The sequence below is a fragment of the Pteronotus mesoamericanus genome, unplaced genomic scaffold (genome assembly GCF_021234165.1).
Source record: "Pteronotus mesoamericanus isolate MK-2021 breed Mesoamerican mustached bat unplaced genomic scaffold, CSHL_Meso_final scaffold_31, whole genome shotgun sequence".
NCBI lineage: Eukaryota > Metazoa > Chordata > Mammalia > Chiroptera > Mormoopidae > Pteronotus > Pteronotus mesoamericanus.
Genome location: NW_026555312.1, coordinates 14,404,781 through 14,476,869, shown reverse-complemented (window position 1 = coordinate 14,476,869; position 72,089 = coordinate 14,404,781). Strand labels below are relative to the sequence as shown.

At 40.8% G+C, this 72,089-nt stretch overlaps 1 pseudogene; it reads right to left on the bottom strand.

Annotated features, from left to right (window-relative positions):
- Positions 1-16,273: 16,273 nt before the first annotated feature.
- LOC129085776 (arginase-2, mitochondrial-like) lies at positions 16,274-51,251 on the bottom strand (annotated as a pseudogene).
- Between the last annotated feature and the right edge of the window lie 20,838 nt (positions 51,252-72,089).

The window sequence follows — 72,089 nt, the reverse complement described above, 5'->3', positions numbered from 1 at the left end:
CATGGTGGCCTGTCTTGAGGGGGGAGAATATCTCATAATTTTCTTGGACACTCCAATTTCTGGACCCTGTTACAAATACCCCTTGGTGGGGGGCAGGAGGGTCCTGGCCATGCCCCGTTACAGTTGCAGGCTATAGCGCCTTAGAGAAATATGGGATGTGTGTGGAACAATGAAAGTGTTGTCTGACTTGGTTGAGGTTAAAGGCAGTGAAAGTCCAGCTGGTGGTGGTAAGGTTCTTGTCATGATCAGGCAAAGGAGTTAATCAAATTATCACCTATGTGGACCTAGACTGAATTGCCATTGAAAGCAAAACCTCAGGGAACTGAGAGATCAATGCTATTGAATAATAAAAAGGTCACAGGGAATTCAAGGACTGTGGGTTGAGGAGGCTTCTTTTAATAATTGATAGTTAAAAAGAGAAAGACATGCTCAAATTTCCAAATTCTCAGTTTAAAGCACATGCTGAAAACCAAAGACTTCTATGGCTTGTTAAAAGGATTTATTTATTTTTTAATATATATTTTATTGATTATGCTATTATAGCTGACCCATTTTCTTCTCCCTTTTATTCCCCTCTGCCCTGCATCCTCCCTCTTACCAGCATTGCCCTCCTCTACCTTAGTTCATGTCCATATAAGTTCTTTGGCTGCTCCATTTCCTAAATCATTCTTTACCTCCCCCTGTTTATTTTGTACCTACTATTTATGTTTCTTATTCCCTCTATCTGTTCCTCCATTCTCCCTGCCCCCCACCCCTCTAATCTCCATCTCTGTGATTCTGTTTCTGTTCTACTTGTTTGCTTAGTTTGTTTTTATTTTTTAGGTTCAGTTGTTGATAGTTGTGAGTTTGTTATCATTTTACTTTTCATAGTTTTTTATCTTCTTTTTCTTATATAAGTCCTTTTAACATTTCATATAATAAGAGCTTGGTGATGATAAACTCCTTTATCTTGACCTTATCTGGGAAGCACTTTATCTGCTCTTCCATTCTAAATGATAGCTTTGCTGGAGAGAGTAATCCTGGATGTAGGTCCTTGCCGTTTGTGACTTTGAATAGTTCTTGCCACCCCCTACTTGCCAATAAGGTTTCTTTTGAGAAATCAGCTAATAGTCTTATGGGAACTCCTTTGTAGGTAACTCTGTCCTTTTCTTTTGCTGCTTTTATGATTCTCTCCTTATCTCTAATCTTGGGTAATGTAATTATGATGTGCCTTGGTGTGTGCTTCCTTGTGTCCAACTTCTCTGGGACTCTTTCAGCTTCCTGGATCTCCTGGAAGCCTAGTTCCTTCACCAGATTGGGGAAGTTCTCCTTCATTATTTTTTCTAATAAGTTTTTAATTTCTTGCTCTTCCTCTTCTCCTCCTGGCACCACTATGATTCAGATGTTGAAGCATTTAAAGTTGTCCCAGAGGTGCCTAGCCTCTCTTCATTTTTTTGAATTCTTGTTTCTTCATTCTGTTCTGGTTGAAAGTTTATCTCTTCCTTCCGCTCCAAATCATTGATTTGAGCCCCAGTTTCCTTCCCTTTACTATTGGTTCCCTGTATATTTTTCTTTATTTCACTTTGCATAGCCTTCACTTTTTCTCCATTTTGTGACCTTAGTCAACCAATTCTGTGAGCATCCTGATTACCAGTGTTTTGGACTGTGCATCTGATAGGCTGGCTATCTGTTCATTGCTTAGTTCTATTTTTGGAGCTTTGATCTGTTCCTTCATTTGGGCCATATTTCTTTGTCTCCACATGCCTGTTATGATGGACGGAGCAGAGCCTTAAGTATTCACCAGGGTGCGGCAACCCAGGTCACTGTGTTGTGATTCTGCATATGGGGGAGGGGTCTGAGAGGGAACAATGCTACTTGCTTGGCTCTCCACTGGCTTTCAGTCACCTCCCTTGCTACCCACAAGCAAATTGGGCACTTCTGGTGCTGATTCCTGGGTGAGTGGGTTTGTGTACATTCTAAGACCCTGTGGGTCTCTCTAGTGAATTCTCCTGCGAGGTTGGGAGTTTCTCTCGCTGCCACAATCCCCACAGGTTTTTACCTCCAGAGGTTTTGAGGCTTTCCTTACCCACACTGGAACCCTGGATTGCGTGGTCTGTCTCGTTCCCTAGCTGTTCCTCCGGTTTATCCAGACACAAATGTGGGACTGACTGGGCCTTGAGCCACTGCCTTGCTATGTGTCCTCTCCACCCCTGCTTCCTGTCTCTGCCCCTCTTACCAGTTTGGGTGAATGTTTCTTTAGCTCCTTGATTGTCAGACTTCCATATAGTTCAATTTTCTGGAAGTCTGGTTATATTTTGCTTTTAAATTTGTTGTTGTCTTTCTTTTGGTTGTGTGAGAGGGCAGAGTACATCTACCTATTAAAAGGATTTTTTTATTGCTTGCCACTGAAGTGTACAGAAAGCCAAATACCAAATGTGCAGTTTGAGCCTGAATATTTCTGAATTAAAAAGAATTGGATTTATATCATCAGCTGGTCTGTTAGGAGAAAGTTGGAAAATTGATTGGGGGAAGAGTGGGCCTCAAGAATTTCAATGGGAAAATTTAGATGATTCTTGTAGGCCATGGTCAGGCATGCTGCACTGAACTCTTAAGAAAACCCAATTACCTAACTCAAAAATAGAATGCAGGACATGTGTAATTGTGGAACAGAAGCATTTCCTTACACAGTGATGTAATGGGCCCTTGGATACTAATGTATTCCTGTATGCCTCTCCAAGAGCAAAGCAGTATAAATGGAATATTCCGTGGGGACTACTGAGACTCCTGGAAAACCTGTTTGCTTTGCTTTTTTGAACTCCTGTTTGCTAGTTTAAAAATAAAATGAAGTTAAAATTACTCACACCAAGTCCGAATAGTCATTCTCACTGGGTTTTGAACAAAGACCAGTCTGCATTCTAACCTGATTTACTCAGAATATTCTGAATCTTGAATCCCCACTGAGTACCCTTTACTTTTTACCTCTATCCCTGTGAGTAAGGGACATTGGGAGTTTGTTTTCATTTATTGGGGTTAGCAATATACTCTTACCATAGTGCCTCATGGTTAAACCAATTCTCTGGGTTTGTGTCAAATTTAATCCACAGAATATGGAGCTAACTCAGTATATTAATTATATCATACTGATAAACTTACTGATAATACAATTTTTAACTGATAGGAAACAGGGAGTAGTATGTAGCCTGGGTGCTTTAGTAAATCATGTGTGCCAGAAGGTAGAGAATAAATCACATGCAGTTATGGGGCTTGATATCTTAATAAAGTTCCAGGGGTGTGTGTGTGTGTGTGTGCATGTGTAAGAGAGAGAGAGAGAGAGAGAGAGAGAGAGAATTTAAATTCATGAAAATAGTATGTCTCTCCAGTTGTATAGTTTTTAAGTCTTCTAAAAAATTTTATAGTTTTGACCATAACAGTCCTGCATACAGGCATACCTCATTTTATTGCATTTTACTTTATCGTACTTGCAAATACTGTGTTTTTTAGAAATTGAAGGTTTGTGGCAACTCTATATTGACCAAGTCTATTGGTGCCATTTTTCCAACAGCATTTAATCACTTCATGTCTCTGTGTCACATTCTGGTAATTCTCATAATATTTCAAACTTTTTCATTATTATTATATTTGTTATGGTGATCTGTGATCAGTGATCCTTGATGTTACTATTGTAATTGTTTTGGGGCACCACAAACCATTCTCATATAGGATGGTGAACTTAAGTAATAAATGTGTGCGTTCTGACTGGTCCACTGACCAGCCATTTCCCTATCTCTCTCCTTGTTCTTGGGCCTCCCTATTCTCTGAGACACAGCAATATTGGTATTAGGACAATGAATAACCCTATGGCCTGTAAGTGTTCAAGTAAAAGAGCCCCATGTCCCACACTTTAAATCAAAAGCTAGAAATGATTAAGCTTAGTGATAAGGGCATGTCAAAAGTCAAGGCAGGCCAGAAGGTAGGGCTCTTGCATGAAACAGTTAGCCAAGTTGTGAACACAAAGGAAAAGTTCTTGAAGGAAATTCAAATGGCTATTATAGTGAACATATGAATGATAAGAAACAAAAGAGCTTTATTGCTGATACAGAGAACATTTTAATGATCTGGATAGAAGATCAAACCATCCACAACATTTCCTTAAGCCAAAGCCTAATTCAGAGAAAGGCCCTAACTCTCTTCAATTCTATGAAGGCTGAAAGAATTGAGGGAGTACAGAAGAAAAGTCTGAAGCTAGCAGAAGTTGGTTCATGAGGTTTAAGGAAAGAAAGTTTCCATAACATAAAAGTGTAAGGTGAAAAACAAGTGCTGATGTTGAAGCTACACCATTTTCCTGAAGAAGCTACACTAAACAACAGATTTTCAATGCAAATGGAATAGCCTTATATTGGAAGAATATATCATCTAGAACTTTGATATCTAGAAATAAATCAATGTCTGGCCTCACAGCTTCAAAGTACAGGCTGACTCTCTTGTTAGAGGCTAATGAAACTGGTGACTTTAAGTTGAAGCCAATTCCTGTTTATTATTGCTGAAATTCTAGGGCCCTTAAGAATTAGCCTAAATCTACTCTGCCTGTGCCTCATATATGAAACAAGAAAAAGCCTGGATGACAGCAACTATTTACAAGACAGTTTACTGAATATTTAAGCACACTTTTGAGACTTCCTGCTCAGGAAAAACAAATTCCTTTCAAAATATTACTACCCATTGATAATGTACCTAGCCACTCAAAGGCTCTGCTGGACATACATGTTGTTTTCATGCCTGCTACCACAAATCTTAATTTGCTACCACAAATTAAGAACATTCATAAATCATTGAGCTTTATACATCAACATTAACAGGAGTTTGGAAGAAGTTGATTCCAACTCTTATAAGTGACTTTGAGTGGTTCACGACTTCAGTGGAGGAAGTAACTGCAGATGTGGTGGAAAAGCAAGAGAACTATAATTAGAAGTAGAGTTTGAAAATGTAGCTGAATTGCTGCAATCTCATGATAAAACTAACAAATGAGGACCTTCTTCTCATGGATGAACAAAGAAGGTGTTTTCTTGAGATGGACTCTACCCCTGGTGAAGATGCTGTGAATATTGTTAAAATGACAACAAAGGATTTAGAATATGACATAAACTTTGTTGAAAAAGCAGCAGCAGTGTTTGAGAGGACTGACTCCAATTTTGAAAGAAGTTCTACTGTGGATAAAAAGCTATCAAACTGTATTGCATACTGCAGAGAAATCATTCATGAAAAAGTCAGTGATTATGGAAAACCTCATTGCTAAATTATTTTAAGCAACTGTGCTAGCCACCCCAACCTTCAGCAACCTCTACCCTGATCAGTCAGCAGCCATAAACATGGAAGCAACACCCTCCAGCAGCAAAAAGATTGTAATCACACTGAAGGCTCAGATGATGGTTAGCATTTTAAAAGCAAATTATGAAATTAAGGTATATACATTATTATTATTATTATTATTTTTTTTAGAGAATGCTATTTCACATTTAGTATATACAGTGTAGGGTTAACATGACTTTTTTTTTAAATTTAGCTTTTTATTTTTAATTTTTACCTGAGGACATGTTCATTGGTTTTAGAGAGAGGGGAACGCAGTGGGGGTGGGGGGAGAAAAACATTGATGTGGAAGAGAAACATCAATCAGGTACCTTTTGTATGCATCCCAGCTGGGTGTCCAAACCGACTACCTAGGCATGTGCCCTGACTGGGAATCAAACCTGTGACCTTTTGGTTTGCAGGGTGATGTTCCAACTAACTGAGCAGCACCAGCTAGGGTGGGTTTACATAATTTTATAAGCACTGGAAAACCAAAATTTAATGATATTTGCTTTATTTTGGTATTTGCTTTATTGCAGTGGTCTGGAACTGAACCTGTAACATCTTTGAGCTATGCCTGTATTTTCTGATAGATTATTCTTTTTGCTATTGAGTATTTGTAACACTATTATAAATAAGATTTAAAAAGTTGTTCATTTTCCAAATATGGTAGGTAGTATTTAGAAATGTGATTGTGTACTCATATATTAATTTTGTATCAAGCAAACTTGGTAAATTATCTAATTCTTGTAATTTCTCTGTGAGTTCTTTCAAATTTTCTAAACATACAAATTTTGTTAGCTATAAATAATGACAGTTTCCTCTGACAACTTTTTTAAAAGATTTTATTTATTTATTTTTAGAGAGAGAGGAAGGGAGGAAGAAAGAGAGGGAGAGAAATATCTATGTATAAAAAATGCATTGATTGGTTGCCTCTTGCACACCCCCAAATGGGGACCTGACCGGCAACCCAGGCACGTGCCCTGAGTAAAAAGTGAACTAGTGACCTTTTGCTTTGCAGGCTAGCACTAAATCTACTGAGGCACACCAGTCAGGGTTCTTTGACAATTATTGTAAATTTCTCTTATTTTACCTGTCTTACTACTCTGTCTAGGACCTATTATTAAGGTAAATTTAAAAAATATTATTGGAAATCCTTGTCTTATTTTTATCTCAAAGGGAATACTTTTCACTCTTTTGCCATGAGTTTGAGTTTTTATATCTCCTGCCCCCAAATATTCAAAAGGGGTGTATTTTTAAATTGAATAGAATTTGTCAGATTACTTTTGAAAAACCTGAAACAATTTACATTTCTATCAGCATTTTTGCCAACAATGGGTGCTGTAATACTTGAAAATATTTACCATTCTGTTGTGTGTAAAATGATCTCATTATTTTAGTTTAGTAAGTTTGATCTTTCCATATGTTATTGACCATTTGAATTTGCTCTCTTATGAATGGTCTCTTTGTATCCTGTGCATTAATACTAAAAAACAGAAGTAACATAAAGACAGTAGAAAGCTGTAGAGTTTCATGCTCTGTATTCAAAGGGTTTTTAAGGTTTCTACTTGATTAGACCTCTGTGTTACACAGAGAGGTTCAATTAAGTACCTTAATTAAATACCATCTTAAACTATGAAGTAAATTTTGACTAGTACAGCACAATATAATTTCATTTGAGAGCAATATATTTCTTAGGCAAAGCCCAGTTTTCAGAATTTACATGTGTAAGACATTATCTGCGTTAATTACATGTTGAGTACAGCAACATTTTAACAGGGCAGCAAAGGAATAGGAGGAGTGTAAGGAGGAACATTCCAGGCAAGGACGAGAATGATAGATTCAAAGTTTGGATGCAGATAAACTGGAGTTTTAGGTCCATTTTGGTCAGTGGTTTAGTTATTTTGTATGACCAAGTATGTTTTCCTGCTCATAAAATGAGGATAATATCTGACCCATAGAATTTTTGTGAGAGATAAATAATGCAATAAAATAAAATGCCTGCAATTCAGTGCCACTGACAATTTTTGTGAATGAGGTAAAAATTACAGATTTTCTTCCTTAGCGATTAACTTATTTTTACTCCAATTTCATCTCTGTGGCCTCTTTACCACAGAGTCTAGTAAGAATCAATTTTAGTGATCATAGAGTAGCACCTGATGATGATGAAGAAGACAGAATTCCATGATGCTGTCCTGTCCATTGTCCAGTAATAGCACCACTGTATGTCGCAGACAGGTTCCCTAGAGTTTAGTGTGCAGAATGTAACTAGGAACTACCCTTGGGGTCAGTATCTGTGAAAGGAAGCAGGTGTAGGCTGAGGGAGAAGCTGACTGCAATGCAGGCCACAGAGCAGCCTCAGCCTACTGGGTGTGCTAGAGCTAGAATGACCCTTCAGAATTGCCCCAAGTTGGGCTGAGATGGCCTGGACCTTATACTCCCACATCAATCAATGAAGGCCTGTGGGAAGAGGAATGACCTCAGCCAACGGGGTTCCCCACAGCTGAGGACTTCACGGGAGGGGGTCTGGGCAACACACCACTGTCTATGCACCCCTGCACCTTGTGAAGATGAACTCTTTCTCTGGTGGCTTTCCTGCTTTTCTGGACTCAGCATTAACATTACCAAGTTCCCTCTGATTCTTTTAGTAGCAGTTTCTGGGGAAGACTGGGAGAGATTTGGGAGGAAGGTATACAACGGTTGTCAAGGGAGAGGGAGTTATCTATGTTCTCAATTAAAGGGCAACTCCCAGTTCTGAGTGAATTAATCAGGGGAGGACAGAATGCAGGAATGCAGACAGACTTCACACAACTCTGTCAAAAGAACCTGAATAAAGGTTGAAGTCGGCTGATGGGGAAAATGTATGAGAAGTACAAGCCGTGAGAGATTTGAAGTCCATCAAGTTCCACAGGCATGACCATATCCTAGCATCCTTAAGATGATGAGAGAAAATGACAGGATAGGTGGTACAGTTTAGTTTAGGAACTCAGGGTCCAGCTTCAAATATAGAAATAGTAGCCAAAGTGGGAGAATGCAAACAGCAGGACCTTCTTGCTTGCAAAAGAAAGAAAAAGACTCTTTCATTTAAGCAAAGAAAATGATTAAAAAAGGGGTGGGGGAGATAGGTTCTCTAAATTCTCCCTTAGAAAGGAAACAAAATTTTAGTCTCTGGAGACATTACTGATGAAGTGTACCTAATTCTCTTTGTCTCAGGTCAAGTAAGGAGGCCAAGAATTGCCAGATAACTATAGTCTTCCATGAAACTCATCTCCTTATATAACAGAAAGGAAGAAATAGGATTCTCCTCAGGGTATTATAGATGAGGAGAAAGTGAATGTGATTCTCCAGAGAGGCTACTAAATAACATTTTAGTGAAGCCAAGAGACCTATTATAGAAAGGATGGATGGTTCCCCTCTAGCAAAACAAGACATGGTCATCAAATCTGCTTTGCCAAGTATTTATCTGAATCTCCATTTCAAGGCTGAGGAATCTAAAATTGACCAGAGCAAAGAAAAAGAACTAATTTAACTAAATTTAAACTATGTTATATAATAAAATACCATGAAATTGTATAAGAACTGCGGGGGTCTTTTCTAGAACTTATTCATTTTGTTTTCTGAAGATCATTTATGGACCACAATTCTACCTAATGTGGCAGCTTGGTATCTGTACTTTGTAGAGAAAATTCAAAGAGAGCCTGAAGAGGAAAGCAGTAAAGTCTTGCCAACTAAATAAAATGGCACCTGTCAAAACATCAATTTGTATGAAATAGCAAAAGGACATCTAATATAGTGGGCCTGTCAAGAAACATCTAAATAATAGTGCTTTTCTCAGCAACTGCTATGCTAAGGTTTACACTTGAAATACATTATGTCTAGAAACTCAGTGGAGATGAGGGTTGAGTTAGAGCTGCCACTAATGCTTCTCATGTTTGAGCTCCAGTTCATGACACACTAATAGTGTACTTATTTCAAGTGCTGCCTTCCTGTCATCCTGAACAGACAGGACAGAAGAGAGAGGCATACATCCTGCTTTGTAAACCCCTGTAATTATGGGTTTTTATCAAAAGCAAAGAAAGGTCACACCCTTGAGCTCATTTAGAAGCACAACAGAGTCTTAAAGCCTTTGAGAATGAAAAGTGTTCCACAGCATGGGAGAGGATTTCTGCACAGAAAATGATCAAAGACATTATTGTAATGTTTCTGTTCCCAAACGCATACAAGTTTCTGAAAAAAGAACATGATCCAGCCAGACCTCCAAGAAATTTGGTGTTATCTGTGCTACCATAGGCTTGTAGATTTCACTTAGCCAAATAGAAAGACAACAAATTATAGAAGAACACTAGCCCCGTGCTGGAATAGTGCTACCTCATGCCAGATATCAGACAAATTGGATCAAATTGAATGATGCAGGAGGGAAACACATCTTCTCTCTTAAGAGAAGGATGTAGTGTTGTGGAAAGTGAAGCGAATCCTGGAAATCTCACTGGTTGAGGATTCCAGATTTGTGAGGATGGGGATTAGGGACACATGTGGATTTGAGAAAACATCACATAATCCTTTACTTTCTTTTCCTACTCTCGACATAAAAATCTCCTTTAAGTGAAATGGTGTGAGATGGTTTGTTTCAGTTTTATATCATTCTTTATGATGGACTTCCCAGCTATTTTCCTTTGAGAAATTTATTAAGCTAATCACATTGCAATGTTCAAGAGATTTTCCTGCTCATGTCTTTGTATTTCATTCCTTCATTTTTTATTCTATTACATGCACTTTGGTTTCCTTAGACCATTCTAAATAATCACCCCTCCCTCTTAGGTCAGGTTTAATAACGTGGTAAAATAATTATAGGAGCACTTGAATTTTCACTGAGAGAATGAAGGTAGACACACACACACACACACACACACACACACACACACACACACACACACTTCCTGCCATATCCAACTGGCAGTTTTTTATCTGTCAAGTCTGCCAGGATTGTTAATACCTTATACCCTTTCAATTGTGCATATGCAGCAGAAACTCCCTCACACATTTCCAGGGGAGGCTCCCAAACTCTCCTATTATTGCGTCACTTCTAGCTTCTCTGCTGTGTGCACTTCAGAACATGACAGCTGCTTTCTCCATGGACTAAACACGTGGACAGTGAAAGGTCTAAGAAGAGCTTTACAAACAAGGGGAGGTTGCATTCAGAGTTTAATGACCATTTAGAGAGCCATTTTTAGGAAAATAACAACACGACTATGCATTGCTGCTAAATACACTTGAAGAACTTGAGTGGGACTGAGATAGGCTGGCTGGCTGAACTTGATATTTCTTCAGTTATTCTTTTCTTTCTAGAACTGCTATTTCATGCTTCAGTTTGGATGCAATGCAAAGGTTTAGGAGAAAAACTAACCCCTCCAAAACCATGAGTCCAGAAGCATGAGCAGTGAATTGCTGCCTCTGAGAGGGATGCCACCCCCTGCTCCAGTTCTCTGGACCCTACTGAATAGTTTCTTATTTCAAATGCGCACAATGAAAACCTACACGTACCACTAGAGTTGCAGACATGTGGATCTTAGAGTGGGGAGTGCCCTTAAATATCATCTCTTACAGTCATAGGTAGGGGAAACATTTCTTAAAACAAATCAGTGGAATGCCACTGGGAAAGCTGATAGAGGTGGAGAGGCTTGACCTTCTTTGTGTTTCTTTCTTTTTCTTTTTTTAAGATTTTATTCATTTATTTATTTATTTATTTTGAGAGAGGGGAAAGGAAGGAGAGAGAAGGAGAAAAACGTTGACCAGTTGCCTCTCTCACATACACTCCCAACTGGTGACCTGGCCCACGACCCAGGGTTATTGTGCCCTGATAGGGGAATTGAACCGGCAACCTTTTGGTTTGCAGGCCAGTGCTCATTCCACTGAGCCACATCAGCCAGGCCCCTGCTTAGTTTTCATGGATCCTTCACAAGCTCCATGTAACTCCTTGGTGGAAGTAGCTTGAAACAGTCTTGTTCAGTTACAACCTGGTGGTTTCCAAGACCTGGCTGTGGCTCACAGAGGTATTTTTGGGGTGGTTCTTCCAGTGCCTTCCTGGGGAAGAAAGCAGTGCCATTGCTATTACAGAACATTACGGAATAAATGTTGTATTCATTTCCAATACTTCAAATAACAGATTTTTGCATAAAGACACGAATATCAGGCTCCTCTAAAAAACTCAGAAGATGAGGAGAGACTGTGCAATCTCTCCATGGCCACAGTGAAGTGAGGCTGAGTTGCTGCTCACTGGTGCCTTTTACCAGGTAAGGGAACTCATTTTGGTCACCTGTCTGCAATGTCTGGGTTTGCGGTGTCTGTGAGCGCTGATCTGGCTTGTCTCATTTTACAGCTGAGACAACAAGAACGACCAGGCTGGGTAGTGATGATGGCAGGGTAAGACCCTGGATTTCCTAAGTTTGGGTTTGACGTTTATTTTTCTAGGACACATCAGCATTTCTCAAACTGGAGCGTGAGGTTTGTACTTGACTGACAAGTGAGAAATTCCTTGCTACAACCAGCTACCAGTGCAGTCTGAATTTGAAATTAAAAATACCTTGGAAGGAAATGGTGCTTAAATGACAGGCCGTTCTCAGGTGGTAGCAGCAGCTTCCATGTGGTACCCAAAGGGAGCTTCAGGGCACGCTGGTGAATATCTGAGCCTGCCCTGCTTCTCTCACGGGGTGGTTGGGTCCCAATGAGGGGGATGGGCAGGGGCTGGAAGTGGGGAGGAGAAGAGATCATTCACTCCCAGCAAGAAATTTGTCAGGGAAAATACCTGTGAAGGAAAACAGGGAAGATGCCTGGAGAGGCTTGGAAAGCCCTCAAACCACACTGCAAGTGTGACCCCAGGTAAGAAAGAAATGAAGTTTGGATAGAAGTGACTTAGATTGCAACACAACTTTTAGGAAAGTTCAGCAAAGCTTTCTATGGGAAGAGTGCCATATGTCCCGCAGACAGGCCTGCCTTAGTGTCCCTGCAGTGTCTAGTGACCACAGGGCCAGCCCTGGGAAGCATGGAGCCTGGGCTCTGGTCATTTGCATCCTGCAGAAGAATATTTGAGGGCCCATTCTCATGGCTGCTATACTGCCTTGTTCTCATTTCTCACTCTGGTCAAGACTCTTCGTTTTTTGGAGCACAAAAAGTATCTAGATTAGGGCCAGTTGTCTTCTTGCTGGTACCTCTTTTGTCCAATGACTGATTTCTGTTCAGTCAGAACAAAGTTTGCCAGGAGTAAATGGTAGAGACATCCTGGAGTTGAAGGCAGGGTCTGGGTGTCTAAATGTAGGAAGATGGAGTTGTTGATTGACTATATAGTGGGTCTAACCTTAGGACATGTCATAAAAGGGTTTGGCTGAGAATTAAATAGTTCTGATTCCTAGGATTTATTACACATTTCTTAAGGAAAAAAAACAAAACAAAACAGAACCAGTGAAGTATTCAGCTGTGAAGAGAGGAGTAAGCCAGGCATTTGCTAGAGATAGGGATTTAGAAAATATAGGTTGAACTATTTTCTGCAGTCTTTTATTCCTATTCTTTTGAAAAATAAAATGTAAGCATCTGTAACAAATGGATGTAATGAAATGGAAATAATTTTTGCCTAGGCAATGAAAAGTGGAAGATTGTTAGATTGTTAACTCCTGGAAACCAAGTGTTGTTTTTCTGAATCTGTATGACACCTAGTGGGAGTCTGTATAGAACAGGACTTAGTTGCTTTTTGGTGGCGAGTCTATTGAATTTTGAGGTGCCTAACGACAAAAAAAGAAAATAAATTTACACGGTTATTACAGGGGCAGGAGTGGGTGGAATGAGACCCAGACTTACCACAACCTGCTATTTCTAACTGGTGTTTATGCCGCAGGTGAGCACAGGTAATCAGGTTCTTGGTGATCGTGAACAATGAACTGAACAGAACACACAGAGAATTTATAGCAGAAAGAGAGAGAGCAGATTTATTAAGCGATAATAGACTCCACAGAACATGGGAGCTGGTCAATTCCAATCAGAGATATACTTCAGGTTCTGGAGGGATTCTATTCTTATAGGGTGGATATTTCTTGGCCAGTTTTGGTGGGGTTTTATTGTGCATGTACAAGTAGTTACATTACTTTTAAGCTACTACTCAGGCAGTCTCCCATGATTTTCCTTGATTGCCTTCCTGGGAGGGGGTTTCCCACAATGCTAATTTATCATAATGTTATTATAATGAAGCCAGGGTCCTGTAGCATTTTCTGCGCAGGCACGGTCATGATTCACCATGATACAGTGCTTCCCCAGAAAGTGGGGTCAACCGGTCTTAGAACAGGGTCTCTGTCCAGTATTGATGTCCTTTGTCTTAGCCCTGGGATGCCTCCCTAGTTTTCTCATTCCTGAGGAACCAGTCTTAGAACAGAGTTTCTGTCCTGTATCAATGTCCTTTGTCTTAGTCCTGGGGCACTTCTGGAGTTTCCTCACTTTTGACTATCTCTTGCCTCATTTATAGCAAACTCCACTTTGGCAATAAGTACAAGTTGCACTTTTGTAATTCTTTTTCTGTAATGTTCACCAGAGATCTTCTAATCAAGCATAGAGTCCCCATTATGAGTATTCATCAATGCAAAGAATGGAATATAAGTGCTTCTGTTTACCACAGTTCTCAATTTCCTGGCCTTTGGATCAAATCATGCATTTTTAATGAGGATTCATATCATTTTCTCATTGAAAATACTAAAAGCTGTATTGCTATATCACTGAAGCCTGCATTAATGTCTAATGAGTATTTGAAAAGAATCATTAAGAACTAACCTCCTTTCCAGTACCTGCCTAGCAGTAACAACAGGCAATTTGTCTTTGTTTCTAGTTAAACCAGAGCAAGGGGAACAACAGTCCTTTCTGATTCAGATTCCCTAGAGAGCATTCCTTTTGCAAGTTTACAGATGAATAACCTCACATACTAATTAGGACCCACGGACCTTTTTAATCAGCTCAAAAGGCACTGAAAAGCAATCCTCTGTTAGTAGTTTCTGGCGATGGTACTAACTATCTTGAAAGAACCTGTTTTCTCCTAATGTAGGGTTGTCTCCTGGGTTTAGCGATGTTTGCGGGAGCTGGGTAAACAGTCTGTTCTGACACATTGCTGTAGCTGGCAGCTTCACGCCAGGATCCTCACCAGGTCTGCAGACTGAGAAATGAATTCATTAACATCACTCAGACAGCCCTGCACTGGTCCAGCAGCATCAAGGATGCAGAGTGCACTGGGAAACATCCTGTGAGCCTTATTCTTGGATTACTTGGAAAACAAGCCCTTATGTCTTTCTCATTGATAGTGAAATCTGTCTATTGAGCTTCATCTTTCATAACCAGGCCATTAATTTTGCCTATTAAAAAGTCTCTCATAGCTATGTCTCTCTCTCCATTTCTATCCCTCACTCAGGGTTTATATTCTGCTAGTTTGTACTGGTAAAGCCATCCCACCTGGCAAATAGCTGCTGGTGAGTGCTTCCCCACACCAATGCCAGCACTTTGCCATCGGTCTGGGACCGAGCACATCAAGGACTAATATTTGGCTGTTGGAAACTCTAGGACTATTAGATAATCTGCTCTGCCTCAGTCTTAACCACCTGTGGTGAGCTGAAAAATGACTCCCCAATATATAAAGCCTGTGATAGAGTTTACTTAAAAGGTAGACCTCTGAATATTACCTTAATATGATCAAGGCAATAATCTTGAGATGGGGAGATTATGTTGGATTATCTGGGTGGGAACTAAATGTAATCAAATGTATCCCTATAAAAAGGAGGCAGAGGGAGATTTGACAGGTGATACAGAAAGGAGACAATGGGAAGACAATGGACAGAGATTTGAAGATTTGGCGTTGACATTTGGAGTGATGTAACTACAAGCCAAAGCATGCTGGAGCCACCAGAAGCTGAAAGAAGCAGGAATGGATCCCGCCCTGAGGCCTCTGGAGGGAGTACGACTCTGCTGACACCTTGATCTGAGCCTTGTAGCTTCCAGAACTGTGAGACAATACATTACTATTATTTTAAGCCACCCAGTTTGTGATATTGTTACAACAGTTTTAGGACTGAAATAAGTACACCACCTTTTACCTGGGTCACATCAGCCTTGCAGCTACCTTCTTGGAGTCCAGTCATGAATCTCTAATCCACCCTTCTCACTTAATTTCTTTTAACTATTTTGTATGGTTTTTAAAACTTTCTGTAATTGGCGTCCTCTCTTACCACCACAGCTTTACACAGCTTTAGTTTCCATTAGTAATAATGATAGTAATAATCATGTTCATTCTACTGAGTGTGTTTTTGCGTTGAATATTTTATAGAAAGTATCACAGGACATCCTTGCAACAACACACTGAGGTAGCATTATTATTCTTAGTTAATAGAGGAGGAAACCGAGGCCCAAAGAAGTTAAATGACTGCCCATTGAGTGGCAGTCTTGCAGGCACGTTCCTGCTCTCAGCCACCTGCTTAGTGTTCAGTATGTGCCCCCTTCCCAGGACACTAGCGTGGCTGCCTGAGAGCCTTGTCTCTCATATTCTTTTCTAAAAAGTCAACATCCTTCCAGACTCAGTGTATGTACCACTAAAAATAAGCACAACGAAAAATATACAGATTTTAAAAATTAGAATCATCCTGTGAACGCTATTTTGTAATGTTTTGGCTCAAAAACATAGCCCTTCCCTAAAGTTTTCAGTTTTCAGGTTGTCCCATGTATGTTGGTTTCCTGTGTAAGCTGACTTTATTATCTTTCTTTTTCACTTACAGTACTATTATCATCACCAAAGTGGAGAGGAAAAGGAACTTTTACAACTGTGAGAATGTGCAAATGTTCTCATTAAAGGCAGTAAAATTTCTTTTATTCTCAAACTTAACTTTTAACTCTGGAATGCCCATTGTTATGAATATGTGTCAGCACGAAGTATTTCCTAAATTCTCATGCGTTCTTCATTTTTTGACTTATCTGGTGCACTGGGAGGAGGAAGCTGGTCGTGGGCATTTTGCCCTCTCTCTCTTTTCTGACACAAACTTGAAGCAATCACAACCACTGCCAGGCCAGCTGTAGCCTGGGTTCATCCACTGAAGCAGCCAACCAAGGATTGACTGCAACAAGATCCAGTGCGGACAGCAACCCCGTATTACGTGTTTCCTTGGTAATATACACACCTTCTCTATGGGTCAGTTTCCCTACAAACAGGGGTTCATGTAGCTGGAACCAGGGTAGGGTAAATGTATCAACATCAAAACTCAGATGGATTGGCCTATGTCTTTTGCCAATCAGCAGATCAAATGACTGTTCCATGACCTTCTGAATACCGGGTCTATCTATCTCTCATCGAAAAATATTAGATATAATTCTTTAAAATAAAACAGTCAAGAGGGTCCACATCTCTAATACCAATATACACAATACTTGGGAAAGAGCTACGAGGTTTGATTCAGGAAAATCCTGGGAGCTGTGGTTACTTGTCCTGTAGTTCTCTGAGGGGAAATAAAACTGGCTGTCCATGGAGATTTCCAAATGAGGTGGTGAGGGGTGTATTGATGTCCATCAACCTAGATCACACAAAGGTCTAGGCAGTGGTAGGCATGGCCACTGATGGTACCAATTGCCAGGCTATGGTCTCTTCCTACTGTGATGCAGCTGTAGCCACCTGACACTACTCTATTCACTACCTCAGCCAGTCGTGGTCCCTTGAGGGAGGATTCACTATCAGGTTGTTGTCGAGGTCAACTTTGGGGACTGGAGTGCAACTCAAATCTCCAAAGTCTTTTAGGCAGTAGCCCAAATTGGAGGGTCTTTTTTTTTTTTTTTTTTAAATCAAGCTAATTTCTCTTATAGCAGCAGGATCATATTCCACTCCTTTTCTTTTCTGTCCCTGTGAGAATGGAGCTCTGACCAGAGCTACAGGGTGGACGGACTTTTTCAGAAGGAAGGGCACTTGTGTCCAGAAGAGACCTGAGCAGCTGCTTCCTCTATGGATTTTTAAACCTAGAAGACAGGTTATGTTTCATACCATTTCTACATACTGCAGAGAATATGATTGGGCACATGGAACTCACATAATATAAACACCTTAATTTACCAAACAAGGTTATTCAAGCAACAAATATTTAGTGTGGAGTGGCTTCTCTGACCTCTTTATTTAACAATGAGCTGGATTTGAGGGTTGGACAAATGTACAGAAAACTTCACTTTGGTTTGGAATAAGCGTCTGAACTTAGAGAAAAGATGTTGCTACTTATTTGTGGCTAAACATGAGGTGATCCTCTGAGCCTCACTTTTCCAACTGAATAGAAGAAAAAAATGTGTGCTTGCTTACTTTATTAATCCTTTCAACTCTCTCAGGCTTGTGTGAGAATCAAAAGAGATAATGTTCAAATGACATAACACATGAAACCACACCCTACAAAATAAACTGTGTTATCATTTCTCTTTCTAACTGTGCTACACTGTGTGAAATGTGCTCTAAATATGCTTAAAATTTGTCCCCATTCATTGATGGCATTCACTTCTTGGTAACATTATTTAAGATTATAGACTCAAAATTATTATTATTTGTATTAGTTTTAAATAATCATTTAAAAATAATATGTAACTTCTCCTAGAATTTTAACCATATGTACAATTTTTAAACTTAGTTTTAGTGTTTATTGTTAGTCCTTAGCCCCCTTAAACCATGAATTCCTTATTCAAACTTTTGAATTCTTTACTTTGTGAATATCTCAAGTAGCTGTTTTAGGAAATAGAGGGTATGGTAAATCTTCAAGTTCTTTAATGTCTGAAATTTAAATGTATTTTATATTGGGGTTGACAGATAAAATACATGACACCCAGTTAAATTTGAATTTCAGATAGACAATGAGTATGTTTTAGTATAAATGTGTAATATCTGGACATATTTATATTAAAAACATTAATTTTTTATCTGAAATTCAAATTTAACTGAATGTCTGGTCTCTTTATTTGCTAAATCTGGCAATCCTATTTTATACACAACTATTTGACTGAGCCTAGGATTCTTGAGTTACAGGCTTTTCCTCTCAAAACTCTGAAAATGATGGCCTATCATGTGCTAAGCATCTCTGTAGAGTCTGTTTTTGCTCCTCTTTGGGCAAGCTTTCCTTCCCCCACCCCCATTTTGAATGATTACAGGAAATTTTCTTTATTTTCATAACAAAGTATTTTTAAATACATATAAGAATTTCAAGGCTTTAATTAAGTCTCTCATAAGGTTTCGAGTCTCCTGAAATTATATTGCATATCTGGTAGCTACTCTTTCTGACTTACCTTAAGCTTTCTTACCTCAACATTTTCTGCATGAATTTGAACTTTTTGATGGTGTCAGTTATGTATTTGTAGCCTTAAATCTGTAATCCACAGAATAGTAAGAGGAAGTTGGAAAAAAGCTGGTGGCTAAAAGATCAAATGAATGAATAGGCGCTGAACATTAGGAGGGGCCACACGTTTCTAAAAGCCTCACAAATGCTGTAGCTAAGTCAACACACAGTAGTTATTGAACAGTATGAAGACAGAGATAAACCCTGACAACAATCCTTTGACATAAGGAACACTCCCAAGCATGAAGACATGGATATGGGTTTCAAGGAAAAGGGAGATTTAAATAGGTCTCAGTTCCTGGTAGGGAGAATACCATGCAGAAAAATAATTAAGAATTGTAGGCTAATAGGCTTCTACTTATTCAGAAGCAGAGTGAAACTCGTATTTCACTTTGTCACCCCTGCTGAGAGGCCCAGGAGCATGAGAAAATACTGTTTCCCACTTTGCAAAGAATGACAGCAAGTTGCCTTCCCACCCACCAGATGGTCAGAAAAGCAACATTCCAGCATTTAACAGAGCCAAGAGGCCAGTGGAAGCTCTGGGAGTAGGCCCAAGAGAGAGGGATGATGGCTGACTGATTTATGAGGCCATGAGCATGGGGGGAAGGGAATGAAACGCCTTTTGATGTAAGGCTGCAACTCTGAGTCAGAGAACTAATATGTAATCTCACACCTTCTCTACAACCAGATCATAGTTAGACTATACTTGGCCGTGTAGCTCAGCTCTGAGGCCCTAATCTTCTGAAGAGTAAAGAGCTCAGCTTCCTTTACTTTATTACCAATATCTCCATGCTCTTCTATGATTGTAGCAAATAATTCACATGTCAGGCAGTCCTGTAGGTGCTGTGAATAAACTTTTCCTTTACTGCTTATACTTTAGCACAAACCCATTCTTTAGGGCAACAAGAATAAGTATTATGTAAATTATCCCATACTAGCTGTTAACCTCAGTCAGATGTCAGACAATTCTAATTTGGTTCCCAAATGCCTTACATTCCTTCCTCTGCTTATTGTTTTTTCAGTCATGTGAACCTCCCATGGCATCTGATTTTCCATGAGAGGCTAGTCTTTAGGAATTAAGCAGCAACAATAACAACAGTCAGGCCCCCAGTTTTTTAGAATTCCACCCTGGAGTTATTTTCTTAACCTCAGCTTGAGCTCTGTACCATTGCCAGTTTTGTGAATCCGAATATGGGAATGCCATGCTAGGGGTTTTCAATAGGCATGTGTGTATATGAAGGCCTATACATAAGGCATATAATATAATGTTGATAACTGTGAATTACAAATTATGGAAATAAGCTATAACTGGAGAAACTGGATCAGACCCAGTAAGGCGTCCCTTCTCTTTCCTCTAGAGATTTGCCTTGATCAGAACCAAAGTATTGGCAATTTTAACCATTTATTAAAACTCTCTGGCTATTTTCTTAAATTGAGAGATTTGATCCTATGAGACCCTGGAGAGGACAACGAGGAAGTTCCTGGTATCTGCCAGCTTGAGATGTTTGGCAACATTTAGAATGAACTTACAGTGTTGCAAGGCAAAGAAGCTATTTCTGATTCATAGAACTAAGTCTTGCTTGTGTGGAACATCAATTTAAAGTGAGATATTTTACCACACAATTCCAGGTCATAGAAGACCCTGAGGCACATGGCCTAGCTATTAATGACTCCATGAATATGCATGAAGGGAGGGTCAAGCAGATGGCTCTGACATTAAATGAGATAAAAATCATCTTTAATGGATTTGACTGTAGTTACTAGAAGTAGGCACCTCAAAGTGACATACATACACAGAATAAAATATGTATAGATGTGTATAGATGAGTTTTATAATTTTCTTAACTTATTAAGGAAAATAAGTAACCTGCCACCCAATTAAAAATAAAAGAGAATATGTGTATTACTTGGATGACCTCAGACCACTTTTGTAATGACTGTTCCCTTTCTCCCTATTCTGTTCCCCATAATTAATTCTGTTGTGAGTACAAAATACTTGAATAGAAGACTGCTGAAGTTGGGGGACATGTCATTTGTTTTTTTATTCTAGCAATTATTGTATATGATACTGAAGAATCTTTTCAAAGCTGGGAATATAGATGATTCTAGTAAAGTTAATTCTTAAAACAAGGACTTGAACAGTGAACAGATGGGGTGTACTAAGAGAAAGGATCTGGGCCTGGTGTTGTCCAGAAAAGGTTATCAAGTATTGGAAAATCACAATGTACCATACAGGTGGGAAGAAAGGGGCTGGTTAAAGGGACATGCCATGCAATATTTGATGTCAGACTGGGCAGGAGGGCTCACACGCAAAGCCAGCTCTGGATGTGCAGGTCAGGTTTGGAGTTCTGAAATATGATTGGGTCCAAGGGGGGAACCAAACTGCCTGGGCTTGGGTCTGTAGCAGAGGACACCCACTAATGTGAGGAGAAGATCTGGTGGTGGAAATCAAGCCTGAAAAGAACCTAAAGACAGCTAAGTAAGAATCCAAGCATGTAAGGTACATGTTAGAAACCCTGACAATAAATGACTGTGTAGCAGAGAGTCAGAGTCAGACCCAAATGCTTGAGTTCAGGAAGAGTGCTGAAACATGGCATGCTCAGGCAGGGGGACAGAACCCTGTCACACAAAAATTGAGAGCAAGTGATAATAATACTAGTAATAACAACTTTAATACACATGAATAACTATAATTAACATGTACTTAGCAATTACATTGTACTGGGCTAAGTCATTGACTCTTCCTTGTTTTCTATTCTTATTTAACAGAGGAGAAATGGAGGCCTAGAGGGATGAAGTATATGGTCAAGGTGACACAGTGCTAAGTGGCAGAGCTGGGATTTTAACCCAGATTTGTCTCACTCCCAAGTTCATGAGCATTTCCATCCATTGATAGATGCTCCTTCCCTGGGGTTCTGGGGACACCTTAGCAGAGAACAAATATGGGTAGACCTCAAAAGCAGATCAGTGCTGATCCCAAAACTAACATACATAAATATCCAGTCTGATTATGTAAGAAAGACTCTAACCTAAAAACGCACTGAAAAGTAATCACCCCTCCCCCAATGCTCAATGTTGGTGAAGATCTTTATAAAATCTATTTCTGTTCTGAGGATACATATAAAGCGATTAAAATATGAAGTGGGGAGTCAAGATGGCAGAGGAGTGAGTGGAAGTCACACTGACCTCCTCCCAGGACCACCCTGGAATTACAACTAAATTGTGGAAAAATCACCTGGAATGAACAACTGAACAATATCAAGAGAGGAGCCTTTTAACCTCAGACAAACAGAAGAATCAGCTCTAGCACAACTTAACTGGTATGGAGTGTGGTAGAGACTCGAGAAGGCGGGTGGGGTGCCCACGGGTGACAGCACCAGAAGGATACTGAAATGGCCAGTTAGATCCCCCTGAGAAGAGCAGGGTCTAAACCATAAGCGGGAATCTCCAGCCTACAGCACCAGAGCCCAAAAAGTATACAGATAAGAGCTAGCTGCGAAAAATGGCAGGGTTGCTTTCTGCCAGAGACAGGTGGCTGGAGATGCAAAAAGCTGTTTTTTTTTTTGTTTGCAAAACATTTTTGTTTGCAGACACTTACCCTGGGCTCTGGCAAAGATGGGGGCAGAGTGGGCTGGAGACGCCTGAGGAGAGACTGGGGAAGGAGGCTTTGGGGAGAGAACTGAGAGAGTAGCTGCCAGGATCCTGGTGCTGACTCATCCCCCATAAGGCAGCAGCCATATTGCTCAGGCAGACCACTCCCCTGAGCCACAACAGTGTGAGAGGACCCAATAACCCCACCCCCAGGAGGGACTCTGGCCCACCCTGTGGTGTCTCTAAGCCAGCCTGCTGAGTGCAGAATGACTAGATTAACAGCTGAAGGAGACAGCCACAGACAGTAGATTCCCGGAAGTCTCAACAACACTGTCTAAGGTAAGACAAGGTCAACATCTGACATCATCAGAGGCAGATCCAGAAAGAAAAAAACAGCAGTCTCCTACCATAGAAGTTCATACCACAAAGTCAAGAGATCAAGACAGATCAATTTAAGAAGCAGAAGCAAAAAAGAAGAGTCTCACAAATAATGGGAAGACAAAGAAACACCCCCCAGTCAGAGGGAAAGTTCTCTCCCCACAAAGAGAACTAAATGAAATAGAGGCAAGTAAACTATCAGATACTGAGTTCAAAACAACGATTCTAAGGAAGCTCAATGAGCTCAGTGAGCTCAGAGAGAATTAGCAGAAACTACGGGGAAACTACAGGGCACTTACTGCAAACTATATCAGCATGAAAAAGGACATAGAAACTATCAACAAGAGGCAAGAGGAATGGAAGAATACAATTTCTGAATTGAAGAACACAGTAGAAAGAATCAAAAGCAGTCTAGATGAAGAGGATCGAATCAATGAGTTGGACGATAAGGTAGAAAGAAGCCCCCAGAAAGAGCAAGAAAATGAAAAAAGACTCAAAAAGAATGGAGAGGCATTGAGAGAAATGCAGGACAACCTGAACCATAATAATATCCATGTAATAGGGTTACCAGAAGGAGAAGAAGAGGAGGAAGGGATAGAGAACCTGTTTGAAAAAGTAATGATGGAAAACCTCCCTAATTAGAGGAGAGAAAATGTCACACAAGTCCAGGAAGCACGGAGGGCCCCATTCAAGAGGAACCCCACGAGGTCCACTCCAATACACATCATCATTAAAATCGAAATATCAAAGACAAACAGAGAATCCTAACGCAAGCAAGGGAGACACGGGTAGTAACATATAAGGGAGCCCTGATACGGCTCGCAGCTGTCTTCTCAACAGAAACACTACAAGTCAGTAGGCAATGGCAAGAAATATTCCAAGTCATGGAAAACTAAGGCCTGCAATCAAGACCGCTCTACCCAGCAATGCGCTCAAATAAAATGGAAAGTGAAATAAGGAGCTTCTTAGGCAAAAGAAGGCTAAACGAATACACCTCCACCAAACCAGCATTGCAAAAATATGCTAAAGGGACTCCTTTAAGAAGATGAAGGAAAAGAATCTATGAATACCCAGTTCCTTTCATGGTCACCAATACTTGATATTACCAATATTTTTAATACTTATTAATCCGATTGTGGCAATGATGGGTTATTTTGTTACCTTATTATTTGTTGAAACTAAACCTGTTTTTGTATATTTCTTGCCCATTTCTATTATTTTTTTAAAAACCTTTAAATGAATTTTTGGTATTCTCTATACATTTTTTAATTAAATGTTTGTAAAATTTTTCCCTAAAAAAATCAAAACAAAAAAACTACTAACCCTTTTATAGATGTGTTGCAAATACTTTATATTGTCAATATTTTACTTTATAACTTCTGGGTTTGAATATGTTACTTCAGGGTAAGGAAAATATTATTTTGTATTTTCTCCTAAAACTCCTTAGATTTTACATATTGATTTTTTAACTCACCTGAATATTTGTGGTATAATGTGTGAAATAGGGCTCTATATTTGTTTTATTTCAAATAATAGTGATCCATGCACCTTATATGTTGAATAAGCCTTATTTTCCCCATTGATTTGAAATATCAGTTGAATCATATATTACATTGTTACAAAGATATATACATTTGATTCTAGAATGCTCATTTTATTTCACTGATCTACTTGATCATTTCTGTGCTGGCATCATAATTGCTGAAACTTTATAATTGATTTAAATTTTTAAATATTTTATAATGGATCTTGACATTTAAAAAATAAATAATATCAATCTGCATTAAAAAGAAAGAAAGAAAGGAAGGAAGGAAGAAAGAAAGAACTCCTACCTTTTGGGACAGCATGGATGGAATTGTAGAATATTTTGCTATGTGAAGTAAGCCAGTTGGTGAAAGAAAATACCATATGATCTCACCTATAAGTGGAATCTATTCAACAAAATAAACCACAGGCAAGAAAACATGGAGCAGACTCAAAGTGACCAGATAGGATGGGGAAGAAGGAAAACAGTGGAAAGAAGGAGAAGGAACTAAACAAAGAACATGTATAAATGACCCACAGACATGGACAACAGAGTGGGAATTGGGGGAATTGTGGGAGAGGGGGGCGGGGTGGGATGGGTGGAGGAGGGCAAAGGGGGAAAGACTGAGACAACTGTAATAAAATAAATGTGATTTAAAAGTAAAATAAAAAAATATGAAGTGGTATTGCTGGGGACCACATGATAGGATGGAAACTCTTTTTAAAAAATTGTATTTTGCTGATTATGCTATCATAGTTGTCCCAATTTTTTCCCCTTTGTCAACCTCCACCCAACACCCCCCACTCCCTCGGGCAATCCCCACACCATTGTTCATGTCCATGGGTCATGTGTAGGTTCTTTGGCAACTCCATTTCCTATACTGTATTTTACATCCCAATGGCTATTCTGTAACTACTTATTTGTACTTAATTCCCTCACTTCTTCACTCATTCTCCCACTCCCCCTCCCATCTGGTAACCATTAGAATGCTCTCTGTATCCACGATTCTGTCTTTGTTCTTTTTTGCTTAGTTTGTTTTTAAGATTCAATTGTTAATAGATATGTATTTATTGCCTCTTTATTGTTCATAGTTTTGATCTTCTTCTTTTTCTTAATTAAGTCCCTTTAACATTTTGTATAATAAGGGCTTTGTAATGACGAACTCCTTTTGTTTTTCCTTGTCTGGGAAACAATCAGCCTTTTGATTCTACATGATAGCTTTGCTGGGTAGAGCAATCTTGACTGTAGATCCCTACTTTTCATGACTCTGCATATTTCTTGCCAGTATCTTTTAGCCTGCAAAGTTTCTTTTGAGAAACCAGCTGACAGTCTTATGGGAAGTCCCCAGTAGGTAACTAACTTTTTTCTCTTCCTGTTTTTAAGATTCTCTCTTTATCTTTAATCTTTGGCATTTTAATGATGATGTGTCTTGGTGTGGGACTCTTTGCATCCATCTTATTTGGTACTCTCTGTGCTTCCTGGACTTGCATGTCTATTTCATTTACCAAATTACAGAAGCTTTCTATCATTATTTTTTCAAATAGGTTTCTAGTTTCTTGCTCTTTCTGTTCTGCTTCTGCACCCCTATGATGCGAATGTTGTACTACTTGAAGTTGTCCCACAGCCTGCTTACACTATCCTCTGTTTTTGGATTCTTTTTTCTTCTTGTTGTTCTGATTGGTTGTTTTTTCTTCCTTATGTTCAAAATTATTGATCAGATTCTTGGCTTCATACACTCTACAGTTTTTCCCTGTAAATTTTTCTTTATTTTGATTAGTGTGTTCTTTGTTTCTGCCTTGATTTTTTTTTATGCTATTGAGTTCCTCACTACATTCCTTGAGCACCCTTATAACCAGTGTTTTGAACTCTACATCCAATAGGTTTCTTATCTTCATTTTTGTTTTGTTCTTTTTCTGGAGTTTTGACCTGTTCTTTCAGTTGGGCCATGTTTCTTTGTCTCCTTGTTTTGGCAGTCTCCCTGTGTTTGTTTCCATGTATTAGATAGAGCTGTTAAGATTTCCTATCTTGGTACCATGGCCTAATGTAGTAGGTGTCCTGTAGGGTCCAGTGGCACAGCCTCCCTATCACTCAAGCTGGGTACTCGAGATGTGACCATTGTGTGGGCTGAGTACACCCTCCTTTTGTAATTGAGCCTTGATTGCTGTTGGCAGGTCAATGGAAGGGATTTACCTAGACCAGTCAACTGCAAGGATTGGCTGTGACCACTGATCCCCAACCTCCCCCCTCCATGGAGTATCAGCTGTGCAGTGGCATGGTGGTGATGCTGTGATGTGGTCTGTAGCTGTCCACTGGATGCATTTGCCCTGTGGTTTTCCATGTGGTGCAGGCCAAGTTCAGCTCCCACCAGCATTTTTTTCCTGGGGCTACCCTGCCTGAGTTATAAAGCAATCTGAGATGCTTTACATATGCTGGGCTTGGAGATTCCCAGGTAAAGGCAAACTGTGAATCTAGGCTGGTTGCTGCTAGTGCTGGGCCTGGGGCCACTTAGCAAGAATACGAGAGCTGGGGGTCACTGAGCCTGGCTGTTGCTTGTTTGAGAGAATTTAGGAAGCTGTGAAGCAGAGCCAAGACCAGCCATTCATATGGAAAAGCAGCTTGGGTGGGACTGTAAGTTGGGTGGGACAGTCTCTGGAGATGTCCATGGCAAGGCACACAGTGTTAGGTCGGTTGATGGAGTCTTAGATATGGCAGCAGCCTGCCAGCTCTGTGGCTCTGTTGTGGGAGGGCTCAGAAAAGGAAAAATAGCCTCTGCCCACCTTTCTGTCAGGGACAAAGCTGTCTCCAGCTTTCACATTGATACCAGATACTTCAGTTTCTCTCTGTATGTGACTGGTGCCTTTCAAGCTGCTGCCTTGTTGCAGGAGCTCAGAGTGAATGAGTCTGAGTAAGTCCATGTGTGTGTTCCCTAAGAGGAATTGCTTGGGACTCCAGAAGTTTCTTCTACCTACTCAATCCCCACTGATTTTTGCAGCCAGAAGTTATGGGAACTTACCTTTCTGGCACTGGAACCCTTGGCTGGGGGGCCTGTTATGGGGCTGTTACTCCTCACTCCTAGGATATCCCTCCTGAATTTTAATCCACCACATGTGGATGTGGGACCAGCCTGTGCATGTCCACCCTTCCTGCCTGTCTGGATGGATGTGGTTTTTTTAATTCCATAGTTGTCACTCTTCCATTCAACTCAATTTCTGATGGTTCTGAGTGATGGTTGTTCTATATTTTAGTTGTGATTTTGATGTGACTGTGTGAGGAGGCAAGCTGTATTTACGTAAACCACCATCTTGACCAGAAGTCCCGCCCACCCCGAAAAATGGTATGGGAACTCTCAAACTCTATTTGTTTTGGATTAAATTCTGTCCTTCCAAAAGATATGCTGAGGTCCTAACCTCTAGTAACCTATGAATGTGCTCTCTTTTAGAAATAGGGTCTTTGCAAACGGTCAATTAAAGAAGAGGCTATATTGAATTAGGGTGGGCTCTAAATCCAAAGACTGTTGTCTACAAGGAAAGGAAGATCTGGAGACACACAGACACACAGGGAAGAAGGCCATGTGAAGATGGAAGTTGAGACTGGAGTAATGCTGCTGTACCAAGGAACACTGTAGATTGCTAGCAACCTCCAGAAGCTAGAAGAAGCAAGAAATATTCTTCCCCTGGAGCCTTCTGAGAAAACATGGTGCTGCTGAAAGCTTGATTTAGAACTCTGGCTTCCGCAACTGTGAGTGAGAGAATAAATTTTAGTTTCCAGTAATTTGTTACCTCAGCCTTGATGAATGGAGGTGAATTGGTAAAACCTTTGTGAAAACCCGGATGTATCAGAACCTTAAATATTTATGCTGTCAGGTTCTTATTTTTAATAAATTATTGTTTATAAAATGTTTATAAATTTTTTTATTTTTGTTTATAAAATGTTGTTCATAGATTGAGATATAGAAAACCTTATTCACAATAAATTGTTGCATTATGTGTAATATTTTTTCAAAAGGAAACAACCTAATAGCTTGATAAGAAGAAATGATTAAGTAGGTGATGATATACCCATAGGATAAAGTGTTATACAACCATTAAGACATTTTAAGAACAGTTTTTAGTAACATGGGAAAATGTATGTTATAACGTTAAATGAAAAAATTAGGAAATAGAATATTGAATTCAATATGATCATAACTCTACTAAAATATGCATGAAGGAAAGGATGGATGGGAATATATGAAAAGATTAATGGCAATTATCTTTGGGTTTTGGGACTATGAGTGACATTTTTCTTTATGCCTTTTGGTATTTTAAAATTAACTTTAATGAGCATATATTACTTTGTATAATGAGAGAAAGAGCTTATAAAGAAAACTTAGAGACATTATTAGAAGGTTAAAAAAGAAATGTCAACTGGAAAGTCATATACAAGGAATGAAAATCTGTTATTATTTACACTGATGATATATTTGGGGTAAATAGTTTTTAATGTCAATAATGTTAATAGTGATTATATTGACATACAGGTTTATAGCACCTTACAGAGCTTACAATATGCAAAGCATTTTCATCTGACATCTATTATCTCATTTGAGTCTTTCTTTTTAAAGATTTTATTTATTTTTAGAGAGAGAAGAAGGTAGGGAGAAAGAGAGGGAGAGAAACATCAATGTGTGAGAGAAACATAGATTGATCAGTTGCCTCTTGCACGTGCCCCAGCTGGGGACCGGGCCTGAAACCCAGCAATGTGCCCTGATGTGAAATTGAAACTGCCATCTTTTGCCTTGTGGAACGATGATCAACCAACTGAGCCACACTAGTCAGGGCTCATTTGAGTCTTAAAAGTTGCAAAACATTTTCTTCTCATATGTATTATCTCATTTGGTAAGTTAAAACAAGTTTGTGAAGAGTAGGTATTGTTATACTTATTTTAAGGAAGATGCTGAATCCGGGGATGTTGGTAGAATGAAGAATAGAATAGGATAAAGCTGAGTACCTAGGACTTACAGGTTCTCCTTCATTAGTGACATGGCAGAAGCAGTATGGCCACAGGTGACCTGAGCTCTGTCTCTCATTTCTGCAAGCTTCTGCCCAGTTGGAGGAGTTCCCTTAACTACAAAATAAGGGAGGTGCATGAAAGGTAACTTCTGCCTCCAAAATCCTATGATCCTAAAGTCTGGGCGGTTTGAGAGCTGGAGAATGGTTTTGGCAGTCTTTAATATTTTGATCCCCCTGATTTCTTTCCAGATATGATAAATTAAATCGCAATCCCTCCATCTTTTTCTCTCCTCCTCCCCATTTCTGCTCCAAGCAGAAATTCCTGGACTATCTTAATAAGCAGAGCTTCATGGATGTGAACTTCATATTTTTCTAGCTGACCTCTCTTATCCACAGAAGCTGTGGAAACATTGACACCTCCATATGCAGTGATTTATTGATTTAGTTTAGTGTTTCAGTGACAGGGTGCAGGACCACATGGAATAGACTCCCAGCCTTTCTCTATGCCCCCTTAGTCCTGACAGCTTCTCATCAGGCAGATGCTTCCCCAGTCTGGCTGCTTCCTCTCTCTTGCCTCCTGTTATCCAAATAATATAATCATGAAATTGAAAGACCCAAGGAGAGCTGGGTAAGTCAGCTCATCTAGCTCTCAGACTGGGGAAAGAATTGCTCTTAAATCATCCCAGCTTTCTTCCTTTATTGAAGCTCTCATCATGTGATAACCAATTCCAGGGCCAGAGGAAAAGACATCAGAATATAAAGCAAGGGTTCCACTTTCCACATTCCATTTGTGTTTGACTATAAATTATGAAAGGCATTTTAATTCTGCGTCCCAGTTTCCAGCGGTACAGGGACTCTAATGGATTCATCTGAAATTACATTAGCTCCAGCCCCATCATTCTTGTGCTGTTTCACAAGCTTGCCTGGAGGAGGCTGATAAATTGAGTTCTGCCAATCAGATCACTCAATTGCCTCAGGGATGATAGCTTCAAGGGTTTCTCTTAAATTTTGGTATTCATTCATAAACCTTTATTAAGGGCTTACTAAGTGCGAGGCAAAATCCAGGGCCTTTACTCTTCCTCCCTCCCTTTTCCCTCCTTTTCTTTCTTTTTCCTTGGAAAAAATATTGTTCAAGCCCTTATTTACAGTGTGACAGATGCAGGGGGAATACAATGACAAATACAGACAGTCACTGTCAAGGAGGAGCTCATAGTAGGCAGGGGGAAGGGGAGGGTAGATAGGTAAATCAACACGAGACAGCAAGGTGAAACAGGGGGCTTGATGCCAGTCAGACTGGCTGGGTATAAAGCCTTGCTCTGGACTCATCAGTCACGTGATCTTGTGATAAGACATGTCAATTCTCTGAGTTATTTCCTTATGTGTGAAGCAGAGATAATTATATCCCTCTCAAAGAGTGGGCATTAAATAACATTATGTATGTAAAGCATCTGATACAAAACTTGGGCCATACTAAGTGTCAGTAAATATTGGTTTTCTTCCCTCTCAGATAATTACAATATAACATGGCAAGTTTTGGGATAATCAGAGTTGTATAGCCCTGGAGCAAGAGAGAGGGCTTGGGGTCTGAGCTTTCATCTATCCAGGGGCACAGTAGGGGTAACAGTGTGGTAGGCAGGCCACAGGGCACTAATGCCATGGGTTATGGGAGTCTGATGAGTTTCCAGGGTAGACAGTGGCTCCACGGAGAAATTGGCAGGTGTTTCACCCTCATGCTAAGATTTATAAGCAATTCACTTAATAGGTGGTGCTCTTGAGGGAGAATGAGCTCACCCCAGGAGACAGAGTCAAAATGCACAGCTTGGTTTGGGATACTGGCTAGAGACTGGCAAAGAAAAATGCTTTTGAGGGTGGTGGTCAAACAGTTTCTTCATCTCACCTCCTGAGTTTGTTAAGTTCCTTCAGAGTGCATGAGCTTTAAGGAAGCAAACAGCAAATTAAAGAAAAAGACTTGAATCCCAACAGATGCTACTGCTAACTCTTTTCTGGATTCTAACAAGGTTAAGGATGAGTTGAATGAGCACAGTTGCACTCTGGCACATGGTTATAGACCAAGCTAACCAGTGAGGTTATGAGCTACCCTCCAAATAGTGAAGGCAGGGGCCACAGATCCCGCATCTGGGTAACAAAGGGAGCAAAAGCTACAAAAGTACAAGCAGGAGACCATTGTGGCTGTTCAGGGGTATATTGTGGACACATTAGGGCTTTCTTCAAACAGAAGGAAGGTGCCTGAACTTGACAAGCCATTATAATACTTGTTATGGCTCTGGTCACTGCTGAGGGCTCTGCTCATGCAAACCCTATGGCCATAACTCTGTGGCTAAGGTGAGCAAAAGGAAGCATTTTTAAAGTATCCATCAGCCTCTGAGGCAGCCTGACAATCCGAATCTCAGTTTTTGAGAGTATGAATGTATGAGAAAAAAGATTTGACAGTTTGTAGAGCAGCAGATATGAGTAGATCTAGAGAGAAGCAGACATAGAAAAAATAATTGAGCTGTAGAATGAGCTTCATGAAGTTTAGCTTCTGATGGGACAATAAGACAGCTTGGTCCATAGAGCTACACTTGGTTCTGGAACAAATCTCAGCTTCGATCTCCATAAGATTTTGCTGTGCCATTCTTTGGGCTCCATTGGTTTCTTTCCCTGACCTAGTATGTTGTTAAGAATCAATGTAATCAGTGTCATTAGTCTTAAAAACACCCATCTACAGAGTGTTGTCCTAAACCCAAACACCTAACTTTCTTTTTAAGTATATTTTATTGATTATGCTACTATAGTTGACCCATTTTTTTCTCCCTTTTATTCCCCTCCACCCTGCAACCCCTCTTCCTCCAGCATTCCCTGCCCCCTTAGTTCATGCCCAAGGGTCCTACATGTAAGTTCTTTGGCTTCTCCATTTCCTATACTATTCTTAACCTACCCCTGTCTATTTTGTGTCTACCAATTATGTTTCTTATTCCCTGTACCTTTTCCTCTCATTCTCCCTCTCCCTCTCCCCACTGATAACCCTCCATATGTTCTCCACCTCTATGATTTTGTTCCTGTTCTAGTTGTTTGCTTAGTTTTTGTTTTTTAGGTTCAGTTGTCGATAGTTGAGAGTTTGTTGTCATTTTGGTGTTCATAGTTGTTGATCTTCATCTTTTTCTTAGATAAGTCCCTTTAACATTTCATATAATAAGGGTTTGGTGATGATGAATTCCTTTAACTTTACCTTATCTGGGAAGCACTTTATCTGCCCCTCCATTCTAAATGATAGCTTTGCTGCATAGAGTAATCTTGGATGTAGGTTCTTGTCTTTCATGACTTTGAATACTTTTTGCCAGACCCTTCTTGCCTGAAAGGTTTCTTTTGAGAAATCAGCTGATCATCTTATGGAAACTCCTTTGTAGGTAACTGTTTCCTTTTCTCTTGCTGCTTTTAAGATTCTCTCCTTGCCTTTAATCCTGAGTAATGTAATTATGATGTGCTGTGGCGTGTGCTTCCTTGGATCCAGCTTCTTTTGGACTTTCTGAGCTTTCTGGACCTCCTGGAAGTGTATTTCCTTGGCAAGATTGGGGAAGTTCTCCTTCATTATTTTTTCAAATAAGTTTTCAATTTCTTGCTCTTCCACTTCTTCTTCTGGTACCCCTGTGATTTGGATGATGGAACATTTAAAGTTGTCCCAGAGGTTCCTCAGCTTCTCCTTGTTTTTCTGAATTCTTGTTTCTTCATTCTGTTCCAGTTGGGTGTTTGTTGTTCCTTTTGTTCCAAATTTTGATTTGAGTCTCAGTTTCCTCCCCTTCACTGTTGGTTCCCTGTATTTTTTTCTTTATTTCGCTTTGCATAGCCTTCCCTCTTTCCTCCATTTTGTGACTATAGTCAACCAATTCTGGGAGCATCCTGATTACCAGTGTTTTGAACTCTGCTTCTGATAGGTTGGCTATCTCCTCCTTGCTTAGTTCTTTTTCAGGAGTTTTGATCTGTTCTTTCACTTGGGCCATATTTCTTTTTTTCAGTGCACCTGATACATTGTAAGGGGTGGCGCCTTAGGTATTCTTCAGTGTGGAGCAACCCACCTTGCTGTGTTGTGGCACTGTATGTGGGGGAGGGGTCTGAGAGGGAACAACATCACTTGCTAGTTAGCTCTGCTCTTGCCCAACTTTCCGTCACTTCCCTCATTTCCCATATGCAGATTGTGCCCTTTTGGGCGCCGATGTTTTGGTGGGTGGGCTTGTGTCCATTCAATGATATAGTGAGGCTCTCCTAATGACTCTCCTCTGAGTCTGGGAGTTTCTCCTGCCAGCACAACCCCAACAAGTTTTTACACCCAGAGGTTTTCAGGCTTCATTTCCTCGAAACGGAACTGTGGGTTGCATGGTATGTCTCACTCCCCAGTTGTTCTTGCTGGCTTATCTGTATGCAATGTCGGATAACCTGGTCTTCCAGCCAGCTCCTCACCTACTTCAGTTGCCATTCGCGGCCTTGTCGCATGTCCTCTCCATCCCGGCTGCCCATCTCTGCCCCTCCTACCAGTCTTGATGAATGTTTCTACTTTAAATCTTTGGTTGTTAGATTTCCATACAGTTTGATGTTCTGGCAGTTCTGCTTGTTTTTTTTTTTTTTTTTTAATTGGTTGTTATCCTTCTTTTGGTTGTGTGAAGAAGTGAAGTATTTCTATTTATGCCTCCATCTTGGCCAGATGCAGAAAGTATATCCCAAATGCCTAACCTTCATTGGTAGGGGCTGACAGCAGGAGGCTCTCACTCAGTTGATCCATATTCTTTCACTGCATCTCCAGGCTGCCAAGGCCAAGGAAAACTTGTGTTAAATATAAAGGTCTGGGTACCAGGGAGATATGACTGCTTGAGGGTTCCAGAAAGAAGCTTCTTAAAGGAGCTTACATTTTTGATAAATCTGATAAGAGATGCTAGTTTGGATAGAGGTGAAGAGAAAAGGGACATGTTCTAGCAAGGCAAGACTCAGGCATGTGCAAAGTCATGGAGGTATAAAAGGTCATGTATGGGAAGAAAGAGCTGTTCTATGTATTTTGGGGGCTTGGTGGGAGGTAAGGAAGGGAAGGTGGGTTGGGCCACACTATGAAAGGCCCTGAACACATCTGTTTTATTCTGGAGGTAATCAGACAATAGTTTTTAGTCAGAGGAGTTGTCAGACTAGTTTTCCTTTTGACAAAGTAATACTTACAGTGATAAGGAGGATTGACTCTTGTTGTGGCCCCTAGAGAAGGTAGGGAGACCACTTTGAAGCTAATGACATAATTTAGGTAGAACAGGATGAGGACCTGAACTGAGCAAGCATCAATGGAGGGTGAAGAGGATGAAGACCGGGAGAGATTTAGAAAGTAGTGATAACATGACAATGAAGGACTACCTGTGGGGGCATGGAGAAGGCAAGCAGGAAGTGGATGGAGTCAACTAAGTGAGGATGAAGGAACTCTATAAGGCAGCAGGAACTCAGTGGTGCTATAAATTAAAATAAACATTTCAGGAGGAAGAACATGTTCTTTTTTTTTTTTTTTTTTTTTTAAATTAATTTATTTACTTTTTAAATACATTTGTCTCTGCCTTCCCCCCACCTCTTTCCCTTGACCCCTCCCACCTTCCCTCCCTCAGCTCTTCCCCTTTGGTTTTGTCCATGAGTCCTTGCTATATGTTCCTTGACTTTCCCCTTCCCTTCCCTTTCCCTGCCCCCCCGCTTCCCTCTTGTCTCTGTTGATTTCTTTTCCTTTCAGTGTTGCTGGTCATATTTTCCTTGCTTCTTTGCATTGTTGGTTAGGTTCCGCTTATAGGTGAGATCATATGGTATTTGTCTTTCGCCCCCTGGCTTATTTCGCTTAGCATGATGCTCTCCAGTTCCATCCATGCTGTCGCAAAGTTTAGTACTTCTTTTTTTCTTTCTGCTGCATAGTATTCCATTGTGTATATGTACCATAATTTTTTGATCCAGTCATCTACTGATGGGCATTTAGGTTGCTTCCAACACTTGGCTATTGTAAATTGTGCTGCTATGAACATTGGGGTGCATAGGTTCTTTTGTATTGGCGTTTTGGTGGGAAGAACATGTTCTGAGAGAAATGTTGATCTCACTCATTCTGGGAAACACTGAGTTGGAGATGCTCCTAAGGTACCAGATAGAGATGCCTACAGCAGTTGTAAATACTGTCCTAGAATTCAGGGGGAAGCTGGGAGCAGCATATGTGAATTTGGGAGTAATTGGTGCGTATGTGGTTTAAGTCATAGGACAACATGAAAGCATCAGGGAAGAGTACTGTGATGGTGATAGGACAAGAGGCTAAAAACGGATCGTGATGGATATCAGAGGTGTAGTCTGAACCTGAGATCCATTGAATTGAAGAAAAGTAATAGATAAAGGCACATTGAACTGTTTCAGCCTGCACTTTGAGGTTGAGCTCTTTGTCCTTTGTCTGCAGGTTTAGAGACTTGAATTTGTTATTTCACCCAAGGGGTGAACTGATCAAGATCTTGGAGTTTAATTTATAGAACCAAACTCAAAAGAATCTTTTTTCCAAACTAGAATGGGCTTCTATTAACTCACAAGGGGAAATGCAAAGAAGCACAGAAGTAATCAGGTATTGATTAAAAGATGTAAATTCCAAACTGATATTGCTTTGTGTGCTATCTTGTTTTAAGGTGGGGATATTAAAAAATTAGTATTCACTGTCTTCAACAGTATTCTCCAAAGGGTATTCTATTAAATAAAAATGTGACTGAAAGCTCCCAAAATAAGTATGATAAAACTTAATAAATAAGTTAAATAAGTTTGGTAAAACTTAAATCCTTCTCTTGGATGTTCACAAAGTACATTTGGGTTAAAAACTTTAAGGAGGCCTAGGGTAGAGCAGCCCTTTACACCGCACCCAGCATTTCTAAATCCTTTGTCCATAGAACTCTCTTACCTATGATACCAGCCCTCATTTCTGGCCTGGCACCATCTGTCCAAAAGATGTTAGACACCTTGGCTGTACAACAGGTGTCTTAAACTTGACATGTTGACAAACACACTCTTGACATCTGCCTCTCCAAGGCTACTTCTTGACTTCCCCGTCTCATTAAATGGTAACGTTACTTTCCAGTTTCTTGGTCCCCAAATCTTGAAAGCTTCTTTTTTTCTAATATGCCACCTACAAAAAACAGCAAATCTTACTGAAATATATCCCAAATTTGACCACTTCTCAACAATTCCACTTTAACCATTCTAGTCTAAATAGCCACCGCCTTCTTCCTGGATTGTTGCATTCACCACTTAACATACCTCCCTGCTCCCACCTTGGTTCCATTGTCTACTTTCTATACCACAGCTTTCAAATACCCCATTCATGCCATTCCTCTGCTCAAAATTTTCAAATGGCTCCCCATCTCAGTCACAGACAAGCCAAAATCCTTACAGTAGTCTGTGAGAGCCTACTTGATCTGGCCCTTCAGTACCCCTCTGACCTCATCTCCTACTGCTTACCATTTCAGTCACTGTGTTCCAGCCACAATGACCTCCTGCCTTGAGGCCTTTGTACTCGCTGTTTCTTCCTTCTAAAATGCTCTCCCCCAGGCATAAGTGTGACTCATTCCTCACTTCATTCAGGTCTCTGCTCAAATGACCACTTTTTAGAGAGACATATCCTGACTAGTTTATTATTTTTTAAAAGATCTTAAACATGTATTTATTTTTAGAGAGAGGGGAAGGGAGTCAGAAAGAGAAGGAGAGAAATATTATTCTCTTCACACCCACAACTTGGGACCTCACCCACAACCCAGGCATGTGCCCTGACCAGGAGTTGAACTGGTGAACTTTGGGTTTGCAGGATGATGCCCAATCCACTGTGCCATGCCAGACAGGGTCTGACAATCTTATTTAAAATATATCTGCCTTTATTTAAAAATAGCACTTCTCAGTATGACAGTGTGTGTGTGTAAATATTTCTTTACTATCTGCCCTGCCCGCCCCCTGCACAGGATATAAGCTTCATGAGAAGAGGAAGATTTGGACTTGTTCACTGCTGCATCCCCAGTGTTAGTATTTAGATAGTATATGACATTCAATAAGTATTTTGTTGAAGAGCTGAATAAATGAATAACGCTCAGTTTTAGATCTGCAGAATACACCTTGGGAAGGCTTGTGGTGCTTGCTTCTGGGCTGTAGTTTACACTTGGAAAAGGTCTTAGTACAATGAGGCTTTAAATATAGATTTGCAGACACAGGTCTGTTCCATTTAAAATATGCTACAATGTGAAAGATTAAAATTTGAGGGGTTTAAAATAAGGAATCAAGGATCAGAATTAGTTGAACTAGAAGTCAACCAACTATCATGTTTGGTTTTAGGTGAATGTCTACATGTATCTCAAGTGGAGCTCATAAGTTTCCCTTACAGATGTTTATTTGTTTCTCTAGCTAAAGTGACAGTCTCATGAGGGAAGGGGCTTTGTCTTGTTTTCTGCATTCCTAGTGCTCAAAGAGTGTTTGTCATGTACTAGGTGATGGTTAAATATTGATCATTTTTGGTTTCTCTTTTCATGCTGCTCAATCAAGATTTATTCTTTGCTTCATGACTTAATCATTTGATGCTTTTTATTTATGATGCTCAACACGTACTTTTCAACATATTCATTCAGTAGCCAGTTAATATTTATTGAGTACCTACTGTGTGCTGGGAAGAAAGGAAGAGGAATATGTGAAGTTAGTGTTCAGTCCCATAATGAGACTCTATGGGTAGCTTGCATTTAAAAGCAGGAAATAACTCTATAAATTTTTTCCTTGAGAAATAGTTAAAAATAAGTAAAAGTTCTGTTCTATTTGGTGCTTTCTTGACGCTTGTGGAAGAGAGCAATAGAAGATACCAAATAAATAGAAGAAAGAATAAAGAGGAAGTATTGACATGTGAAATGTCACACTTACTAAAAGACTTGCATAACAAGCGAAGGAACACATACTCGCCACATAAGCGAGAGACACATGATTTAAAAGCTCATTAACATCATTTGAAATGAGATGTAAGACAATCCCCTCAAACTCCAATCTTAATAACAACGCAGGTACCAGAGGTACCCTGCTGCTGCTCAAAGTTGCAAATCACTATTAAATGTTTACATTCAATTTGATATTTTTTTCCTTGATATGCTCTGATCTGTTAGTTTTACTATACTCCTAGGAAAAAAAGAAATTGTTTTTTTTATGAGAAAGCACTACACTCCTAGGAAAAATGGAAATTGTTTTCTATGAGAAAGCTAATTTTCAATTATTGGACTTAAGAAGAAAATCATATAAACTTTTCTTCTTAAGTACATAGCTCCACCCCTGAGAGAACTTAGCTCATTGTGTACTCATGAAAAGAACACTATATTCTGAATGACTCAAACCTGAAGATGCCAAATGGTGATGCATGGACTTTTTAAAGAAGATCAGAGGACTGAGCCAACATTTTACTTTTGTTATTTCAGAGTAGAATGTTGGAGATTATCAACATTGTAAGTTATCCAAGAGGGGTGATGGAGTCACAAAATGTCTTTATTCTTTTGCTTACTGGATTTGGGTTTCAGGGTAAGGATGGAAAGTCCCCTACTAGTAATAATGTCAAGTGCATTGGTATTGGCAGCTGCCTGGCACCATCTACCTTGCCATGCAAGAATATAAAGGAAAATACTTTCTTTAAATGTGGTTTCTCTTCTTACTTTTCCATAGTACCCATGGGATACTTCTGGTGATTAAAAGCAAAATGACTTGATATGACTTAAATATTCTGAGAAACTTTTTCTTCTACCCTTGACTGCTGCTATTTTTGTAAAGATCCTTGTTAGAAAAATGCCAAGGGTAGGAAATTTTCTACCTTCTAAAAAAAAAGTGTATATATATATAAAATATATATATATAAATAAAAAGTATATATACACATACTTTCATATATGTAAAAAGTATATATGTGCACTTTAGGTTTATAACAAAATTGAGAGCAGTTTAGGTTTATAAAAAAATTGAGAGGAAGGAAATCTATATTTATTAATAAAAATAGTAGCACCTTGTATTAGGTTACTGTGGCTACTGTACGAAGGTACTACAAATTTGGTGACTTAAAAAAACAGAAATTTATTCTCTTATAGTTTGGAGGCTAAAAGTTTCAAACCCAGCAGGACTGCATCCCCTCTGGGAACTCTAGGGGACAATCCACTCCTCGCCTCTTCCAGTTTCTGGTGACTGTCAGCATTCTTTGACTTGTGGCTACAACACCCCAATCTCTGCCTCCAAGGCCACGCTGCCCTCCCTCTCCTGCCTGTGCTATCCTCCTATGCATCACTCTTACAAGGGCACTTATCACTGCATTTAAGACCTACCTGGGTAACCCAGGGAGGTCTCCTCCTCTCAAAATCCTCAATTTTGTTGCATCTGCAAAGACTCTTCCTCCCCCTGCCCCAAATAAGGTCATGATCACAGGGTCTTGGGATCGGGGCATGCACATATCTTTATGGAAGGCCACCATTCAATCCATTACCCAACAAATATGTATTCTTCTCTGGGCATTCCTTAAGTCAGTCTTGTTAGCAGCTACCAAGATTTTTAAAGTAACATTCTGTCCTGAACTTTCACAAGTTATAACTCCTTTGGGAACAGATGTCAAAAACAAGATTAGATTAAAATTCTGAAAGGGAAAATGGTTTGTAGAGGGCGTTAATCAATAGTCAGATCAGAGGCAAGAAATTAACATTAATTAAACATCGTCTGCTCTTTGCTTTCAAATATGTCTCACTCAATTCTCATTACAAATCTGTGATGTACCTATTTTAATCCACACTTTTATAAGTGGGGAAATAGAGACTCAAGAAGCTGCATAACATTCCCAAGTCCTGCCAATTACTAAGGGCAGAACTAAAACCCAAAGGCCAGGCCACAGCTTTTGCCTCCAAAGCGTGCTTTCCTTCTAGCCAAGAGAGGGGCTCTCTGGGTGCGCCTGGGACCTCTGAGGCAGCTCACACTGGCACGTGCCCATGTCATTCCTCTGCTGGGGTCCCAAATGGGGAGGAAAAGGCAGAATTTTAAGGCTTTGGCAAGAGTTGGGTCCTTGGTCTAGACAAATAGTTCCTGGGTGTATATTAGGACAGAAGAGAAAAGAAATAATTTGAATAACATTTCTCCCTGCCACCCACATTTATGTATTATTACAGTCATTGTATCTCTGCAACTGAACAGGTAGGGCAGGCCTGAAAAATCCAAATGTAATTTTCCAGGATGGGGGATTGAGCAAGAATGTAAGGAGGTATCAATATGACAATTTCACAGTTTCTTCCTCAATTAAAAAAAAAACCCCAAAGGCAATAAAATTTTTGTGGAAACCAATTATGACACTTTGAATTTTAAAATGAGTAAACATACTTTGTAGGGGGAAAATAAAAGCAAATGCAATTCACTAGAAGATAAAACAATTTTGTTTTCCAAAATTAACATTTAAGTACAAATCTTGCTTGTCTCTTTGGTAGGTAAGGAAACTTTTTCATTTGAACTACAAAGAAATGGAGAGAGAATTTCTTCTACAGTTACTTGTACCGACTCCAGTTCTCTTCCCTCCTCATCACCTTAAAGACAATTGAATAACATCAGCATCTAGTATTTGAAGAGAATGCCCTTATCAGGAGCAGGGCAGGACAATCTGCTTCTGAGGAAGACCTGCATTTAATGGGAAAGCCCCTGGTGGCCCAGCCCTTGGTAAAACCTGCATTTCCTGTTAGATGGGAATTAAATGTTTGGAGTTGTTACCGGGCCTTAAATGCCAAGTTCTTGATTCTCAGTGTCATAGAGATGAGCTCTGAACTCAGTAGAAGATCAAGCAGATAGAGTTTATTGAAAAGGCATTGTGCACAAGGGGGTCAACCAGAAAAGAGAAGTCGAGCTCCCAGAGGGGTTCTCCTGGATGGCTTACAGAGGGGCCTCTAGGGGCGGGGGGCGGTGTGTAGGGCTTGAGAATGAGGATGAGGTTAGTGGTCCCACCATTATCATCTGGTGGTGGTTGATCCTGGGGTAGTCACAAGATGTTTTCCATGGCCAGTGAACCACTCAAAGGGCCTATAAAATAAAGCTTGCTCAAATATTCTAGTCACCACTGAATTAACAAAGCTATTTAGCAGAACACGATCTAAAGAAAGAACACTATCATCATACACACTTTCCTCTGATGGTGTATGTGGTTAGGTTAGTTTCAACTACGGAATTTTACTGAAAGCAAGGAGTCGCACATAGGCTTATAAGACAGAGGTCTTTCGGTCAAGATGAAGTCCAGATTAGTGACCCCTATGCCGTCTCAGAGTTACCAAGCAGTTACCTTCTTTGCAACAGTCATTAAGCTGAGTAGTCCGTCAGACTTAAATGGGCGAATCATTAATGGCCGAATGACATTACATAGTCAAGACCTTCATTGGCTCTGGAAAGCCTCAGACTATTCCTGAGATCCCTGACGAGGGCATGCAAAAACTCTGGGAGTTACGCATCTCAGATTTTTACATATAATTTTGTACAAAGATCCACACAGCACATTCAATTTTATTGAACATCTCTTAATGGGCAAGACATACTATCAGTACCTTGAGGGACTTGCAGACTCACGCCAGCAGAGAGCCCCGTAGGTTGGCTTCATTGCCTGCTCCTTCGCCCTCCTGACTTCGGTCCCTAAAGTATTTTACTTTTCATCTGGATGATTGCAAAAGGTGTCAACTATTAGCCAATCAATTCTGATGAAGCTTGCAAGCCTCCAGGCATATTTAAATTTTATTAGTGGATTCTTCAGGAGAAAGGGCCTTTGAGAGCTAGAAAGATGAAGCTATCTATAATGGTGGAATGACAGGTTCATAATTTCTGGCAGGAAAGCCTGTCTGGGGAGTCTCATATCTCTCCAATGAAGGTAGGCGCCTGTTCCCTAACTAGAAGCTGACTGAACTGGCTGTTCTGAAAACAGCAGCTGTGGCCATGACTGAAATAGCAGTTTCACACCTGCTAAATGTGAAAAGGACTCTGGTCATTTTATTCATCTTCACACAAGACTCATCAGGGTCCACAAATCCCAAAGGGAAAAAGTACATGATACAATAGAGTCTCCATTCCTTGTGGCTTAAGGCTCTCTGGAACCATCACTCACAGGGCTGAGGCACCCTCAGTTTCCTAGAATGCACTGCTGTCAGCTAGGATGATGGTGTCTTCCCAAGTTGGAAAAATGTCCAGGACATTATTACACTTGTAACAAATATTGTATAGGCAAGTATGTCACTGAGAGGCTATGTGCATTTAAGATAGCATTTAGTAATTTAGAAATAATAATAGGTAATACTTAGAGAGAAATGATCTGGTGTTAATTTTTTTTCTTCCAACAACCCTATGTGAGAGGTATCATTATCTTCATTTTATAGATGAAGAAACAGACACAGAGAGGTACAGTAACTTGTGGAAGGTCAAACAAATGGTAAGCAGGAGAGCTAGTTCCAAAGCCTACATTTAACCATACATAATGCTAACAATTCACATAGATAATCCATGTGATTCTCACCTTTAGTTGCATAATTGATTTTGCCACATGGAGAAAGGCCTTGGGCAAGGGCAATGTGGAGAGCAGGGAGGTACTAGAGCATCATAGTCTAAAGCATGAACTTTCAGGTCAGATGGAAATGAACTGGCAGCCCAGGTCCAGAACATAAATCTATGCAAGCTTGGGCAAATATCTCTTGTCTCACATCTCAGTTTGCTGGTCTACAAAATGGGTACATAACTAATAGGATTGTGATGGTTATATATGGTAACTGACAATACATAAGGTTTATTGAATGCTTATTTTTGAATCAACTATAAGATTCATGGAAGTGATTGCCTTCTCTCTGGCACAAGATAAACATTTATAATTTACCATTATTATTGTTATTATTTTCTTACCACATTTCAAACCCATTTGACAAAATTCAAGAGACCATCAACTTCTTTTGGTAGAGCGGTATTCCCTGCTTTTCGGAAGTTCCCATTACAGCACTTTGCTTTTATGAAAGACCTACATTAGCATCTGTTTTCGCTAACTAAAAAAAATTGGAAAAGGATTTTCACTTTTATGAAAATATGCAAAAAAGCAAAAATAATGCTCAGCATTTGTTTTGCTCTGAACCATTGCAGACACAGCATGCATCCCAAGCAATGAGAGCTTCACTGCTTTCACTGTATGTTAGTGTAATCTTAAGTTTTATGTGTTTTTTTTGGTATGATCTGGTAGGTTATTTTTGGGGTCTGGGAACGCTAACAATTTTTTTTCATATAAATTAGTGGGAATTGCTTCTTCACTTTCAGGCTATTTTGGCTTAGAAAAAATTTCATAGGAATGCTCTGCTTTCAGATAATGAGAGAAACCTGTATTAGAATTCTGACCCATTAAATATGGTTCTTAATAAGTGGGTCAGGGATAGAGCTTAGACATCTTTGTTACGTGCAATCTCACCTATAATTTATTTTCCATTTAGTCTAATGCATAATTGAACATACTTTTTAGAATAACACATTCTACAATGCTTCTATTATTCTTGGGAATATTTGTCTTTGTCACAGAATATTACAAAATCTAGCTAAACTTTCAACTTCCCGAGAACCTGATAAACAGGCTCATTTTTCTTCACAGATTATTACAACGAAGGGAATTAACTCTGAATCCTGATTCTGATCTGCAGTTCAGGGGAAAAACCACAATTTAAGCAACTTGAAATCATAGTCATAGTTCCATCTTGGACAAGATGATGGGGTTACACTGCAATCAGCAGGGCTACTCCTCAGCTGCAAAGTAGCAACTGCAATAATAGACTTTATTTTCTCATCCATTTCACAATTCATTCTTGGCAAGAAGCACGCTCTACCTTTCGAAATGTCAGATTCTTGGGCCGAGCAAATTGGGTACAGCTTTTCGATTACACGATCAGTTCCTTCCCAGCTCACAAAGTGATTTCACATTACCAGCATGATTTATCAAGGGGAGAGCCATCTAGAAGCTCAAGGCTAATTTATAGAGGCAGCCCTAAAGTGTAAGCAAAAGTACTGAAAAATTACAGATAAAATGACACGGGGTCAGCTTGCTGTTATCTGTGTCCTAGATATGAAGTATGCTCATCTGATAGCCTTGGAAAGCTGGTGCCAGAACCCCATTTTTTTAGGGGGCTGCTGTTTCTACATTTACAGGTCAGGGACTCCCATTTCTTACTAGTCATCACAGTACGTAGCGTGGTACCCCTTTAAAAATGTAACCAAGTTTGGGTCCTGTCATCAAGCTGTCAAGCATAGTTTCTTGTTCAGTCACCCTGAAGCCAACTAGCTGGGTGAAGTCTCCTGTCTTCTTTCCCGTTAGTTCTTCTAAACCCTGTCTTTGCCCTTCCTCCATGGGCTTTCCCAGGGCACTCAATACTTACATGCTCTTTCCACTTCCTTCTAGCTAAACTAGCTTTTGCCTCCTTTAACCCAACACCAGTTATGTGCGAGTATCTTCTTAAATATTTTATTCTTGCCCAACTCTTTACACTGTCAGAGACCAAATCCTTGAGGAAATGGCAGGGAGATAGTGTAATGGAGGAGCAACTGGATCAGAAGACTGGAAGTTAAAGGGTTGGATTTTAAATCTATTATTTAGTAGGCCTATCACTCACCCATCCACTCTGCACATTGGCTTCTTTATCAAGTGGCTAGGTTGGAGACTCTGAATTTTTATAATTCATAAATTCATGGGTTATTAGTGACACTCATTCTGGAAAATAGTATAGCAGAACATTAAAATTTTTTTTTCCAGCTCTGATGTTCTATAATTCTAACAGTGAGAGTTAGAATCTCAACCCATGGGGGATATGTTTAGGGGGTAGCATCACACCATCCCTAAATATCTGTCTTATCATGGGCATGGAGATGGGTAGAGGAGCTGGCATGAATTCAGAGCCATCTGTAAAGGGCATGCTTGTTGCCCACAGGATTCTTACCACTGCCATTTTTTTTAAAGTATTTTTAAAATTTATTTATTGATTTTAGAGAGAGAGGGAGAAAGAGAAACATTGATTTGTTGTTCCACTTATTTATGCATTCATTGGTTGATTCTTTTTTTTGTTTATTCTATTACAGTTGTCCCATTTTTTTCCCTTTTGCCCCCCTCCACAGAGCCCACCCCTCTACCTCATAGTCAATCTCCTCTCAATTAGTTGATTCTTGTATGTGTCCTGATTGAGGATTGAACCTGCAACCTTGGCATATGGAAATGACACTTTAACCAATTTAGCTACCCAGCCAGGGCCTCACCACTGCCCTTTGAAGGAGATGTTGTTGCCAGCAAAATGTAGGTAAGGAAACTGAGAGTTAGAGAAGGCTTGCCCAAGGCCACACCACTGGTAAGTGGCAGAGTCTATCAACTTTTCTATTCTCCATGTACCACAAGACTGGCCCCATTTAATATTTGACTGAAAGATAATTTTGAGCAAATTCCCATGATTCCAGAAGTAAGAAGTCCAGGTGATCTGTTTGCCTTTCTCCAACACTGTTTAGTTTCAAGAACCTGGATTTCTCCAGACTCAAGTCCAGCATAAAGTGGGTAGTTGTACCTGAGACTGCCAAGGAGCACCTCTTACCTGGGCCAACTTTACCCATAGGTGGCAGGGTGGATGACCAGCTAAAGAGAACTTTACCCTCAGATACACACACACAAAGTGATTTTTCAAGCCACTGCTCTTATAGAAAGAAGGATCAGAGATTCTCAGAATTCATGTAATAGAAAGGGGATCTACCAGGAAAAGAGAATTGGCATTTGTTGAATACCTACCAGGCACTTAACATACGTTAATTTGATTTTTTTTTTCAATCTTCTTCCTTTTATACATCACCATTCCATCCTTTACCCCATACCCATATCCATTGTCCAGATGAGGAAATTGAGGCTCAAGCCTAGGGAGAGTTTAAGTCTGGTACATCTGTCTGACTCCATGCTTTATCCCTTATACTAACTGGAAGCTGGGACACAGAGAAGAGACTTCAGTAATTTGCCTAAGGCAGGCCCTGGTGCAAAGGAATTACCTGCTTATTTCTGTGACTAGAGGGACAGTTCTTCAGCATAGCTTCATCTGCTAGGAGGTGACCTGGGCCCAGATGTGGACCCAAAGACAAAATAAGTCCATTGAGCTCCTGGTACTACTGGAAGGTCCAGGAGACCCAGAGAATATCATGTGATAATGGAGGCAGAGACTGGATTATGTGGCCACAAGCCAAGAAATGCCAGAAGCTCCCAGAAGGTGGAAGAAGCAAGGAAGGATTCCCTCCTAAAACTTTTGGAAAGAGCATGGTACTGTTGATACCTCGATTTTAGACTTTTAGCATCCAGAACTGTGAGAACAAATTTCTTTTGTTTTAAGCAACCCCATTTGTAGTAATTAAAAGCAAATTTTAATTTTTTACATTTTAGTTTTAGGATATCAGTGCAGAAGGTAAAAGTTTCAAGGAGCCAGCCTTGCCTGCCCAGTGCCATGAAACCCTTTCTTTTTCCTCTGCTGGTTCTAGCTCACTCCTTTTCACCACTGAGTTACATATAAGTCTCCAGTCTGATTGATTCTAGAAGATTAAAGCATAGCTTTTTTTCTATAAGAGCAAATTCAGGAGAAACAAATGTTTGCAGGCTATACATTTTTTCCTCCAAATTTTTTTTTTTTTTAAATCAGAGAACTGTGCATAAACAGTCATGATTCATTTTTTCCTAGGATCACAATGGTTTCTGTATCAACCGGTTTAAAGGACCTATTTCCAAGTCTCATCTTTCTTGACCTCTCCAGTGTTCTGCTACCATTGATCACAGTCTCCTTCCTGAAATGTTCTTTATTAGGTTGCTGTGAGCCTTCTTGCCCCTCTGCTTTTTCTTCCTACCTCTTTGACCTTATTCTTTTCTTTGTAGGCATATTCTACTCTACCCAACTTCATTTTCTCTTTTAAATTTATACCCTCTCTACTTATACTCATGGCTTTAATTAGCTTCATGCAAGTGACTCCCAGATTTCACTTCTAATCTTGACTTCTTCTCTGACCTGCTTGCTCAACTTCCTTCTGCATATTGCCTCCTGGATTCCTCAAGGGCATCAGAATACAACATGCCTCAACCCAAACTCATCACTCCCCTCCCCTCATCCCCAATCTGGTCTTCTTCCAGTGTTTCCCATCTTGGTGAATGGTTTCATCAGTTATACAAGCTAGAAATGAAGGTGCCATCCTATATACCTCTCTCCTTCTCTGCCATTTTCAATCTGTCACCACGTCCAATGATTTTCACTTCTAAATAGCTCTCACATTGGGCCATTATCTCCCCTCTGGTTTAAGCTCTCGTCATCTCTTGCTTGGACTATTGCAGTGGTCTCTTAACTGGTTTTCTACATCACTCTTGTCCCCTGTGTTCCATTCTCTGTACAGTAGTTCCTCCCCCCTTATCTGCAGCATCACTTCTCTGGTTTAATTACTCATAGTCAAATGTGGTCAAAAATACCAAATTGAAAATCCTAGAAGCAAACAATTTGTAAGTTTTAAATTGCATGCTGTCCTGCATAGTGCGATGAAATCTCGTGCTGTCCTGCCCCGTCCTGCCCGGATGTGAATCATCCCCCTGTCCATCGTCTCCAGGCTGTGTAAGCTGCCTGCCCGGAGTCACTTAGGAGGCATCTCAGTTATCAGATCAACCGTCACTCTATTACAGTGCTTGTGTTCAAGTCACCCTTATTTTACGTAATAATGCCACACTCACGTAAGTTTTATTACAGCATATAGTTAAAATTGCTATTTTGTTATTAGTTGTTAATCTCTTACTGTACCTAATTTATCATATGTATATATAAGAAAAAAGTAGCATATATAGATTTCAGGCATCCACTGGGGGTCTTGGAATGCATCCCTCTCGAATAAGGGGAGATTACTATACTACAGCCATAGTGATTGTCTTGAAAGGCAAACCTACTAACACCATCTTGGTGATTAATACTTTTCGGGAATCCCCCTCCCCCACCATTGCCCATGGCTTGAAGGATAGAAATCAAATAAGCAAGCAAACAAACAAAGAAAAAACAACACCTGGGACCTTATTGGCCCTGGAGTTCCCTACCTCCCAACTTTCTTTGTCTCAGTCACACTGACTGTTTTCAATTTCACCTACCTGCCCTGCCCCTTTCTACCGCTGAGGCTTTGTATATACTTACCCAACCCCTCTTTGCCTGGTTGTCTGTCCTTCATATCTTGGGTCAAGACTTCCCTTTGCTTCCTGATAAAGCAATCTCCTAATCCTCTGTTGTGCATTTTATATTGTTCTCCTTCTTAGCACTGGTCACAGATGAACCTTCATTTTGGTTTAGAAGTAGTGGGGTATTTTCTGTTAAAAAGAACTTACACTTCATTGTCATTGGTGTCACTTTGGCAAAAAAACAATGGGTTGTTTCCTATAATTAGTAAACTTTGGGAGGCCTTGGCTGATGCTGGGCTGGAAGCAGGGACTGATGCCCACCCCTTCCTCCTGTCCCTTTAGCTGATAGTCTTGAAAAACAATGAGTGATGCAGGAAAGCCCCATGAGGTCTTGAGATAAAAGCCTGGAGGCAGTTATAAATGGGAGTAAGATGCCAAATGGCTGCTGATGATTTTTTTCTAGGTCAGAAGTACCTTTCTTCCCCCGTTTTACAAATGGGAGGGTCATTTAAATTAGAAGGTTATTCTTTTGAAGAGAAAAATCCTCCTTAGTGAGCTTAAACTCATTGGTACTTTCCCAAGAATTACTGTCATCAAGAAAACTTCTAGCTGGCACCCTAGAAGCTGGAAGATCTGAAGTTTGATGGAAGATTTTTTCTAATTTTATGTTTTTGAACATTGATGGGTGTAGATGATGTGGTAGTGTCTTTTTCTCCTTGGAAAAAAAAAGCTATTTTTAAATTGATACAGTTTTGATTTGATGGATTCTAAGTATCATGTCATACTAGGGTGAGGAGTTAGCCCACCTGGGGGTTGTTGTCATTGGCCTGCTGATCTCCCTGGGCTGGGCACAGGGTGCAGTGGGGTGAGCATGGTCGCGGAAGGAAGGCATGGCACTTCCGGCACTTCTGTTATTGTGCAAATACAACTTTCTCCAGGTGTTGCAATGTGTCATCTCACCTGCAAGTATCTTTTCTAATCTTATATGACTTTACATTTTGATCACAAGTTTTTTCCTGCATTTCTTTTCTCCCACTTCAAAAACTATACATTTTAATTCTCTGGCATTTTGTGTGGCATAAAGCTTTACGAATGATGCAATAATTTTTCTTTTATCTTCAAAATCAAATATCTGGGAATTTCAACAATTCACCTGCCAAATCACAACTCCCAAGCTTCCTTTTGCACTTAGGATAAAAATACTTCAGCAGATGACATAACCCATTTTCGTTTATGGAAAGTGTTACAGATGGAAACAAGGTCCCAGCCCTTGGTAGTCACGAACAAAGAATTAGATTGACCATGCAGATATGACAAAGCAAAGCACATTAAGCATATTAAGCATATTAAGGAAAGTATACGGTCCAAGACATGAGAGTGGGCCATCTCTGGCCAGGGAATGACTCTCTTCTATTGAATGTTACAGGCTTTATAGGTTTTTTTCTTAAGCTTCTACACATGCGACTTCCCACAACCTCCCTTGATTGCCCACTCAGGGTAGAAACCACAATGTTAATTATTATCAGGTGTCACAGGGCTAGTCTCAGAGATCAGAATGCTGACTGATGACAGCTGCAGCATCTCAGGATTTCCTATTCTATCTTCTGCTGCAAAACTATGGGAGTAAGCGGCCAAGCTTTGCCATCACATAAAAAGTTCATGCTCACCTGGTTGTGAGTTTTATAGAAGAAAACACCCACTCAAGATTCCAAAGATGCTAGTTGCAGACAGAGCTCTGCAGAACCAGAAGCTCCCTCCTCCCCTAGAAAGCTTGATAGTCACCTACCAGCACAGACAGAAGAGCAGTGCCTGTCATACGCCTGTAAGCTCCAACAGACTCAGGGCCAAGGCCTTGTACTTGCTGGGTGTTCTTGTTTTCCTCCAACTGCCCTGTCCCCAAATCCATTCTCTGCTGTTCTCTGCCTTGCTCTGGGCTTAGGAAAGCTGGTCCCCAAGAGTTGCATCACCTGGGCTGCCTTGCCCTCCACTTCCTGTTGTGGTCAATGGGAAACAGGCAGGAGCCTGGCAGCGGGTGCTTCTTCTCTGTCCATCCCTGTGCTGGCACTGGGAAGATGACAGTGGCTGTCTTGTCTGTGACCATAGCCCTTCCTTCACTGTCCCCTCCTCAGGCCCAGGGGCTCCCTGCCATTTCTTGTCTCTGGATGTTGAGTTCTTTAGCTCTGCCCACACTTTCTTTAAAATCTCCTAGATTTTATGAACCATGTGAATGGAATTCTGTCCCTTTCTATGACCTCAACTTATATTGCAGAACATGACACATTTAAAAGGATTTGATTCAATAACAGTCCCCCCAGAACTTTGTTCATTACCATTTACTGTCCTTATTGATATTATTTGGTCGTCTATCCAACCAGGCCAAGGGTCAAAAATGGGAGCTTTCCTTTGAGGCCCTTCTGCACCCTCTACCCCATTTCTTCTCCAGTTGTCTTTTCCTTTTACCTCCTCTCTTTCCCCTCCTCCTACCCCACAGCTCACCTCCATACCTGTCCTCTTTCTCATTATCAAAGGGCTTCCTTTTCCCACTGGGCTTTCACCTTGGAATGAAGATTTTTGGTAAAATGGCCAGAAGGATTTATCATCACACCCTTTCTTTTCTAGGTTTTGTTTTATGGGTGGGGTCCATGTAAGTACAAGTCCATCACCCACTGAAGTTGTATTTGCCTCTCACACCCTCACATTCCCCCATTCTCATGCACTTCCCCCACTGCAGCTGTTTGTTCTTCCCTGCCCACACCCTCTCCATGCTCTCCTTTCCAACCACCTCGGCAGTAGGTCCGGCCCTCCTCACCTTGCGAGAAGTTGGGTTCAAAGACTTCTACGATGCTCATCATTGTGTCCTTCACAGTCTGGGCCATGCTGCTTCTGAAACACAGTCATTCCTCACTGAACACAGTAGCCATGTCCTGCTGCTTTTGGCTTAGAGTGCCTTTGGATGGTGCCCTGGCTCTGTCATCCTTGTCCCGTCTCTTGTTTCTTCTCCTCACACACTCTGCCCAAGACAATTCAGGTTACCCTATGTTCCTAGAATAAATCTTCCCCCTTCCTTCCTTTGTTTACACTTTTTCCCCTCAATAGAATGTTTTTTCAGGTAAACAAATTAGAAAGCTACCTGACCTTGGCTTAAATTAAAAGCTACTTTCTCCCTGAAGTTTCCCCCAGTCTCACCAGCCAGAAGCAAGCTCCACTCCCTCAGTGCTCCCCGCATTTTGACATATTAACCAATGTGGATTAAGTTTGCAGGTCCATGCCTGTCCTGTCCTCTATGAGATGATAAATAGGAAACCGAAGGGTGCAGGGAAAACTTACTTCACTTGAAATTAGGAGATGGGGCTCTGAAGTCAACATGCTTATTAACTTTGGATATGACTTATTATTTCTGGATTTATGTTTTCTCTCCTATAAAATGAAGTGGCTGAACTGGGTATCCATGAAGGTCCTTCCCCATCACTAAGAGACTCTGTGAAGTTTTCACTATACCCATAGCCTATGAGATGCATTTATCTTCCTTCCTTGCTTCTACCTCTTCTATGAAGGGGATGAGAATTAGGGAACAGGGCAGTTTCTCAGTGACCAGTAGCCACCCAGTGATGTAGAGGGCACCACAAGGTTGGTTAACAGCATGGGCTTGGTTGACACCAGGTTGGAGTTTGAATCCAGCTCTATGCTTTTTAGCTATGCAAACTCCAGCAACTCTTTAACCTTTGTATACTTCAGTTTTCTCATTTACAAATGGCAATTGTAATAACATCTCCCCCAGAGTGTTGCTGACAGGTTAATGAAAGTTCTCAATCTACTCCGTAACAAACACTCAATAAGTGGAAGTCTGAGCAGTGGAGACGTGCTCCTTATCAAGCCAACCTGTGAACACTGTTTAAGCAGCAGACTCCGGGGTCTGATTCTGAGCCCTGGATTCACTTTAGACTCATGTGGGAGCTTTGAAAACATAGTGCAGATCCACACTATGTTTTCATAACTTAATCCACATTGGTTAATATGTCAAAATGCGGGGAGCACTGAGGGAGTGGAGCTTGCTTCTGGCTGGTGAGACTGGGGGAAACTTCAGGGAGAAAGTAGCTTTTAATTTAAGCCAAGGTCAGGTAGCTTTCTAATTTGTTTACCTGAAAAAACAGTCAAAATGAATTGAATCAGAATACTTAAGGGTAGAACTCATATACCAGTATTGCTGAAAACATTTTCCAGTTTATTCTGTCAGTGTTGTCAACCATTGTTCTAATGAGCATTTAATTGAACCAGGGAGAGGGAAATCCACATGCTGAATAACTAATTACTAAGTCATGCTTCAGAGAAGTTTGAGCTGGTTGGCAAAGAAAAGTCTGCTTCCCCAATTCAGGGTCAGGAACTAAACTCATGCCTATCTCCACAACTCCTCCTGGGAAGCCCAGATATAAAGCCACCTGCTTGGGCTAGAAATGGCACTTATGAACTGACTAGTGACTCATCTTTCCCAATATTTGAAGTTATTCTGGAGGCATTCAAATCCCCCAGCACTCTAACTGATGGCATGGATTTAACATTCAAAATCTCTAGTCAACTACTTCTGTTAGTTCCCTGTTCCAAACTGTAACTTAATAGGATGTCACCATGGAAACAAGTATTTCTTCTTGAGGAACAATCCTTGAAAATTTGTCTCTTCTCTTTCGATTATAATCAATGAGAAGTGGTGGTAAAAAAACTGAGATTTATATCCATGGAAAATATGTAAAGGATTTGAATTTAGGCTCTTCTTAAGAGTAGTACTGCCTTTTCTCTGAATCTATGAGGGTTTTGTTTGTGATCCCAAGATATTTGTCCCTTTTTGGGAAGGAAAGGAAAAACCCCTTCATTTAAAAGAATATTGTCAAGTACTGGGAAGATACATTTCCAAGTATTCCAGAAAGTAAGATGTTTACTATAATCTTCATCACTCTCATTTTTTGGGTTCTAAAACATAGAACCGAAAACCAGTTTAGTTATTTTGCACCCAGTTCCAAAGTACGATTCCCTCTCCCCCTTCCCCCCCGCTCCCAGCACACATACACAAGCCAGGTGTCCTACAATTCAACTCAATTCTGACACTGTTTGCCTGGATATAAATAGTGGTAGATCTCACAGGTTGGGGTTTCAATCCTCCAAGACTGCCCCTGCTTCAAATGCTGATCAAAAGCACAGGTCATCATTCGTGCTTCTTACTGACTGGCTATAAATCAGGTTTTTTGGTCCCCTTCTTGGGTTCAATTAATTTCCTAAGGTGATTCCTCAGAACTCAGAGAAACAGTTTACTTACTAGGTTACTGATTTATTATAAAAGGATACATATAACTCAGGAACAGCCAGATGGAAGAGACGTATAGGGCAAGGTATGGGAAAAGAGCACAGAGTTTCCATCTTCCACGTATGTGCCACTCAGCCCGAATCTCCAGATGTTCACCAATCCATGAACTCCCTGAGCCTCATCTTTTATTTTTAGAGCGAGGGGAAGGGAGAGGGAAAGAGAGGGAAAGCAACATCAGCATGTGAAAGAAACATCAATCATTTGCCTTTTGCTTGCCCCCACCTGGGGACCTGGCCCACAACCCAGGCAGGTGCCCTGACTGGGAATCGAACCAATGCCATTATGGGGTTTGTAGGTTGGCACCCAATCCACTGAGCCACATCAGCCAGGCACCCCATCTTTTTTAGTTGTTTTTTTTTTATTGTATAGGCATGGTTGATTAAATCATTTGGTCATTGGCCCTTTATCTAACCTCCTGGAGGTCAGGGGGGTGGGACTGAAGGTTCCAACTGTCTAATCACATGGTTGGTTCTTTGGGTAACCATCCCCCATCCTTAGGTTCTTTCCAAAAGTCATCTTATTAACGTAATGAGAGACCTTTATCTCTCTCATTACTTAGGAAATGCCAAGGGTTTTATGAGCTCTGTGCCAGGAAATATGAATGTAGACCAAATACATACTTATTATAAATTGCAATATCAGATCTTTTGAGCCTGTTTCAGACTGGTGTAGGGAGTGTGAGAAGCTCTGGGTTAGGTTTGCACCCTGGGTTTCTGTTCCACTGAAGACCAGTTGCCTCGCAGTGTGGCCAGGTGTCTAGAGTGTCCTTCTGGATTTTTCTTGATTCTAATAATTTCTGAAACACTCCCACCATCTGGCTCAATGGCCTTCATAGATAATGAAGAAAATAGAAAGCAATTGAGGAGGAAGTCAGGTAGGAAGGGAATGTGGGAAGAGATAGAAAAGGGCAAGGGCCTCTGGTGAAGACCCACACAGTTCTGCAGGGAGGAGCTGCCCTCTGAAATCGTGGTGGCTTTTTGTCATGTGTTAATTTGGCTAGCCTGCACTGTACATTCCAGAATTCCTTTCCCTGCCTATTTTCAGTGAGGGTGGGCTGCAGAGACATTTTACACAAGGTTGGAGGATATTCATGTTTTTGCATTTGGCAGGCTGGCTCTGTGGCAGGTGTGAATATTATCAGCTATCTGCAGCTCATGCTGCTGTGGGGCAGCAAATGGCCTGCAGATGCTCCACCTGCTCTGGGACCCTGTGTCAGCTTTTCTAGTGCCTGGCTGGGTGGGTGTTTAGCTTTGTGACAAAGAGACCTAGCTCCTGAGTTCTATGGAACACCCCATCAGTAAGGCTGGAGGCACTGAGAGAGAGACACAGGTTGTAGTCTGTCCTGTGAGTCCTGGATTATTGCCAGTGTACCTCCACCGTCTTAGTCACTTCAGGCTACTTTAACAAAATACAATAGACTAGGTAGCTTAAACTACAAATATTTATTTCTCACAGGGTGGAGGCTGGAAGTCCAAGACCAGGCTACCAGCATTGAGGGGTTCCGATGATGGCAGTCTTTCTGACCTGTAAGCTGCTTCTTGCTGTGTCTCTTCAGGGCAGAGAGAGATCATCTCTAGCCCATCTCTTCTTATAAGAGCACTAATCCTATCATAAGGGCTCCACCCTCATGATCTAATTACCTCCCAAAGGTCCCACCTCCTAATACAAACTCATGGGATTAGGCTTCAACATATAAATTTTCAGGACACACACTCAGTCCATAGCATTCACTTTGTAGCCTTCTTCCCTTCCAGGCTCTGAAAGCAAAGCTGAGGAGCTAATGGAAGCTGCATCAGTCTGTTAGGGCTGTTATAACTAAATACAAGAGACTGGGTGACTTAAACAACAGAAATTTATTTTCTCACAGTACTGGAGGCTGGAAGTCGAAGACCAAGCTGTCAGCAGTTTAAATTTCTGTTTAAATTTATGAGGTGCTGGGGGTTAGGACTTCAATATGCGAATTTGGGGGAAACACAGTTCAGTCCATAGCAGTAGCTATGGGTGGGCAAGGATGGTGGGTACACTTTTTGCCCTCTGGAGAAAGCCTGACTCCAGTGAAAGAGAAGACTGTAGCAGACACCTAGAGAGATGTGGGTCCAAGAGATACAGAGGATCCACTGCTCTGGGCATGGAATGGCTCAACTTTGTAAGAAATCATTTACAAATTGCTTCTGTAGGTGGTTCACGGCACAATTTATATTGACTTATTATTCCCAGTGTGCAAAGTGTCTGATGGTTTCTCATGCAGCACGGTCAGGCCTCTAGGTGTCTATCTCCAGGTGTCTGCACGTGATTTTATTGTAGCTGGATTATCTCCCCAGCCAAAAGGAAGGGACTGGTGCTGGGTTCAGTCAGAACAGCTCACCTCGCAGCAGCAAGACACCTGTTTTTTCTTATTATTATTTAAAATTGTGCCATCTTTTTCTCTTCTTTGGTTCTACAAATTAAATTCTTTTCAGAATATTCTTTTTGCATGTTTGCGTGTTGTAGACTCCCTTTTCATAACCGATAAGCTCAATTCATAGTGTTAAACAAAATATCACCTCCATTCAAAAATGTATCAGGCTCTCAGGGCCCAGTGACATCTCAGCAACATGTGGCAATGAACCAATCCATATTTACTGAGCTCCAGTTATTGATGAGGCTTAGCAGTGGAGATGGCATCAGAGTCAAAGATGGCAAGGATGAGCTCCCAGCTTTCAAAAATCTTACCATCTGGCTAAATTTAGGGACCAAGGCATACTAGGTCCCTGAACTAGGAATACACCTTAGAGTCAAGGTCAAAGCATAATTTTAGTTCCAACTCAGACCCTGGCCAGAGAAGCAGAAGTCCCAAATTGCAGCTATGTACAAATATTTTAATAGTGCACTTTTGTCTACAGGAGACTCTGGGCAGCTGGGCAAACCCATAGCTTTGACTCTCCTAGTGTTTACATCTTCTAAATGTTTTTGATAAATTTCGCTACAATTTGGATATATCACAGAAGTGGAAGTCATAAGTGTTTGTGTGCTATTGTGTTTTTAAACGAAGTCATATTGGATTCTCTTTCTGTCTGGCTCCTGGGTAACCTCTCAGTTTTGTCTGTGGCTGATAGTGCTCTGTAATTGTATACATATTTAGAAGGAGTCAAGAAAAGTGCAGATGCAATGAGTGGGACTTGTCTGGGGGTTGACCTCTGATGCAGTTCTGTGTCTGGCTCCCTGCTTTGAACATTTAAGATAAATATATAGTGCAGCCTACTGCAAGAAGAACACTTCACAGAGCAGTAAAGTGGAAAGATACAGGCTATTATTAGGAGTCCCGGAGGTCTAACCTTATACATAAGAATTTAGTTGAGCTGCATATAGCATAAAAATTTAAAAAGGAAACAGGATCATTGGTAAAATAAGTATATATTTTTGTCTCTTATAATGAGAAATCTGAAAGTAGACAAACACTCTAAGAATCATCAGAAACACAGATCGTTTCCAGATTATTGATCCTTTTTTTTTTTTTTTACATCTTTGGTTCTCAGATTCACAAGACAGCTGTGGAAGCAGGAAAGAGCAGCTGACTAAGCCCTCTCCTCTGTGATGGTTAATTGTATGCATCAACTTCCCTGGGCCATGCTGCCCACGTTGCCATATTTGGTCAAACATTATTCTGTGCATTTTTGTGAAAGTGTCTTTTTTTTTTTTGCATGAGAATAACATTTAAATATGACCAATGACTAAAGCAGATTACTCTTTCCAGTGTGGGTGGCCCTATCTAATTAGTTGGTTTGAATAAAAGAAAAATGCTGACCCTCTTCCCAAGTAGGACAGAATTATTCCTGCCTGACTGTCTTCTAACTGGGAGATAAGCTTTTTCTTGTCTTTGGACTTGAAGTAAGACTTTGGTTCTTCCTGGATCTCAAGCCTACAAATCTTTAGAGTGGAACTACATGCCTATCAGCTCCCCTTGGGTCTCCAGCTTGCCAACTGCAGATCTTGGGACTTGTCAGCCTCCATAATTGCATGAGCCAAATCCTTGTAATAAATCTACCTCTCTCTCTCTCTGTCTTTAGGCATATATATTTTTTCCTAATAATATGCTCAATAAGTGCTTGTTGAATTAATGAGGCTTTAAAATGCTGCCTTCTTGGACTAATTTGAACTCCTAATCCCTCCACACCAGGCCTTCAGATATTCTATGCAGAAACCTAAATATAATGAAGATTTCCGTTGGGTGGGGTTGGTGCTAGCAAGCCGAAACGGCGTAGCTACATGCTGGGGCTTTTGAAAAGTAATTACTGAATATAGATGAGCTTCAAGTCCTTGCCAACATAAGATTCTTTCGTTCCATGATCTGTAGAGAGGCGAAGAGAAATAATGATGAACATAATTAGAATAGCAGTATTTAACACCTACTGCCTTTTTACTATGTGTTATATGGAGTGAGGTAAACCACTAGCATGTATTCTCCCCTTTAATAGTACCTAGGAAGTAGGTGCCATCATTACGTCCATTTTACAGGTGAGAAATCTGAGGTATAAAAAGAATAAGTGAGTTGCTCAATGTTTCCTAGCTGTAAGTGATAAAGCCTTGACATGAAGGGCGTCTTAACTATTAGTCCAGTGGTTCCAACATTTGGCTATACCTTAGAATCACCCAGGGAGTTTTGAGAAACTCCCCATTCTCAGGTTACACCCCAGGCCAATGAAATCAGAGTTTCTCAGATGGGAGCCAAGGATTCAGTATTATTGGAAGATCCCCAGCTGATTCCGATGCACAGTAAAGTTTAGGAACCATTCACTGGGCTTTATTGTCTTTCAAAGCTGGTGGAAGAGGCCACGTGCTGGGCTGAGGTATCCAGGGGGTCAGGCTCACACCTCTGTTCCTGCTCCTACAAGTTCAGGGCAGCAGATTCCAGGTGGGAGCCGCTGTACAGTCGGTAACCACCATACTGTTGTCTGCGTCTATGAGTTTGTTTGTTTGTTTTGTCTGGTGGTTTGTTGCTTTCAGTTTTATATACCACATACAAGTGAAATCTTAGGGTTCTTGTCCTTTTTCCCTCTGACATGTTTCAGTTAGCACGATACTCTCAAAACCCATCCGAGCTGCTGCAGTAGGCAGTATGTCATCCCTTCCTCAGGTCAGGGTGGCAGGTTTCCTTTTCAGTTACAAGTTCTCACCCCTACTGCACAGACTCAGAGGAGGGCAGGATGAACTATTATAGAAGGGAGGATAAAATGGATTTAAGATTCATTATTATTATTTTTATCATTAGTCTACAATTTAGATCAGCCAGGACAGTTGTGTTCATTTCAATAAGCTAATGAGTACTGTGGGAGAGCCTCCTCCAGAGACTCATGATGATGCATTACATTAAATGTTAACTACCAAGACCAGAAAGTAAAAAAAAAACACTTTTAAAAGCCCCACCCTCACATTCCTTCTAATCATCCCCCCACTCAGGAAAATTCCTCTGCCTTGAGCTGAATGGATATTCCTGCTGAACACTTAGTCTATAAATGCAGCCTTATAATTTACAAGAGAGTCCAGCAGGAGAAACTGCAAATGAGTCTCCCTCTCCATCAGCGTGCATGTGGAGGCATTTGAAGAATAGCTCCTGTCCTGATTTTGTGGTGTAGCACAGCCAGGCCATCTATTACAACCAATAAAATGAAGTAGACAGCTTAAGGGTAGTGGAAGTCACGAGGCAGCTGGCATCATCTGTGATATTTCAGGGCACTGAGTACAGAAGGGCTTTGGAGTGGGGGTGAAAGGTTATGTGCTAGATGATCTGAGGCAGAAAAATAATAGATTGTTTGCAAAAAGCACATGATATCCACACTTAGGGCAAGGCGGGGCATATAAGGGTGATGCTGCCTGTTGAGGAATGGACTGGCCTCTTCCTGTCTTCACATATTGTATTTGCCTTCTGTAGTAATGGGGGAGGGGTTGTTATATTTCTAGGACCCTCTCTGGAAAGGTTTAAAATGGCAGTGGGGGTGAGAGGTATGCATGGAATATATGGGGTATCTATGTGGTAGGGCAGGCTTATCTTTTAGGGTAAAGAAGGGAGCATTACCTATCTGCATTTGTGTTCCTTTCTTATTGCTTTCTAACATGACCACATATTTAGCAGCTTAAACCACACCTATTTAACTTAGTCTGTAGGTCAGAACTTTGGGCACATGCCTGGGTTCTCTGTTTAATGTTTCACAAGTTTGAAACCAAGGTGTTGGTTAGGTTGTGGTCTCATCAGGAGGCCAGAGGCATGAAGGTTCTACTTTTAAAGCTCATTCAGCTTGTTGGCAGAATATAGTTTCTTGTTTTTTAAAATTTTATTCTATTTAAAAAATTATTTACTGATTTTAGAGAGAGGTAGTGTAAAAAGGAGGAAGGCAGGCAGGAGAGGAGAAAGATAATATAGTTCCTTGTAGTTATAGGACTGAGGTACTGTTTCCTTGCTGGATGTCAGCTGGTGGTCACCTGCATTCTTTGCCTGTGACCTTTTCTGTCTCCAAAGCCAGGAGTGAAGAATGTCTTTCACAATTCATATCTATCGTTGCCAAAAATAATCCTGTTACTTTTAAGGACTAATCAAGCCTTGACCTGATTAGGTCAGATCCTTCTTAGGGAACTTAGTTTACATCTGCACGATTCTTTCACAGAAGGACTTAGATCAGTGTTGGATCAAATAACAGGGAGAAGGTGTGAGTACACCAGGGCATAAGAGAATCTTGGGGACCATCTAAGAATTCTGCCTACATGAGCATTTTAGACAGAGTTCCTGAAAGCATACTAGTGAGTGTGAGCAGTGCAGGGGCCCAATAGGTAGGCCATTTCGGTGCACGTCCACATCCCTGAGGCTTCTTCCTCCATGATCCTTAGGTGCTACAATGCTTGAACTATGAGGGTGGTCTTAGAATTGGCAATAACATCTTCACACAGTGTGAATATGTTTTGTGCACGGCTTATTGAAATGTTAACATTAACTCACTTAGGAGACCTAAGGCTGAACTTTACAACCCACTCACTGTGGGACAAGTAGTGAGAAGAGCTGCTACTGTCAAAGGGGGGAAGAGATGGAAAATTTTAGTGAAAATGATTTTGTAACACCTCTCACTTAGAAATTGTGCATCACACATTAAAACAAGTTTGAAAATACACCTATCAGAAGTCAGAGTTTTAAAAATACATCTTTGAAAAAGGCAAGGACTATTTAACTCTTTCCAAGATAAGGCAAAGGCAGTTAGTGGATTAAGAGATGCAGAATGTGGACTTCGCGGAAGCATGTGGTGTAAGTGACGTTAAAGTTCACGCCATAGAGTTCTGTGGGAAGAGGCAGAAAAACAAATAGGGTTTTGGGATGAGTAGGGGGTGGATATGAGCATTGAAGGGGTTCCAAGACAAAAACCTGCCAATGCTTGGATAATTTCTGAATACAAAGTGAAGATTACTGATATGAGCATATGAATGCACCCTTGATTGAGTCATTTCTTCAGTGTCAGATACTTGGCTAAATGCTCACAGTTAGTGGGAAAATCCAGGACAAGGACCAATAGTCATGATGTCCAGTGGGAAGCACTTGAGCGATACACGTGGGAGGTGGTGAAGCCCCGGAACGTGCACTTACTTCTGACTGAGAGGGTGTCTCAGGAAAGCCTGAGCTGAGTCTTAGAGGGGAACTAGAACAATATTTATTTAGTAACATTTATTGACAGTTATTTTCCCTTTTTCAAGGTATGTATGTGTGTCTCATAGGTAATGAGAACACCTGTGCAAGTGCCAGGCTCATAGGAAGCACTCAGGAAATATTAATAATTACCACCATCATTGTCTCATATCATACCCTCCCATTCCCCCACAGATATTCTTCGTATTTCAGATCTGGAAAGGGTTGAGAGATGATCAAGTCTGATATCCTTTTCAGTTGTAAGGGGAAGTAGCGAGCACTCCTGGTGCCTTGCCAGAGCACTTCTACAGTGGTTCTCAAACGTGAGAGTGCATCAGAAACACATGGAGCACTTGATCAAACAGATCACTGGGACCTGTTGCCAGAGATCCTGATTATTGAGTTGGTGTGGGTGGAGCCTGAGAATTTGCATTTCTAGAGGTCCAGGCAATGCGAATGTTGCTGGGTACCTTGAAGCTATTGCTCTACAACATGCTACCATTCATCTCTGTGGATGGTGTTTGCAAAGGGTTAATAAAACATCAGAGGGTTGGTAATTTTATAATGGCCATTGATGAATTTGGCCTTGGAGACAAGTCACTGTAGTGAAGAAGGGCTATCCAGTGGAAATGGCCAGAAGTTTTCCACCCACGGGGTGAGTGGTGAAAATTTTAGGAAGGTTGTGATTGAGGAGGAAGCCGTTTACTTTCCAACAAGCTCACTGTAACCCGATGTTGGTGACAGAGAAAAAGATAAGGCACCCAGCATTACCTAATGTGACTTGGAAGTGATTAATACTCAGAGTTCCTGGAGCAGAAAAGGTGGGCATGCGAGATGCAATTAAGATGATAAACAACCCTGAGAAACAGTACTTAGCAGCAAGCTGGGGAAACCAAGTTGGTGAGGAAGACAGCTATTGCCTGTCCCTTGCTCTCCAGAGAACACTTACAAGATACGGACATGGGTCCACAATTCTGCCAGGCTCATCAGGATAAAGAAGAAAGGCAATTGAAAAGCCTATTTTTCAAGATGTGGGTGTTTCTTTGTCTCTCTCACTGGACCAGTGGAAGCTCCAACAGTCACGGATAATGATGTTGATGAGCATTTCAGTGGGTGATGGGTAGAAAAAGTGCTTGTGACTTGGTTTAAATTCACACTGTGTCTAGGTTGGCTAGTAAATGACAGATGAAAATAATGACCCCAGGTCCTGGCTGAGTAGCTCAGCTGGTTAGACCAATGTCCCAATATGCCAAGGTTGTAGGTTTGATCCCCGGTCAGGGCACATACAAGAATCAGTCAATGAATGCATAAATAAATGGAACAACAAATCTCTCTCTCTCTCTCTCTCTCTCTCATTCTCTCTCAAATAAAGAAAATTTTTAAAAAAGACCTGATAAAAGGTAGTCAGTGTGATTCGTTATTCTTGTGTGAAATTCTGAGGTAGCACAAATTAGATCTACAGGCCGACCCTGTCAGTTGGACAGTCAACTCCAGTGCCTTTGCCTCCCCATTCTGTGGCTCTCTGTTCTCCGGACCCTCTAACCCTCTCCAGGGTCAGGAAGAAGCCCCTATATACCATAAAAACTCTCATTCCTTCAGCAAACTGTTGTATAATAAATCATCTAGATGCACACCAAATGACCAAATGGTGATTTAGTGCATCTCCTGCGGTCAGTATCTTAGCTTCAATAAATGACCCTGTAGTGGTAGAAGGGAAGCAGAGAGAGGAGAAGGTAGCACCACATATGTATGTCCTATTGCCCAATCAGCACTTCTGCTTGGGTGTTCAGTTTGCACCTCAATTTACCTGGCTACATCTGAACTCTACTTCTGCCCATTGCCTGACCCCAACATGCTCCTCTCCTGGTCTTCTCCACTGCCACCCATGGGCAAATCCTTTTAGGTCTACCTTCAGAATATATCCTTAACTGCTTCTCACCTCTGTGCTCCCACCTTAACCCAGACCACCAGGATCTTTTATTCAAACACGGCAGCCTCCCACAGGACTCCCTACTTCCACTCTCTCTCTCTCCAGGCCAGTTGTGCACAGAGAAGCAGGAGTAACCTTTTTTTTTTTTTTTTTTTTTTTTAAAATCAGATTATATTGCTTCCTCTGACTTCCAATGTCTGATGCCTTCCCCTAATAACTGGCCAGAAATCCAATGTTCTTACCATACCTATTAGGCCCTACCTGCTCTGGCCCCTGCCCTGCTGTTCAATTCTACCTTCTTCTCCCTTTCACCCACTCACCTTGCTCTGTCCACATGTCTCTTTCTGCTCCTTGAACACCCCTATCTTATTTCCACCCCAGAGGCTTTGTGCTTGTTTTCTCCCCTGACTGGAATTCTTTCCCAAATCGTTTTGGGTTTTTTTTGTTGTTGTTGTTGTTGTTGTTTTTTGGTATTTAGTTACTTATTTATTTATTTAATTGATTATACTATTAGAGTTGTCCCATTTTTTCCTCCCCTTTATTCACCTCTACCCTGCATCCCCCCTCCCACCAGCATTCCTCCTCACCTTAGTTTACATCCATGGGTCATATATATAAGTTCTTTGGCTTCTCCATTTCCTATACTATTCTTAACCTCCCTCTGTCTATTTTGTACCTACTATTTGTGCTTCTTATTCCCTGTATTATTTCCTCCATTCTCCCCCTCCCCCATCCCTCTGATCTCCATTTCTGAGATTCTGTTTCTGTTCTAGTTGTTTGCTTAGTTTGTTTTTGATTTGTTTTTTTAGGTACAGTTGTTGATAGTTGTGAGTTTGTTGTCATTTTGCTGTTCATAATTTTTTATCTTTGTTTTCTGAGATAAGTCCCTTTAACATTTCATATAATAAGGGCTTGGTGATGATGAACTACTTGAATTTTACCTTATCTGGAAAACATTTTATCTATCCTTAAGACATTCTAAGTGATAGTTTTGCTGGATAGAATAATTTTGGATGTAAGATCTTGCCATTCATGACTTTGAATACTTCTTGCCATCTCCTTCTTGCCTATAAGGTTTCTCTTGAGAAATCAGCTGGTGGTCTTGTGGGAACTCCTTTGTACGTAACTGTCTCCATTTCTCTCGCTGCTTTTAAGATTCTCCCCTTATCTTTAATCTTGGGTAATGTAATTATGATGTGATTTGGTCTGTGCTTCCTTGGGTCCAACTTCTTTGGGTATCTCTGAGCTTCCTGGATCTCCTGGAATCTATTTTCTTTGCCAGATTGGGGAAGTTCTCCTTCATTGTTTTTTCCAATAAGTTTTCAATTTCTTGCTCTTCCTCTTCTCCTTCTAGCACTCCTATGATTCAGATGTTGGAATGTTTAAGGTGTCTAGAAGTTTCTAAGCCTCTCCTCATATTTTTTGAATTCTTGTTTCTTCATTCTGTTCTGGTTAAATGTTTGTCTCTTCCTTCTGCTCCAAATTGTTGATTTGAGTCCTGGTTTCCTTCCCTTTACTGTTGGTTCCCTGTATATTTTTCTTTATTCACTTTGCATAGCCTTCACTTTTTCCTCCATTCTGCAACCATACTCACACATTTCCATGAGTTACCAGTATTTTGAACTGTGCATCTGATGGGTTGGCTATCTGTTCATCGCTTAGTTCTATTTTTGGAGCTTTCATCTGTTCTTTCATTTGGGCCATATTTCTTTGTCATCATACCTGTTATGTTGGAAGAGGTAGAGTCTTAGGTATTCAATAGGGCGGGGAAACCCAGGTCACTGCATTGTGTCGCTGTGTATAGGGGAGCAGTCAGAGAGGGAACAGTGCCTTTGATCGGCTCTTGGCTGGCTTTCAGTCACTTCCCCTGCTGCCCACAAGCAAATTGGGCCCTTCTAGTGCTGATTCTTGGATGGGTGTGTTTGTGTACATTCTAGGACTCTGTGAGTCTCTCCATTGAACTCTCCTGTGAGGCTGAGAGTTTCTCCCACTGCTGCATCCCCCACAGGTTTTTACAACCAGAAGTTTTGAGGCTTTCCTTTCCTATAATCCTTTGGAACCCTGGATTGTGTGGTCTGTCTCGCTCCCTGGCTGTTTGCATTGGGTCATCTGTACAAGCCATCACTCTGTGAGGCTGGCACCACTGACACTCTTTTCCATGTAATGTAGTGAAAGCTCAGAGAGGCTATGCATGTGACTTTTCCAGGGTGATACCCTTATGAAATTGTGCAGCTGGGACCTGACCTTCAGTCTTTCTGGAGTCTCCTAGCAGATGAATGATGTTTCAGGACAAATCAGCCCCTCAAGCACATCTCTAATGATAGTATTGATAGTAATAACAGCTAGCACTTATCAAGTGCCTACACTGTGGCAAGCAGTGTATATTTTCTTCTTTAATCTTTCTTGCCACCCTTTGAAAAGGATACTTATTATTATCTCCATTTTTGTAAAAGGAGGGGAAACAGGAGGCACAGACAAATTTAGAAACACTCTCACGGTCATTTGTTCAGTGTGGTGCAAGCAGGATTTGAAACCAGACCATTGGAGCCTAGAGCTCTGACACTTATAACCACTGCTCCTCCCTGCCTGAAGTCATCCACCCCCACACTGTCTTCCCTGCCCAGGTCTGTGCACCCACAAACCATATCTCTGTCCCTCATTTCCCTGTCCTTTCCCCAATGAAGACTGTGACTTTGTCTTATTCTTTTCTGTATCTGAAAGATCTAGGACAATGTTGGGCATCGAGTGGAAAGTGATGTATGTTGAATAAATGAAGGAAGCAGTGAAATTTAAATAAGGAATTTTCCCATTTTCATATTGTTTAAAATTTCCCATTTGAGCCAATATAAATGGTAACCACCACAAATGCCTGATATTAAAAAGAGTTATTCTGTGCCATGGCCGGTATGCTCAGTAGCTTAGAGCATCATTCCATAGACCAAAGTCTGTGGGTTTGATTCCAAGACAGTGTACATACCTAGGTTGCAGGTTCAATCACTGGTTGGGGTGCATGTGGGAGGCAACCAATTGATGTTTCTCTCTCTCATCAATGTTTCTCTTTCCTTCTCTCTCCCTTCCTCTCTAAAAGCAATGAAAAAGTGTCTTTAGGTAAGGAAAAGAAAATGAGTTATCCTATAAGTTCTTGAGTATAGAAGCATCAAATATGCTTATATTTATAAGAGAGAAAAGCTTTTCCATCATTGAGAACTCTGTCACTCTGTTTTTTCTAGTACATTTTAGAGTCTGGAAAGGCTAGTACATTAATGAGGGCCATGGAGCAGATACAGGGCTGGAATAAACTGAGTAAAGTGCTACAAATTTGCATATAGAAGTACCAATGTGTGTGTATATACACAAATGTCCAAGAACAGTGTTTGTGGGTGTGTTGTGTGTGTGTTAACATTCAGGGCTAGTCAGGAAACAGAATCAACATGCATTACTCTAATAAAAAGAATTTCTTATAAGGAGTTGATTAAAGAGCGATTGAAGGAAAAAGCAGAAAAGGTGCACACAGAGGTCATCGCTATAGCAAGCCCCTGAAACCTGAGAGAACCCAGGAGCTTGGATGGGGGCTTCCATGGGTGACAGACCTCTGAGGAGAGGTCTGTCTGATTGCTGCTGGTACTCCACGATCTTGGAGGAAGAGCCCTTGGACTGGGACGTAGACCCCTGGTGGCAGGGTTGATGCCTGGTCGGTGCAGACACCCCCAAGGAGGGGCGAAGGCTCTGTAAGCAACAGGCCGGGAGAGAAAAAGGAAGCTGGCAACTAGAGCCATGACCAGAGCCAGCCTGCTGGTGCCAGAGCGAAGGGCTATTCCTGGGGTGGTGCAGATAGAAATAGCAAGTCCCTTTCTCCACCAGCCTTTGGGTCTTCATCCAGTTCCTCCAACAGGTAGCATCTAATAAGGAGGCACCAGGATGAAGACAAATAGAGTTTGCCAAGTTCTGGCCCCAGTATCACTGAACAAATTGTAGAAGGGAGTTTAGAGTTGAGAGGTAACACTTAGCAGATGAAGGCCCTTTCCCATGGCGGCTACCCTTGCATACCCTTTGCAGGAGGGTTAGCATTAATTTGGACCCAGATCGTGCACCAAGAGGCTTATGATTAACCTTACTTGAAGGTTCTGTCAAAGACTACCTTTCCCCAATCCAGTCCTTGTGAAGATGTGTCTATCTGTTCTCTACTGTCAACAATATGATAATACTTTTCAGTTAAGTAACAGTAAAATAGCTAACATTTATTAGTTACTGTGGTCTAGGTATATAACAATTGCAAATATTATCCTCATTATAACCCTTTTCAAATGGCCAATATTTTTATCTCCAATTTATGGATGAGAAACCGAGGCACATAGGAATTAAGCAATTGATCTGATTTTATAAGTTTATATGTGGCTAAGGTCTGGGACCTGTGCTCTTCTCTTTTCTACATTATTATATCTAATCATTTACTGAGTTAATGTTTAGACCAGGAGTCAACTGATTGAGGAACTAAAACAGAGTTGTGATTAGAGCAAGTTCTTTAGAAATGGAGGAAGCTGGTGTTAAGGTTGAGCTGCTGTTCTTGCTGGATGAACGTGATGGACATATGTACTAACCTTCGTAAGCCTTAGTTTCTTTATCTTGAATGTGAAGATAAAGGTAGTATTTACCAGAGGGTATTTTTTAAGGATTAAATGAGATAGTTCATGTAAATCACTTAATATCATTTGTTACACATTAGTGTTAACAAGCCATTTAAAAAGTTATTATCATTATTTTTCAGTGTAAAATTGAGAAATCCTTTGGACTTCAGTTGTAGTACATGCAAAAGGTGCTGGCTGGTAGTCCACTTCTAGACTGGATTGCTGGCCAATTTTTGGACCATTGGGCAGCTCCAGTCTCACGGGCCCCTGTGACTGTAGAGAAGCCACTTCCAGAGATAAGAAGGGCAGCAGTGTGAGCAGCAGCAGCTGGGGGCTGGGAATCTGTGGCAGGTCAGATTTGCGAGACTGGCAAGACCTGGTCAAGGCAACAAATGGCACCACCTTACTTTGCTTAATGCCTGGGTGAAATTTCACTGAATTCCCCCCTTGCCTGTTTCCACTTCCTGCCTGTGGTAGTCGAATGTTGATGTCTAAATTCCCAGAACTTGTGAATTCATTACCTTACAACTAAAAGGACTTGATGGTGTGATTAAGCTAAGGATCTGGACATGAAGAGATTATTATCCTGGTTGTATGGATGTTTCCAATATAATTATGAAACTCCTTATAAGAGGAGGCAGAGGAGGAGAAGGCAATGTGGTGATGGAACCAGAGATTGGCATGATGTGGCCACTAGGCAAGGAATGTGGCAGCCTCTAGAAGATAGAAAAGGCAAAGGAATGAATTCTCCCCCTGGAATCTTCAGAAAGAACCAGCCCTGGTCAACATTTTGATTTTAGCTCCGTAATACTTGCTATTAACTACTGACCTCTGGAACTGCAGGCGAATAAATTGGTGTTGCTTTAAGCCACTAAGTTTGTGGCAATTTGTCATAGCAGCAACAGGAAATGAATAGACTCCCCAACTGACTCAGTCATCCCTTCTTCTTTACTATTTTCTATATGTGTCCTTTGTTCATACCTGTATCACAGCTCATATCAGATCCTATTATGTTTACTTGCTTGACTGTCTATCTTCCCTACTGGATAGGCAATCAAATTCTTTGAGGGCTTCAAGAGTCTCAGAGTCTATCAGAAGACTTAGTATGTAACAAGCTACATCAATGTAGGTGACCCAAATTAACATGCAAATGGACAGGAGTGTTAGCCTGTTAACTCTCCCATGCTGCCTTAGTCTGTGACAATCTTACAGAACCATCCTAAATTATCCTCATTGGTTTAAAAACATTAAAGATGGTGTCAAGAATTTAAAAAAAAAAATACCCATAAATTTATACCCATGGAAATGACAAATCCTTGATCCCTTTGATATTTCACTGGCTGTGGTTAACTGGCTGTGTTTTGAAGGTCAAAACAATAACTTTTAACTGATGGATCAAGACAACAGAGAAGGGTAGAAAGGAGAGAGAAAACATGCAGAGCTATTTAGAAGAGATGTGTTAAACCAAATATAAGTGAAGCAAGAAGTGACCAGAATATGCAGCACATATTATTTTAAAGAAAATAAATTCATGAGATTCAGATTTCAGCATGACAGAGAAAAAAAGGAATGGTTTTCATGTACTCTGTACGATGAATCTGTCAAGAACTGGGGATGAAGGTGACATGGAGGCAACAGAAAGTCATGGATGAATTACTCTGTCACACAGCATCATCTCAATTAAAATATTGCTGGGGGACTGTCACTTAGACTCTTGTATTTCCAGAATCTTTTATACAGAACATTGACAGGGCTTATTTATTCAATAGGAGGACCTCTGAAATCTTCTGAGATAATTAATGTGTGAAATGGTCTATTGCCTCTATTTTGACAGGAGCCATCTCAGGTGTATGGAAACTTGATAGTAAACAAAGCAGTGATTCCCCAGGATGACCAGGTTTTCTGCTATTCCAGTGGATGTTGCCACATCTAGGGTTCCAGGACCCGGTGGAGCCCAGACACACTCTCATGGGCAAATGTCTAGGTAACAGGCAAGGGGCTGGTGGGAAGAGTGTAGTTTAGGGGAGTGTGGCATAGACAAGCCATGCTCAAGAGTGAGTATGGGCTCATGAATCAGCTCTTGTGGGGCATGGAGTAAGGGAGGGTAGGAATCCCAGATTTACTTATAATGGTTACCGATCTCCATGGTGTAAATATTCCTGCTGTGGTTGTTTCAACTGACTGACAAAATTTCTGAAAATTTAATGATTGGCCCTTGCTAGTCTGTACCAACAAGTTCCAGCACACCACTAGGTACGTGTGTGTTGCTAAAGGCGGGTATCATGTGCATACATGACAGGCAGAAGTCAGAATTGAGATATTACAGGGATAGAATGCAGGCAGTCCTAAAGCTGAGCTTGTCTAGGAGAGTGTGCATCAGGGAAACTGACCCACAATTTTCTAGCCTGCAATGACCTTCAGGAATGCGCTGTGGCTGTTGCCAGGTTTTTGAATCTGGCAGGCGAGTGGACTTATGACCAGAGTCTCCAGAACTTCTGGGAAAAGTCAAGAGAGGATATGCTGAAAGTGGATAATAATAGCAGTGACCCTTTCTTCTTGGTCTAGTATGTACCAAATGCTGAATTTGTATACATTATAGTTATACATCACATAATGACATTTCCATCAGTGATGCACTATATGTACAACATTGGTCCCTTAAGATTCTAATGGAGCTGAGCCCTGGCTGGTATCGTTCAGTGGATCGAGTGCTGGCCTGCGAACCGAAGAGTCATTGGTTCGATTCCCAGTCAGGGTACATGCTTAGGTGGCAGGCCAGGTTCCCAGTTGGGGTCCTATAAGAGGCAGCCAATTGATGTTTCTCTCGTTTTCTTTCTTTCTGCCTTCCCCTCTCTCTAAAAATAAATAAATAAAATCTTTAAAAAAAGATTTTAATGGAGCTGAAAAATCCTATCACCTAGTGACGTCATAGCATTATAAAGTCATGGCGCAATGTATTACTCACATGTTTGTGGTGATTCTGGTGTGAGTAGACTTATGGCTGCCAGTTGTATAAAAGTGCAGCATATACAATTATGTAGAGCACATAGTACTTGATAATGATAATAAACAACTGTTACTGCTTTATGATTTGCTGTACTATACTTTTCATTGTTATTTTGGAGTGCATTGTTTCTAATTATAAAAAAGCGTTAAGCAGGCAGCAGCCTCTTACATCTCTTGTTTACCACATCCCTTGATTGCCTCAGTTTCTCTTGCTCTTGATTTAACTTCACAATGTTTTGCACAGTTATACCCTGTACAGACTTGCAGCCTAGGAGCGATAGGCTATGCCACATTGCTTAGGTGTGCAGCAAGCTATACCATCTAGGTTTGTGTAAGTGCGTTCTGTGAGTTCACTCAATGATGAAATTGCCTACTGATGCATTTCTCAGAAAGTATCTCTGTCATTAAGAGGCACATGACTATTCTCCCTCCCCAACAACTTTGCAAAACTGTTTTGTTATTTGCATTTCTGAGATGAGACAGGGGAGATGAGAGCAGTTAAGCACCTGCCTGACGTTGTGCTGCTAGGATTGGAATCTGAGGTTTCTGACTCCATTTCCTCCCTTCAAATGAGCAGAGAGTGAGGGGAGAAGGTGCACAAATTAACCCAGCTGCAGGATTTTCTTTCCTGAATGGAAGTGTCTCAAGCCCTGTCAAAGGCAGACTTGGTTTGAGTCCTAATTCACATAGGTGGGCCTGGGGGAAGCGCCTGAGATTGTAGATGATGCTTGAAGTCAGGTGCTAGTCAAGTAAGCTTGTGGGCACTGAGCCCACATGCATCAAAAATGATTCCCACAGGTTGGTGTTTAGGGAGCTGGATATGACCCTGAAGGTGAGGGGCCTGGCAAGAGTGAGGCAGCAAGTCAGAAACACAGCTGAAAAGAGTGGGGTTCAGGGCAGTGTTCCAGACCAGGAAGAAACTGCCAGGTAGGGAGTTTCAGGTGAGTGCAGGGAACCTAATAGATCATAGAGAGGTGTGATCCCCTAAGTGGAGATTGCACAGCGACCACCAAATGGGGCTTTAATCTTCCACTCCTCTTTCCCAATTTACAAAGCCTGTTGTAAGGGAATTGTTAAACCAAAAGAATGATCAGAGCAATAGAGGTAAATATCAGCTCTAGGGTCCTTGAGGAACTGAGCTGGTAATTTAATAACTCA